Source organism: Adelges cooleyi, unplaced genomic scaffold (assembly GCF_023614345.1).
Source record: "Adelges cooleyi isolate 19-005CV unplaced genomic scaffold, UGA_ACOO_1.1 ACOO_flye_CR_arks_rails_tigmint_CR_PRNA_651, whole genome shotgun sequence".
Taxonomy (NCBI): Eukaryota; Metazoa; Arthropoda; class Insecta; order Hemiptera; family Adelgidae; genus Adelges; species Adelges cooleyi.
The window spans coordinates 6621343-6688889 of NW_026096352.1; the positions used below are offsets into that span (position 1 = coordinate 6621343).

General features: G+C 29.7%; 5 protein-coding genes across 21 annotated transcripts in view; 1 reads left to right on the top strand and 4 right to left on the bottom strand.

Annotated features, from left to right (window-relative positions):
• LOC126844485 (zinc finger protein 205-like) overlaps positions 1 to 9376 on the bottom strand; it is a 13815-nt gene extending 4439 nt beyond the window's left edge. Inside the window, exons 1-4 of one of the 3 annotated variants that reach the window (XM_050582725.1) lie at positions 7506 to 7716; positions 4471 to 4554; positions 3437 to 3958; positions 2179 to 2333 (exon numbers count right to left, since the gene is read on the bottom strand). In XM_050582725.1, coding sequence (XP_050438682.1) covers positions 2179 to 2333; positions 3437 to 3899 — 618 coding nt within the window. In that variant the 5' untranslated portion in view covers positions 3900 to 3958; positions 4471 to 4554; positions 7506 to 7716. Of the gene's footprint in view, positions 1 to 2178; positions 2334 to 3436; positions 3959 to 4470; positions 4555 to 7505; positions 7717 to 9263 lie in introns of those variants that run through there. The other 2 variants (XM_050582726.1, XM_050582723.1) reach the window with 2 other exon arrangements.
• A 14447-nt stretch (positions 9377 to 23823) lies between these two features.
• LOC126844625 (RNA cytidine acetyltransferase) lies at positions 23824 to 31490 on the bottom strand. Of its 2 annotated transcripts, none has more exons than XM_050582938.1 (19): positions 31203 to 31490; positions 30755 to 30846; positions 30510 to 30681; positions 30249 to 30433; positions 29956 to 30169; positions 29337 to 29541; positions 29118 to 29239; positions 28911 to 29047; positions 28708 to 28837; positions 27644 to 27874; positions 27437 to 27553; positions 26759 to 26935; positions 25719 to 25860; positions 25512 to 25656; positions 25225 to 25442; positions 24544 to 24719; positions 24237 to 24479; positions 24063 to 24174; positions 23824 to 23973 (listed from the first exon to the last, which is right to left on the bottom strand). In XM_050582938.1, exons 1-19 carry the CDS (start codon positions 31308 to 31310, stop codon positions 23957 to 23959), a joined length of 2943 nt encoding a protein of 980 aa, XP_050438895.1. In that variant the 5' UTR covers positions 31311 to 31490; the 3' UTR covers positions 23824 to 23956. The 2 variants fall into 2 exon arrangements, with proteins under 2 accessions (XP_050438895.1, XP_050438893.1); XM_050582936.1 differs by having other exon boundaries at positions 24032 to 24174.
• A 1258-nt stretch (positions 31491 to 32748) lies between these two features.
• Positions 32749 to 47682, bottom strand: LOC126844397 (protein abnormal spindle). Of its 12 annotated transcripts, none has more exons than XM_050582570.1 (16): positions 47324 to 47682; positions 44070 to 44252; positions 43764 to 43976; positions 42342 to 43143; positions 41984 to 42100; positions 41715 to 41841; positions 39912 to 40285; positions 39618 to 39838; positions 39416 to 39538; positions 36929 to 38531; positions 35343 to 35548; positions 34911 to 35036; positions 34227 to 34407; positions 33970 to 34154; positions 33766 to 33903; positions 32749 to 33266 (listed from the first exon to the last, which is right to left on the bottom strand). In XM_050582570.1, exons 1-16 carry the CDS (start codon positions 47336 to 47338, stop codon positions 33057 to 33059), a joined length of 4824 nt encoding a protein of 1607 aa, XP_050438527.1. In that variant the 5' UTR covers positions 47339 to 47682; the 3' UTR covers positions 32749 to 33056. The 12 variants fall into 12 exon arrangements, with proteins under 12 accessions (XP_050438527.1, XP_050438525.1, XP_050438523.1 ...); XM_050582568.1 differs by having other exon boundaries at positions 35343 to 36238; XM_050582566.1 differs by having other exon boundaries at positions 32755 to 33266; positions 35343 to 36522; positions 37213 to 38531.
• Positions 47683 to 49403: 1721 nt separating this feature from the next.
• On the bottom strand, positions 49404 to 58221 carry LOC126844637 (G2/mitotic-specific cyclin-B3). Of its 3 annotated transcripts, XM_050582955.1 has the most exons (11): positions 57983 to 58221; positions 52543 to 52808; positions 52140 to 52263; positions 51891 to 52063; positions 51628 to 51813; positions 51451 to 51568; positions 50989 to 51219; positions 50771 to 50926; positions 50519 to 50693; positions 50285 to 50387; positions 49404 to 50218 (listed from the first exon to the last, which is right to left on the bottom strand). In XM_050582955.1, the coding sequence occupies exons 3-11, from the start codon at positions 52260 to 52262 to the stop codon at positions 50158 to 50160; spliced, it is 1326 nt and encodes a 441-aa protein (XP_050438912.1). In that variant the 5' UTR covers position 52263; positions 52543 to 52808; positions 57983 to 58221; the 3' UTR covers positions 49404 to 50157. The 3 variants fall into 3 exon arrangements, with proteins under 3 accessions (XP_050438912.1, XP_050438911.1, XP_050438913.1); XM_050582954.1 differs by lacking the exon at positions 52543 to 52808 and having other exon boundaries at positions 49406 to 50218; XM_050582956.1 differs by lacking the exon at positions 52543 to 52808 and having other exon boundaries at positions 49410 to 50218; positions 52149 to 52263.
• On the top strand, positions 54163 to 55731 carry LOC126844781 (craniofacial development protein 2-like). Its single transcript, XM_050583190.1, has one exon. It carries the CDS (start codon positions 54163 to 54165, stop codon positions 55729 to 55731), a length of 1569 nt encoding a protein of 522 aa, XP_050439147.1.
• Positions 58222 to 67547: the final 9326 nt, after the last annotated feature.

Consider the following 67547-nt stretch of genomic DNA (forward strand, 5'->3'; position numbering starts at 1 on the left):
TGCATGGAAGCGGTTATTATTAGTTTTGTGGCTTACACCAACACATCCACATGACATCAGAAAATTAAAAATCGTTCGGAGGCGCGCAGTTTAAACAAAAATAATATTAACGAACACCCGCATGCCATTAATCCGAGTTGTCGTTAAAACGACATATGTAATATAGTGTACATATATTTTTTTTACACACAATTGTATCTTAATGGGTTAGGCGCGAAGCCGTTTCCGTAATGATATACTGTACGTATATATTATTATTATAATATTGTAATGTGTCTTATCGAAAACGCACGGCAGAAAATTAAAACGGGTAATTTTATTGCTCTCGCATAATACACTATCTCATCAAATAGTCGACACGTGAAGACAAAATAATATACATGTTTTCGTTTACTTCATACCATACCGCCATTTTTAGATCCGATTTCTTGGGCATACATGTAACTGCATAAATGCAGCGATAGACACACACGCAACATTAGTGGCTTCAGTTTTTTTAATTTTCACTATGATTTCACTACGCTGCGTATCGTCAAAAAAATTTGATTGAGCAGGTATTTTTTTTTTTTTTTTGTATCGCGCACGATATTTTTAATTATATTATTAGTGTCACATATCAAATGTCATTTAGTTAATTAACCCACACGCAGTGTCAAATAATAATTATCAATGTTATTGTCGCTCCGCGGTGACGACATCGTCGGCCGATGGTTTAAATTTTATTTTATTTTTTTTTGATTGCCAATTAACGCGCGAAGTGCGTATCCACGTTTAACGACCAATAAGTCGTTTTACTGTGTCAGTTTTTTTTCGAAATGAATAATAGTAAAACAAAAATAAAACAACATTTTTATGACTTTTCGATAAGAGATAATCTAATGCAAACGTTAACAAAAAACCCACCACGCAACTACCGTGTGTAATATTATACATATTTTACCTACATAAATAACATACACATAATATGTATATTGTAGCTAAAACCGAATTAAAACCAAACCGCTATCTTTGTCGCTCACAACATGTCACGGAACGCGTATATGTAATCGGTAGTAATATTTTTCGCCGTGCTACATTTAAACAACTGTAATATCATACTATACAAGCACCGCATTTCCAATGAATTTTGAAAAGTATAACCAGATAAAGTACACGGATGTGAATATTAGACGATAAACAATTGAGAACGGAAGTAGATGAAATAGATACGAAGAAACGGTCCTCGGTTGAGTGGAAGTGAAAAGGTGATAAATATCATTATGCAAATATGGTTTGTTAAGTTGCACCAATAGTAGGTAAAATGAAAAATAATAGATTGAAATGGGTTGAGCGTGTTAAAAAAAGAAAAGGAAATGAAATAACAAGAAACAGTAGTATAGACTATAGAGGGATTGGAGGTAGACCAAATAAACAGTGGTTGTATTTTTTATTATTTAATGAATTACATAATGACCTGTAATGGGAGTGTGTGGAATAGACGGAAGAGCAAAGATTTGGCTGACCGAGTCTATTCATATAGGCCAAGACAACAAACACTAAAAAATCAACGCATTTTTATTTTTGTATAATTATGAAGTTCTAACGCCAACAACTGTTTGAATATTTACGACAATCAAAATGCGGTGGAAAATTAATGTACATAAACGGGACACAGCCAACGATGGTGTCATAACAAAATTATTATTAATATATTTAACCACTTTTGTTGGTTCGTGGGAAAATAGTCGAACGACCTATGTTTAATGGCATAATTATAACTACTTTAGTTAAACCAAAGGCGCAAGCCTAAAAAACAGATAACAATTTATAGTTGATAGTTTTCATGTGATCAATTATTGAAAATCTGGTATCGTAGTTATTAAAAAATATTAAAAATATTGTATACATGTATAATATGCAAACGTTGGACGGTTCGCTTATTCGACTAAAACAAAAAATGTTTACGCCGTTGCGTTGGTAACTACTTAATCTAATATCTAGAACTAAGATAATATGTTTCATGAAAAAGTGAGCTTTAAGAGCGTTAAAATATACACATCAAAAGTGTAACGTAAAGAGTTGCGTGTAAAAATAATAGTGCAGAGCGAATTACTTAGACAAGTGATGTGCGTGTGCGTGTATTTAGGCGTTATATAGGGTGCTCGAAACGTGTGGTACACTTCTGGTGAGCGGTCTAACCTGGAAAGACCTTTCTACGCCCAACGCGTTGTCGGTCAAACTTTTTGACTGCATCGGCAAGGGAGATTTTTCTTTTTCGCAAAGGCTGCCGGGAGACCAGATCTCTTGACTCCTCTTTTTCATGCACAAGTTCAACGGTGATTCCGACACATCATCTGTAATCAGTTTTATTATCACAATTAACATACTATCATTTACCGGTTTACCAAATATCATGTATGTATGATTATTTATTGTTACATCTTTGGCTGTACAATTAAAAAAAATCTATGAAAAATTAACCTGCCAAAGTCTTATTCTTATACTGATCTCAAAAAATACTTTTGTAGTTTTTAGTCCTAAGCCCCACAAATTATTCTTAAACAACAAAATATTGGTTTTTACTTCCACACACTGACGAGGCTGAGGATGTTTATGCCCTTTCAATTGCCTATGTTATTATATACCCTACATAATACATTTTATTTATCATAATATGTTAATTAATTAGAAAGTGAGTAAATTTAATTTAGGATATAATGTGATGATTTGTATGGAGTTTATTTTAAAAGTCACAAATATCCTTCATAGTTTGGCATGATAAAAATATTGTATTTTGTCAGAAATGTGGTTTTTTAAAATATTAAGTATACGTATTTACACTAGTGACCCATAATCATAAATTTAACTACAGATTTAGTATATTTTTTTTTAATTTGATAATAGCCACTGTAGATCTATTTATTTTATTCCTTTACATTTTTTTTTAAATCAGTTGATACTGACCAAAGATGAAAAGTCCCTTCGAAATAAATCTAAAATTATTCATTCAAAATGGGTTTTGACCGGGCAACATTTTTAGAAAAAGTTATTCTGGATTGCATGAATTTTCATTAAAGGTCTAAAGAACTCATACACATTTAGTGGTTCTTCATTAAACTTCATTTAATGTCCCACGGTTGGTCCATTTAATTTAAATGAAGCATTAAATGTCTAAATTGTTTGTGCAATCCTCTTCTTCTGGTCTTGGCAGATTCATTCCGCCCCCTCATCCATTACAAAATCCTTGGTACAGCACTACTCACGCAAATTAAATTTGCAACAAACTAAATTTCCACTTCATAATCCCCGTTTCCTCCTTTGTTTACTCTCCGGCTAAATTCCTCCTAATTTTATTGTAATCAGCATAACTAACTAAACAGAATATACGGAACGCACCTATATCATAATACTCCTACTTATTTCTGTAAGAAAAAATGGCAACTTGTAAATGACTTACCGAACTTTGCTTTTTCTGGCGTCTGGCCGGCGTCCACACTTGCCCGGTCAGGAGAAAACTGTAAGGATTGTTCTACTTTGACCGCGGTGGTAGTCATCGAAAATGACGGAGGGGTAGTGGAGGAAGCGGCGGCTGCAGCAGCTGCGGCGGCCGCGGCCGCTGCTATCATGTGGCCTCCACAACTGGACAACGGCGAGTACGGCATCATCAGCGGCCATAGATACGGCGAAACGGGTACGAGGCCGTTGATGAAACTGCCGTAAGGCGAAAGGTGACCTACACCGGTAGCCGACATGGACAACGGCAGATCAGCCGCCACGCTATCCGTGTGCCGGAAAGGGTAGAAGGCGCTGTTCCGATGCGACCACCGGACGCTAGTGCCTGCCGTCGGTGACATGGACGGCTGGTGGTGCTGGTTGTGCTGTGGGGACGGCGTCGTGCTTGTTGAACGTCCCAACTTCATCGGCAGTCTCCGATCCTTGGATGACTGCTGGGGCGACGAGCTCGAATGGTAATCAACATCTACACAAATATAACATTTTTACTGTTTTGTATATTGTACTACCTAGATTTATATGACTAAATCAATGACATTATTATTATATCTAAAACTATACAGTTCAGAATATAATCATAATATGCCATATAGCTCATATTTTGTAATATATTTGCTTACATAATAATGTTCGATAAAAAAAAAAAAAAAAATTTAACTATCAGAGTACACTATCAATTACATTAGGAAGATTTGTCGATCCGAAAGGTTGTAACGAATTTGTCTTTATTTTACTACTACAATTATTGAGCATTTACTTGATCAAGTAAAAGTCAAATCTGAGATCAAAAGGACGCTATTGCTTTAAACTGAATTTGTAGACTTACATGATTTTTAACCTTAACCCATAGGCGTAATCTCGGGAATGCAAACATAGTGCATTTGCACCTCCTAAAACTTTGTTAATTTAATAAACTTCTCCCACCTCCCTTCAAAATACTAACTAACTATTAAGTGTCATATTTATACTGTTTAATACCTGTTTATATTCAGCAAAAATCAAAGTCCTTGATCCAAGTTTTCACGTTATTTTTTTAATTCAATTTGTCAGTATAGACTACTGCTGTTTACAAAATTAATTTAACTTAATTTTTCATTTCCAATAAAAAATATATTTAAATTATATACTTATAGCATAACTGTTTATGATATAAACTCGATTGCAAACCATAACACATTTTTATTATATTATCAGAAACTTGGAAAACTATTTCCTATTTAATTAAATGTTTTTTTCTTTTATACAATTTATATATTTTTAAATATTAATAATGATGCACGCATAACATAAATAAACGAAACATGTATAATATTATTGATTAATCAATGATGTTACATATATTTTTTAATGTGGCTGATAAGGTAAATAAAGACTTACTCACAAGTGCAGCGAGCTGCTTTGTGAGGTATTATCAAAATTACAAATCGGGCTTGCACCCCTTGAACTTTAACAAGATTATTCATATATTATGACCTAATCCAAGGGAATAAAAAGATGTTTGAAGATTTTCTTGAAACTTTTATACTTATAAAATAATATTGATTATATTTAAAATAATCAATATTCGAAGAAGTATGCTAAAACGAACTCTAAAGCAACTATTAAAGGATCTGGGTGTTTACCAAGGGCTCTGTATAATTATCATTATATAAGTATACGGTATGCATAGTGAAGAATATAGATTTTGAAATATTAACTAATTGCCTATTGCCGTGACATCGAGACTAAGCATATACCACCCCTAATATACACACTAGTATTGATTTCTTTAATTATTATTATGGGTCAGGTCATCGGTCAGGTGAATAATTTATCATTCCGAGGCAACGACGACGCATCGACAAATTGAAAATTTGTACCGTGTTACTGAATAATTGTATTCTTCTACTAAACAAAATGGGTTGTTGCATTTTTTCAAGACCCTAAACGGTAAAAAAAACTGCTACAACGTTGCGCTCTAGAAATATTATTTATTCACTTTTTACTGATTAGTGATCCAACCAGTCATAACTTCCTAACTTCTCTACATAAGTACATAAAAGTCACCTAACCCGGGGTTTGAGCTCAAAACCTGTCGCAATATAGTATATATATTTTTTTTTATTTCAAAATATTGAATTAAAAAATGTCTGGAATTACTAAACATCAATCTGATATAATCATTTAAGAGTTGTATAAAAAATCAACTTGCAACAATCTACAATATGTCTTAATATACGATGTAGGCGAAATGAATACTTGTTGTAAGTATATCTGTATATGGTACTTACTACGCATATAGAAATTAATGTTTATTTTTTAATAAACATTTGAATGGAAACAACCGTAATCGTCTCAATCTAACCGACGGCCAAAAACAGTGTATCATCGGATTAGAGAGTTCTCAATCTTAATCAGGAGCGTTTAAATTAAATTTCATATGAACTGAGATACATTTTTGTTAAAACTAATATATTCCTAAATACAAGGTGAGGTTTAATAAGCAATTCAATTTTTTCTTTACATAGTGTTTTTATGCAATGTGATCTAAATTTTTCACCATTTTTTTTTGTTTTTACCCCCTTCCTAACTTGGTATTGCGTGATCACCCTGTATAATATAAAATGTATGATTTCAATATATATAAAAATTATCAAAAACTTGTTCATTAGTCTACTAAATTAATCAATAATTTACGACAACATGTATTTAGAACTAACACACTTAGACTTGTCAATAAAACAAAGCAGTTATAGATTAAGTGTTATAACTTTAGAAATATCCGAAATATATTTCTATATTGTTAGTAAGTGCGTTAATTGGAATTTATAGAGATAAAATAGTCTTAAAATTATTGCAATTGTAGGTATATAACCGAATGATCAAAATCATGGAAAACATATATTAACTGTAGAAAAAAAACAATTTGCTACAAAAAAAATTCTAAGCGCGGCGATTTAGTATGAGAGATTTAAATGCGCTGTTTGTAGTACTATACAATTAAGTCTATGCTTCTTTTTTAACTATTAACTTATACAAAATCTAACCGTAACTTTAAAACTGTTATTATTAAAAGATAATATTATTTTAATGATTTCCTTTTTTATTTTTGAATAAGCTTTATAATTTCGTGCTGATTGTGAGTAGTTAATAGGTATAATTTATCTGCTTTCAGAGTAATGGCATAACTAGAAACTAAAGCACTCAGGAACAAGACCTTTTTTGCGCCCTATATTACATGTTAACTTAAATAGTGAACCATAAAAAAATGACCTAAAATGGAATGCCCCCCTGCATCCACGTTGTAATTTGTTTAAAATAATAAATCAGTAAACAAGTTAAATTTACGATATTTTTATTTAATATTTGAAATTATTTTCTAAAATATAGGCGTTGTAGATAACGGCAGTTCCTTACAAAAGTAATATGTATAAATAGGTAAATACTCTATGCATTATATTATATTTATTTACTCCTTCACTGAATATTGTAAATCGAATGGTAATGAATTGGCATGCCAATGAAAACTATCATCCCATTTTTTTAGTTATAAACCTAACACACATATCTTGTTAAGTTAGGTTAAGCTAATAAATTTTCTACAAAATAGTTGATTATAAATTACTAACGTCGTACACGGAAAAAAACATTTAGTCGCGTTTACAAAGAAATTTGTTGAACAGCAACATTTTATAGTCAACCCGGCCGGACATTAAAGTAAGTTAAGTAGATTAAAGTTGACTCGATTAAATGTTTAATTGAAAAACGATGGTTTATAAGTAATTAATTGTCAATTGATTGTTTATAGATGATGAAAATGCATAGCTTGTCGTAAATAACAGTACACTGGTAGAATATAAAATTAATAATAATTAATACATATAAATAGAACAAATAAATATAAAATAGTCCACATAAACTGTTAAATACAAAAACCTACGTTAGTAACAGTGGCAATAATCTCATATTTGTGTTACTATTTTTTTTTTTTGTGTAGTGACACCTAATATTAAAAATAAAACTGTATGACTCACCTATATGTAATAGAAACAGACAAAGTGGAGTACATTGGCGTAGGTTGAAAAATTCTAATCTGAAAACCTCTGAACAAATCGGCAGTTCAGAAAACACAAAAATCCGTATCGTTTACTCCGTCTTACAGTAGTATGTTGTATTACAATTATTATTATGACAAATTTGACGGTAACCGTCTATACCGAGTGCAAGTCAGTGAAGCGGTCGCGGCTTCGGGGTAAACACTGATGCGGGCAAACGGCCTGCCCAATGCTCGGCAGGACGCTCCTCCCGTCGGGCCGGCACAGATCGTCTGCCATTGGCTACAGGCCGACAGAAAAGGGGACAGGTGAGGGGACACACACTAACACGTCCCACCCTTCGACAGCACTGATGGTTAATACATATTATTATTATTATGTGAATAAAATATGATTATTATTGTAATATTATATTATAATAATAAAGTATCAACCGTATCGTATTGGTGCATATATTAAACACCTATGTTTAAGTATTTAGAAGTACAACTAATAGTCGCGATGGCAAAACATAATACAGTAGCAATAACGGAGTACCTACCTATAAAGTGTTAAGGACCTTCCGAAGAAAGCGGCTACCTCTCTCCCCCTCCCCTCGTATCGCCCGTAATGTCCGTCTTTTAAAAACCTACGAATTTCGGTGTTATACATACCGCCGATAAACTAGCACGTGCCAAAATGAGAAACAATGCGGGTGATCGGCCGGGAAAATTGAAAACCCACAGCAGACGGCCCACTGTTTTATTTTAACTGTTTTGGTTGTGTAAGCATACGAGTTCCCATTCAAAACATTAATATTTAGGCTATCTACGCTGTATATTAACATAAGCGCCACTAGACCTACATTTTAGGGTGTGCTAAAATTATTTATACCAGACTAAACATAATTCTTATCTTCAAACCATTAGATGTAAAATAAAATATTCAAAAACAACAATATTCTAAAATAAAACATTTTAAGAGTATGTACATCATTAAAATTGTATGATGGGGTAGCTTCTAGGGGGATAAGTCCCCCTATAAGCTCCTTAGTTGCGCCTAGGTGTATATATTTTATTATTATATTATACACTATGATATGTACATTTATTATGTCAAAACAAGTCGCCCTAAACTAACCTCAGCTAATCCCAATTTCCAACACACTCGATTTCACTAAATTTAGATCCGCTAACTGCAAATATTATATAAATTTAAAAAATAGTCCCAGTCATGTTGAAGAAAAAAAATCTTCAAATAGGTAAGATTAGCATGTCTATTCTGTAGTCGCCGAGTGGCCATAATCACTTGTCTAGTTTTAGATAAATAAATTGAAGGTTTAGAAGATTTTTTTTCTGAATCCAAATCAATTAAAATCTTATTTTCGCCCAAATTTGACTTGACCGGTTATGGTCGCCCACTGCAGATTTTTTATGTAAGATTAGGTATAGCACATACAATTAAAGTATTAGTTGGAATGTTATTTGCTTGGACATATTTAGAAAACTGCATAATCTTTATTCGAAATGTATCATTGAAAATACCTACTAACGCCGTTTATGTACATAATATTATCGCCCTCAACATGACAGGTAAATTCACACGCGAGAGAAAAGATAGTTTCAAGTAATTATTATAATTATCCCTAAAGTTGTCCCATTATGAATTTATCTAATATTGCCCAGAGATGAAATGAGTTTATTTTTAATAATGGAAAAAAACCAAGAGCCTTATAATAAAAAAAACGTTTTTAATTACCTTATATACCTATTACTTATTCAAACAGTGTTGTGTTGTACATTTACAATCAGCAGAATTATACGCACTGCTATACTAGATTAACACTTAATAATATTATATTGAAACGTCACATAAAAATTGAACTGACATATTATATTATTATGATAGCACAGCATTATAGTTAACGCGTTTACTAATCGCTGTTCTTATATTTGTTCACTTGAGCACATATTGTACTTTTTAATAATAGACTTAAACCCGCCTAATCAGAACCATATCAACCATTAAAAGTTGGTTATTATTCTATTTATATAATTTGATTCCGTTTAGCGTCCTAAACCTGTATACACATTAATAAAATACACTTCAATATTGTGTACGCAGAATCCGTCTTACTAACAAGTAACAAAATATATTATTTTACATTTGACAAAATAAAAAGTTTCATCACATCATGTTCAGTGTATTTACTCGTATAATATAAAATATATATACTTATATATAATATTTAAAAAAAAGATATAGATATGGCCGTCACCGTACTTTACCATGTTATTATACAAACGAGACTTCTATAGGGCTTCATCTTATAACCAATGTACTATGTTATACTCTATACGGGTAGGTGTATATGAGTTAACCATTGTCCAACAGGGGATAACGCCGATCATTTACCAACAAGCGGGTAATGTAACAGCGGCTAGCGAGACAACATCGGCGACATAGTGCACACTCCACACAATAAGTCTTAAGTGCATTTTTAAAATTTTTATATAAACGACGTTTAAAAGCTAATAGTACCATATGATATCAAACATCTAGGTCCCTTAACATCAAAACTACGAATCTCTGGCTTTCAATATATGTAGGTACTTACACAATGTGCAGAATGCACATGCAGGTATATTAGATAGCAACGAATAACTGAATTTACCAAATAATGCACTTATGATACGTGTACAGTGTGCACTATGCCATCAATACTATTCACAAATATAAAAACACAATAAATACAAAATATACATTATAAAATATTGAATTATCTCTAAAGCGCATTAACATAATTGAAAAAAAGCATATATAAGTAATTTATTATAAAAAAGCGGTTAACCGTGCAAAGTTAATCCCAAGTTATTATTTTTTTTAGTCTGTGTGTCAACAATAACAGTAATATTACCGACACGTGAGCGGAAAGTCAATACCTTTCCAAACAAGACGGTCGTGTGGCCGGTACCTGGTTATATATGTATAATAACGTTATTAAAAATTATCGACGCTGACTTATATATATAGATTGTAGCTATATTCCTTTTATATAGTAGGTCCTTAGAAGGTACATTTTTACTTTTTCAGTAATTCGTCGCAACACTTCCACGCAGCTGGATAGCTAATTGTAATAATTAATAATTTAGTCAAATAAGCGTAATTAGTAACTGCTTTTTAAGCTTAGATTTTTTTATTTGGAAATACATATTTTCTTTAAGTTTTGATGCTATGAATTATTTGAAAAGGTTATCTATCAATCAGAAAATTGTATGTATTTACATGCACATGACGTCAAATGTTAAAAAAGGTCTCGCCATTCAGGGAAAATGGAAACGAAGAAAATGTATAACACAGAGTGATTCATGAAATATTACCTCAGAATATTTAAGGCTTACAGTTTTCAATTTTTTTTACAATTATTTAAATACGCTTAAATTGACATCACCCAGTACCCGCGATATTTCCTAAACCGTTTAACCGATTTGTAGTACCTACCCATAAATATAATATCATATTATCGGCGGCGGCGGCCGTATAAGCTATGTTGTGCGATGATTTTGGTCGCACAATTCGGGCACCAGCGTATAATACTTTAGGCAGCGACAGTCGTTGTGGCTAGGGTGGCTTTATTTTATCATAAAATTAAAAAAAAAATTTTTAGCGCACTCCTGTGTCAAATCACCACGAGTCGCCATTGGCATAGAGGTCCCATAATTATGCAGTAGAAATAAAGTTTTGTCCACGATTTTTAAATATTTGATAGATCGATGAATACATTAGACATAATAGTAGTTTTAATTGTCGACTTATTCGGTTACACCCATTAACCTACTTAGTTTCAAACAAACATTATTGGTCGATATCTACTCCATAATTATAAACATACGGATACGAATTAAACAAATATACAATCATGCACATGCATTGAAAGGTAGAGGGCAACTATTTGAATATTAATAACTCATAGCTAGATAGATATAAAACATACTACTATCACGGACGAATTAGAGTTATTAAAAAGAAAACTTTTATCAATAATTATACCCAATCTTATTATCTTTAATCGCTTATTACGACAGCCAACTGTAAGGAACATAATTGATTAATTTAGCAACAACTGTTAATAAACTTAATCTCATTAAAATGACAATTTGTCAATTATAAAAATAAAATCAAAACCACAATACGCCCTATTAAACGATACAGGAACATTCTAGGTCAATTCGTTTAGGTTAAGTTAGAACCAGTTTAGCGTAGACTTTAAAATAATGGAGTTACTACTATTTTCCTTTTTAGGTCTTAAATTTATAAAAATACCAAAGCTAAATTTATGTTTGTCGCAAATAAGGAATCAGTGTCATTTTAACTACTAGTTTAAAATCGCACGAGAGTACATTTGTAAGTACCTATTTAGATTATATAACAAATAGTTATATAACAGTGAATTATTTTTTATTTGGTAAATTAGCGGTTGTTTAATTGATTAATTGTTTAATTGATTGTTTAATTTTGTACTATACTTTTTTCAATTGATTATTTATTTGTTATAACTTAATATATTACCTATCTTTAAAAATATACTTTATTTTAATTGTTATAATAAATTATTATGCGCAATTTATAAAAAAAATACTGGTGTTTGCAAAAGTCATTTTTAGTCAACACTTTAATGTATAAACAGCCAGTGCAATCAAACCATGTGTTTTCGTAGATAATAATGTCAACATATTGCTAGTCGACAGTTTAATGTTTGATAAATGATAGATTTATAGGTAGGATCTACTTTTACTTTGGTTTTCTATTCGTTCAATTAAATTATGTTTAACTTATGACCCATCTAAAGCGTCCGCATAGACGGTCTATGACAGGCCTAACAAGTAAAAACAATAGGTAGATAGGTAGAGAGAAATCTGAAGTAAAGATTATATAATGTAAAAGATATACGGACATGTTAAAATAGATAAATTGGTATCTAAATTGCCAACTGTTAATGTATTGACTTGTATAATGTAAAGCAAACTGCTAGTACACGAGCGGTAAGCCGCTTATTATATGGCGACAAAGCAATAATATATTCTCTCCCCACCCGAAAAAAAAGCGCATAATCACCCTCGCGCTTATAAATCTATTCTCGCACGCGCGCTTACCTATACATATAGGTGCTCAACATATTATTTATTTTACCGTATACCTCTGTCTACCTACGCGTTGTATTGTGATATTAATTAACCTGGAGCGCGTCTGCTGTCCGGCGTTCTTCCTGCACACAGGAAAAATATTTAAAATTAAAAAAAAAATGGATAATAAAGTATGAAAGAAAAAAATTAAACCGGAGGGGAACGGCGGTTCACCGTACACAACAGATGGCGGACGAACGAACCGTTACGGTCTGTGCGGTCGGCCTTACCACGTGTTGCGTGGCCCGTGCCCCCCAAACGCCAGCAATGCTCAGCAGTCCGAAAAACTATCCAAGATGACGTGCCGGCCGACACGCTTTTGGGCGCACGTTACATAACGATATATATTATTATTTATCGTGTACAAAATACATGACGTACAGTATACAACTATTGCATACATTGCATATTATATTGTTATATTACTAACTATTAGCAACTTTTTTGTTTTTTAAGGTTTTTTCCGAATTGCACAAAGTTTCAAGATTTTTTCCGGCGTTAATTAAAATGTATTGTTGTTATTCTTCAAATTATTTTTAGCTACCCAAAATATTTACTAACTTTTTTATATATATATATATATAAATTATTAAAAAAATTTTACTTACAAATTCACAAAAAATATGGGGTTTTCCAAAAAATAATTAAATCTTAAGAAGCAGACATATTTAATATGTTAACATATTATACATTCTTAATTACTTTGCCGTGATACAAATTTTATTAGATTCCACCAATCTATAATTACCTCTATTAAATATAGATATTATCCAAACAAAAAAATTAATTTAGTAATATTAAAGTTTAAAAATGCTATATTATCTAAAAAAAGCATCTCAAAATCTACCTATAGAGATTTTCAATAAACATAATTTATTTAAAATCCATACAGTAGAAATTTTAGAAAGTGACTAAAATAGTTCATGTTAATAGGCCAATAGATTTTTCGATTTATTAAGGTATTCTTTGGTATAGGCAAATTTTGTTAACATTTTAATTTGAAAATAAAACTAGTGTTTTTTTATTAATGCAGAATGTTGAGTCTTCGTTGAATTTTAAAGACACGACAAAAATATAAAAACAAAATTATTAGACCTACATCCTAGTACATTAAAAAAAATAGTCAAATACCTTATACTTACCCTTAAGATATCGACTAAGTCATACTTAACCAATCACCCTGTATACAAAATACAACTAATTCATAATTCGCCTAAAGGAAATTTCATAACGTAGGATATAGGTCGTTGATTATCCATTATATCGCTTGTAAAAAAAAATAATGTCCACAATGTAAAACAAAAGTTATTGAAAAATCATATTAAAAAATTCTCATCGCTTAAAGACAAAAAAAACCCAAACGATTTAGTAAATAATAGGTCGTTTGATAAATTTTCTTTAAGTATCAATCCGCCAATTTTAAAATACCATTTCTTAGACGATTATGCATCGAACCATCATAATCAAGACATTTACTTTCTTTCCACGCCAGATGGTTTTTATATGTTTGTTGATACTATAAGACGTAGCATTATAATTTTTTTTTTCCCAATTAAACTGTATAGTCGCAAACCGACGTGTTAGTCGCAGCTGCATGCATTATATAGATACAACAATACTAGATTACACATGTTTTTTGTACCCTTATTTATTTTATAAATAGTTTACACTTAGGTACACTTTTCATAGTTATATTTGTTGTTGTTGGTATTATTATTATACACAATTTAAACAATATACAAATTAAATGTCCATTAAAATACTAGAAACGGACAAAGAAGATAAAAGAACATTTTGTAGCAATAATTTACATTTGTTATGCAATTAATACCCAGAGATATTTTATGTACAGGTATTTCTTACCCGGAATTTTAAGAAGAACAGTTTTGTTTATATCGGCACAACACTTTCAGATTAGATTTCATGCTTAGACCTGCACCCTTATCGTAGAGACTTAAGTTACAATTTTTGATACCTTCTTGGTAAAAAATCGATACTTTTGATCTTAATCCGTGTTTTGGTGTTCATGTCGAAATCAAATTTGCCGAAAACGGTTCTCTTTTCACTTTATACCGTATCACATATAGAAAACTACAAAAAAAAATTAACAAGCAATCGAAATCATTTATGGAATACAATATATAATATATTATATACGAGCTAGGGGTATGTATTTTTTTTGGCCTTTTTCAAAAACAAACCTCCAGCAAACCCGATGAACATATAAAAGTAACGGTATGGGACACCATTAGTTTATCGGTATGTAATATCTATTTAATATTAATGAACGAATTATATTGTTCGACCGAATCGTGCGCGTACAATTCTATTTTAACTTATACTATCCTAGAAATCGTACTCGTGGGCATTCGACAACTGAACCTATTCTATACACATGGGAATACTTTGAATGAAATAATGTACACACACGATACGGTCCCCAAGGATATCTAATGCAGGCGCTGAAAGTATAAAATAGTCAATAATATCATACTATTGGGTAGTATCGATTGAACTTCACCTATAATACGGTATATTATAATGCACAGCTACACCATGACCTTATAAATTATCTACTACTGCACCGTACTAAGGTACTTACTTCACTTATAAATGGGTATATCGTACTATATGATTTAACAAGTTCGAATTAAAAATATAACTTTAAAAGATAATTTTAGAGAGTAACTTTTAAAAGTAAAATAGCAACCTACTTCATACATAATCGACTTATTTAAACAAATGTATATAATGAAAGACTTGGCAATAGTGAAAAGCCAGTTTTGAAAAAAAAATTATTTTTAGGGCGTTTATAGGACGTGAATAAAATTATTTATTTGTTTTTTTACTTAACAGGCACAGACTTTAAAGTTGAGCAGCATTAACAAAGATGGGGAATCGATTGCACCAGATAGAAGTTTATGAACAAAAATAAGGTTAATCTCATGACGACGATCAGCAAGACATGGGAGTTGAAGGAGATTTTAAATGGGAGAATAATCATGTGGAGGACAAAAAATAATATTAGATATTCGTCTGCAGTCTACCTTTACCCCGCGCGCTCATGTGCTGAAACTCATTATCGACTACAAACTATTTTAATTACATCATTCAATTAATAGGTATATAAAATATGTAAATTTCTATTTGTCCTTCAAATTTATTCTCTAGTCTAAATATTATGTTCTAAAAAAATAAAAATAAGAATATAGATACTTAAGGGACGCGAGATCTTTCAACCTTTTAATAAACTTATTAATATACTAAATACAAGAATAACCATGTTGCCAACATGGAACTATGTTAGACAAAGAAATTGTTTTCTTAAATTAAGAATATTATTTTAAAATATGCCTTAAAATGCAAAATAAAATTCGGTCTATGTAATCAGTCTGACTTGAAACGCCCACATTTCAAGCACTCATAATAGTCCATACACTTATTATAGTCATGCAAATGCATATAATTCCGGTCTCTTGCCATAACCCATAACAACACATAAAAAATATTATTTTTGTTTTTCTTTACTATAAAATTGAATAAGTGTTATTCATGTCACTTTTGATTCTCACTACTATTGGCAAAAATCCACTGAATATATAGGAGAGGCTAATTTTTTTTACACCAAGAAAAAACGTGAGAGACGAGACGAGAGAGTAAGTACTCCCAAGCCCATAATGCTGCTTTAAACTATAACGTATTCACTTTTTGAGCAAATATTTTTTGATTATTAAAATTACATGCACCCTCAAAAAAAAAATCACTGATAACTATAATTTCCTAATCAAATTTAATTACTTATACTTACAACATTGGTTTCAATTATTATGTTGTAAATCAATGGTTCGAAGACAAAAGGACGTATTAAACATTTTTTTGAGGAATTCACTTTCTTACTTTTTAGTAAACGACATCATTACATATCTATTGATCCAGCTTAGAAAGTTTTTAATTATTTCGTAATCGACATCAAATTGGTGGAATTAAAAATATTTAGGTGTATAATAGGTGTAATCTAGAAAAAAACATTAACGAAAATATTATTATTACATCATTTTAAACATAGGTATCGAATCGTATTGGACTATTAGATAAAATAATGATACATATCTATTAATACATGCTATATTTTATTTCTTAAATTTTGAGTTATGTTATAATATTTTGTAAATAGCCATAATATACTTATGTACGTACTGTACTTTTCCCTTCACTAACGATGAGCTATCGATTGAAAACAATAAATGGACACGGCCTAAAAGGATTTTGGTTGACAGCGTTTAACGGGTTTTCCTTTTTTAGGTACTGCCTATACCTAAACAACGTCGACGTCCGACGAGCCTTTCTCCAACTCCCTGGCCGACGCATTTTCGATACGGTTCAGTGTTTTTCTTTATAAAATAAACACACACGCACCCAGACAGACACAATACTTTGCGGTCGAAGAAGTCTGTCGTTATATATTTCTATTGTAAGCGTCTGTAAATGGCATAACAGTTGCCAGTTGGAGCGCACGTGCTATATTTGGTTTGTTAAAAAAAAAAAACCCCCATTTATTCGGCTATAATAGTACACGAAGTTCAGTGTCTGTTTCTGGTAAACATAGTAGTATCGTAATAATTTGTAAGCCATACGATGGATATAAAAAATAATTATACAATCGATGGCGTGTGACACTGATTGCTCACGTACCATATGCGTATGATTAAGGTACGATAACAAAAACAACACTGTTGTTGAAGCGTATGATATAAGTAACAGCTAACATTTAATGTCTAACCTATTCCAAACGCATGTTCAATACAAAAATGACAATAAATAATAATATCCACAATTACAATAAGTTTGAAAATCGTTTCTAACACAGCCCCAATGGTCCAATGGTCCACCAACAAGCTTCTTGCTTAGATGATATCAGATACCTACATTAGAAGAATGATGTTAAGTACCCCTAACTTCCAAAATCCACTGTAGTTTTCACAAATAAATGCATGGTACAAAAATCATATATATAAGTAGTAAAATATACAATATACATACATATATATATATATATATAATTATGAACTTGTTATTTCATTTGTTTTCTGCTGATAAATTACCAAGACAATACGAAGGTTGTGCTAAACGTTAAGCGTCACACTACCGTCAAAGTATTTTTGCGACAGCTGTTTTATTTTTTTGTATTTAAAACAAAAGAGTACATCGCATGGGCGGAGAGGCCTACCGGGATACCGGGCAAATCCAGGTACGTACAAGCATTTGTAGGCCCTATTTATCGGTAGATATTTTCTGTATTTACATACGATACAGGGTGATTCATTAAAGCCACACACGTTTGAGGCATCTAGTTTCAAAACCAGCACTAAAACATTTTGACAACGTGTTTGTTTTTTAAGTGACCACAGTGTATTACATGTCATGCAAAACTGTTATTGAATATCAAATAAAGAATATAACTAATTCAAACTGTGTTTGTTTGAAAATCTTGGTTAGTTCTATCTAAAGAAACTATTTGTTGTTTTGTGAAAATTTTCAAAAATTGTATAGCTGGTTTTGAAACTAGGCGCCTCATTTGTCTTCCAATAATTAAAAGTTTGTAGTTTTTTTTGTGGAGACTTTTTAGTTTGTGTTATTTTTACAATATTAAACAATAATCAAATTTTAACTTTTTTATTTTTTCCCAAGAGTTAATCAACTTTTAAAACTTAAACGGTAAACTGAAGTTTAGAATTTGGAACGGAAGATAGAGTGCGCTAGAGTAGTGCGCCCAAATAAAAATAATACTACACTCCATCCATTCTGCGGTCATACATTTTAAACTTTGATAACAAATTAATTATCCAAACTGGTTATCGACCAGTTTTTCAGTAAAATATTCTTTATTTAAAAAATGAATAAAATATGTACATTTCTATTTAAGTTTAGAAAATACTAAAAATAATTAAAAGAGGTAAATATTTGGTTAATTTAGGTGAAATAAAAATCCATAAAGGTAAAGAAAAACGAATTAAATTAACAATACCTACAGTAATCTATGAATTATTATTATTTAACATCGTATTCATGAAAATGTAAATTCATATTATCTTATCTTATACCTACATACACGATTTATATTTTTAATTTTATTTTAATACTGATTTTTAAACTGAAAAATTATTTCAGTCGGTCCAGGGTACTTGTACTTGTATCTTTGGACTATCTCGTTCACTGATCTAATAACTTTTAACAAAAATTGCTGATCTGATTTAATAAAAACTATGATCCATTGACAATAAATAACAATTGGCGATAATATTGTGGTCTAAGTATCGTTTCAGAGTGACAATAATTTTCATTTTTCATTTTTACATAATGCGTTTTATGTAAATGTATGCATAAAACTAATTATTATTATAGTCGAGGTTTCGTTTCAGTATAAATAATGGCTTTGTGGATTTGATTAGTATGTTTGTAATATTTTGGGAAGCAATACAATCAATAAATATAGCCAGATTTTTTTTTTATTATAAAAAATGTCACTAAAACAAACGTGATAATCAAATATTTGATTGGAACATGCCGTTTATAACTACCTAGGTATATATTTGTATGAAATTCACAATTTAACAGTAAACTCCCATGATATCATGATTCATGTAGAAGTCACAAAAATTGTGTATAAGGTGCGTTTAACTATTATCACAGCAGTATTATTATCGATTAAGATCTTGTGAATGATTAAAAAAGACACAAAATACAAATTAAAAAAAACAATATAGACTATTGTATACTATGCAAAATAAATATAACACAATTAAGAACTAATTATTTATTTTGATAATATAAATTGTATTATCTAAATATTTTAATCACGAAGAAATGTTTGATATTTAAAAATATAATTTAAATTCTAAAAGTTTTAAAAAAACGTGTAACATTTTCAAATTATTCAAAATCAATTTTATTTTAGAAGGACTATTTATTTTATTAACTGCAATAGTTACACTAGTATGAGTCCGGTCGTGGTTGTTTCCCATTTCCCAGTAAAGACTGAGTATATAATAGATAGTGACACCGATAATGGATAGATAGCTATTCAAAACTGATAGGTATGTGTTATATTAGACCGTTATGATAATACAAATATGTATGTGAGCGTTAAAAAAAAATTGTTTAAAAATAACTTAAAGTTTTTTTATATTTTAAGATTTTTTTATTAATTTTTAATACAAATTTGTAATTGAGGTACACTTAAAAAAATTCAAATTTTTGTAGTTTAACCCCTAATTTTTTGTCATCGGTTGAATCAGTATTAAATGTTTTTAATTAAAAATGTTTTACATAATGTAACTATATGTTACTATACAAATATATATCGATAGGGAGAAATAGAGAAAAATTTGTTTGGCGGTATGGTCTTTATGGCCAGAAACCCCAAAGAAAGAAGAAAGATATAGGTTTAGACGTTTAATAGGTAATGAATTGCATAAGCTTGGACATTTTTTATTATAGAAAGCAAACCATTTATTGGTTATAAGTTATAACGGTTTTAAGAATTTGTCCTTCTTTCCAGTTTCAATAGGATAACAACCATTTAAGGAAAGATTGTGAAAGTAGAATACACCCGTATGTCATACTAGCATTCGTTTAACATAAAGGCAAATAGCACAAATAGATAAAAATGTTTAATTCTAATAATAATATACACTTTACAGTTAACGCTATATATGTAGGTACCGCGCAGTCGATACACCTGTGACGGTCGACACACACCACGTCCTTGGCCAACAGGCACGATGGCTCACCTAATTTAAATACGGGTAATTAATAAACCAATGCAATAAAAAAAACAGAGTACAAATTATGTTTTTTTGATTTGACAGGTGTCGCTGTTAACTTGTTGTGGTTGATCGTCAACGCTTTTGTCCGGCAACGAATTACCTATACAGTATTTTGCATTATTATTTGTTGTTGAAGCCACTCGTTTTTTTAAGTGCTACTTTTTTCGAAAAACACCTGCCAAAACACTATGTGCAAGCCTGCTACAAAGAAGCATATGGTTTAAAAATCACTTTAAGCACATAATAATGAAATATTGTGTAAAAAGCGAGGTCATTAAAACATGTAAACAACTATAGAATATAGATTATAGTCTCTTTATACAGCGAGTATATAGATCAGGAATCGTACCTAGAAGGTACTTTAAAAAGGCACAAAGTTGAAAAGATTCACGTATTTAAAACAAAAACAACGTCCGAATAATAGGTACTTGTACATATTTTTCGGGTTAAAATTACAGAACGCTAAACAATTTTAAAATAAAGTCGAATTAGTTCCCAATTTCATTGGGACATTGTTTAGTATGTGCCTACTTCGGATGAACAATAAAAAATTAAGAACATATCAAAAAATATTACCCCTAGGAAGGGGTGGAAACTTTTTTCCCGAATTTCAGGCGTAAAATGTATCTAAATGACCGAGTCTCGATTCAAAGTTTATTAGAACTTGAAAGACAATATATCAATAGTCGAAAGCTTCGCCTTATCTCTGCAACCATTCTTTATTTTTCCTACTAATCTTTTCAGTGTCTCATAACTCGACATTTCTTTCTCTTTTGTCATTTGTTTTTTTCTTTATTAAATTTATAATAAATGTAATTTTCCGCTTGATGTGTCCATTAAACTTCATATTTCGATAATTTTAATAATTTGTGTTGGCTCTTGTACCATGTTAAGACTTCCTTTCTGTCCGTAATCTTTATTATTTAGCGCCACGTCTCCATAGCTTCTATTCTCTTTCCATCTTGATTTTAGGGAACTAAAATTTCTACTGGTAGCAAAAAAAAAGATTTGTCATGTAGACTGTTAACTCTTTTCATTTCTTTGAGATGTTTGTTCACTATCGAAATTTTTGTCTTTTTGGTATTATTCTTGTCTGCCACTACAGCTATATATATATATATATATATATATATATATATCATCTGTGAATCTTATGCTGTGTAGGTATTTGTTTCCCATTTATTTTCACTTTTTTTTTTAGTAAATTCAACATTTATGCACATTTTATACATATTTAATAAAACTATTAAACAAGGAGCAACTTTGTCTTAGTGTTTTTTTGACCAAAGCCCTCCTTTTATATATTTTATTTCAATTTGTGCGTTTTGTTGTTAGTATAGTTGGAAAACATTACGCCTGTGGGTCTGTCCTTCCAATCTTTGGCAATCTCACATTATTTTAAATAAGTCTATCCGATCAACGTTATCGAACGTTTTTTCGGTGTCCACAAACACCACAAAAGTGCTTCTGTTTAGATCTAATCTACTATCTAGGGATACTTTTAATACAAGAAATACTTCTGTTTTTCTTTTTCCAATTCGTCCTCAATATATTTTTCCATTTTAGTCTTTACTATTCATTCTGTTTTGTATTGTTAAGGGGACTGCATGCGGTTTGTTTTTAAGGAGTTTTGTATAGGCAATATTTAAGAATAAGTGGTTTTTTTTTTTTTTCTGATCGTTTTTTTTTTATTTATTTATTAAGAGTATTTACAATCTATGCTGCAAGGCATAATAAGCAAATAGTTACATTGTTATATATACAGAGAGAGGGAAAAAAAAATAAACAAATAGAAACGGTGATTTGATATGAGGAGGGAGGCTATCCAGTAATAGAACCCAACGTGATTTTTGTTCTAATTATTTTTAATTAGATTAATTTGAATTATTGTATTAACAGATCTCGACACCAATGTCTTCGGAGTCGGCGAGGTGGATTTCCGGGGAGTGAATTAGAAGCAAGTTGAGATATTAAAGGGTTAGAATGAGTGTGTAATTTGGAATGAAATTTTTTGTAGTGTTTTATGGCTAAATGGTTTATTGGTTCTATTTTAAAGTCATTTTGAAGTGTGCAGTTTGATACATACCATGGGGCAGAAGAGATAATACGTAGAGTGATAGATTGGAAAGCTTGTAAGGTACGAAGTTGGGATGGTTTTGCACATCCCCAAAATAAGTGGTTTTAATAAATTTTGACCGTGTCAATTTATTTACAGATTAATTTGTGAAATCTTCAAGGTATTATTTTGAACTTATACAATTTTTCAATAAGTGAAAGCCTTTTTAGTGGTATTTTAGACTTAAAACGCTGACAGTTACAAAAAAAAAACTACCTAAGTAGTCGAAAATTTGTCAGACTTGTTAGTATAAAGCATAAAAAAAAAAAAAAAAACCGTTTAATATCAGTATTACTAGAAGATATAAATGTTTTTACTATAACATTTTTTTTTAAAGATTTAAGTGCGACTTTATTTATTTTATAGAAAAAACCCATTTCTCGAAGTAGCCGTACAAGATAATATAGGTATTACAACATATTGTTATAATATAGGTATACAGGTGTGCCTTGACTAGGTAGAGGAATTGAGATGTTTACATTTTATTTTCTAAATAATAAAATTATACCTTTTTGTTCTGTAATAGTAAAAAAAAAGCGATATAGCCATTTAAAATGTAGATTTTTATAAAAATGTTGGGTGGTTGGTAACAAATAAAACTGGAGTATTAATATTATTACTAATATTTAAAAATTAATTAAACAGACTTGGAAATTGAAATGGTTTGATCATTACACTTACATAAGAAAACATTATTTTGAAAAAATACATGAATCTGTTGACATTGGATAAGAATAAAGAAAACATAATTTCCTGGAAATTCATGTTTCGTTTATAGTGGTTAAATGCATGATTTTATAAGTCCAAAATAGTTTTTTTTCTTCCACATTATTATTATTAGTATACAAGTTGTAAAGAGTAAAAGAAAAATACTACAGCATTTGTTAGTTATTACTACCTGATAAGATAAAAAAGATTATAACAATAATTTCAAAAATAATTTATACTTCAACAACCAAGTGAATACAAAATTACAATATTCTTTACCCATAAGTCATAAAGTCTAAAACTTCTATTTTGGACTTGATGTGATCTGCAAGAACGGGGTCAATATATTGTAATATATTTCATCTTTAATGTCAAATGATGTTAATTGCATCCCCAGCGTAATTCTATTTAACCATTGTGATAATTATTGCAAAATAGATCCTTACCTACTAGTTAATACTCATGTTTAAATTAACACATTAAAATAAAATAAAATAAGAACAATTGTTGTTTATTTAGTGTCAATAATTAAAAACAATTATTTTTTTTTGAATTTCTTCTTGGTCTTTTTTCTTTTAGGTTCCATTGCTTCTTCTAACTCATTAGTTGGTTGATCTGCTATTCTTTTTTCTCCACTAAAAATATATTTTATATAAGAATACAGTTAAATATAATTCAGTACTTTTTAATTACCTTTTAACACTAATGAGACTTTTAGCTTTACCAGTTTTTCCTAATGCTCTGCCCCATTCATCTTCAGTACCCTTTATTGCGTATCTATTTAGATTTTCTTGTTTTAATTTTTCTAATTCAATGCGTTGCTTCTTTTTCAAAACCTATAACATTATTAATAAACATCAATTAATTATAGCTTATTTATAGTATTCTTTAACTATACCTTAGCAGCTTGCTCTAATTCTTCATCCAAAGGCTTTGCCAATGGTCTTAGCTCATTGTCAGCTATTGGCTGTATTGTAGGCATTTCATTATCGACATTTTGTTCCATAATAGTATTTATTGTTTGTAACATTCGGCGCATCATACGATTGTATAATCCCAATAACTGTGAAGGTACTAAGTCAAATTGAGTAGCAAGTTCTTCTACATTTTTATACTGTAGGCCTAACCCTAATAGTAATGCCTGTAAAAACATACAATTCCATATTATTTGAATAAAATACTTGACAATTTGTTTGCAGTTTTACTTTTTGCACAGCTGAGAAATGTGTATCTCCAAACTTGTTTTGAAAATATAGTTTAGACAATGTTGGTAAAAGGTCCATTATTAGGTGGTAATCCGCCATATTGTTACAATATTTTTCTAATCGAAGAACGTCATATACACTCAAATGAATATCCAGCTCCATTTTACTCAACATATCTAATATTAAAATTTTTAATTTAAATCTATCCCTTGTAAACTATTATTCAGGTATTTATAACATAAAAATAAAAATAATGTTAAAATTATGTAATTTCCTAAAACTGATTTTAAAAATGTATACAGTATATTTAATAATATTTTTCACACATTCCCTTTTTCTGTCAATTCTGACGAAGACCTTGAACCGATTTATCAAAAGACCTTACAAATGTCATGATTTTGCCCTGTGCACTTTAAGTCACGCTACATCCCATACATGAAAACAATGTTTAGGTAACGCTTACATTTTCATATATGATAACATTTTACACATATTCTTGTAAAAAAAAACGTGTAGTAATATGGGACTTATTATTGACCATTAAACAGTCATTTTGGGACTGTATACATAGTTGATAAATGTTAGAGACGACTAACATAACGCAAACAAAAATTGTGTACATTTCCAGTTTGATATAATTTTATGTAATATTTATTTCATTTGGTGACAAATGGCACTTACTTCTTTCTGATGGTAATTCTATATTTGTATTGTGCAAAACCCCAAGAGCTAGTTGAGGAGAAAATTTTCGAAACTGGTAACCTAGCAAAGATATAAAACGTCGGCGAAAATCTGTCCAAAACTGAGGAAGCCAATTTGGATTTTTTGATGAATCCGGAGAATTCAATGATGAAATCATAATACATGAATGTTCACCAGTTAATTCATTATTAGTTTGTCTGAAATTAACGATACAATTCTTTAATGATGTTTAACAAATTTAATAGATTAGATAAAATAATTAATACCTTATATACAGAGGAATGAAACCAGATTTTTTCCAAAATTTTAACAATGGACCTGTTAGACCAAATGAAACTCCAATGTAATCAAGGCGCTCTGGAGGTCTTTCACTTAATTTTAGTAATAATGGAGGCAAGTTATTGCGTGGTTCTGTATATTGAAATACATAAATAAAAAATATGGTATATCTTAAATAAATAAAAACAAATTACCTATTCTTTCTTCAAGTATATTTATTTCTTCATCTTGAATAGATTCAATATTTTCTTTAGGTAAATTTCCTTCCTCAACATTGGGAATTAAAAATTCATAATACATTTTTAACAACGACAAAGCTCTAGAGCCATAACCCATCTGTAATATCAAAGACAATGTTAGTTTGCATATTAAATAAATTGTACTAAGGATTAGGTAGAAAGGCTAAGTCCAAGTAAACAACCTTTATTGTAATACCTGTAATGATAAAACTACCTGATAACATAATGTAATAATATTATATTATGTATGCTGATAAAAGCATATCGCACCCCTGCTTAAAAAGTAACACAACTGGAAAAATTTAATTTTCTAATAGTCATTTAAAAAAGTACAAAATTTTTTGTAACTTCATGAATTGATCAATTTATTTGGTTTTTTCACTATACTCTCTATGTATGCTCCTCTTCCCTAGAAACTGTCGACATTCTCTATTTTTAATAATAGTATTGTCAGTAAAATATTGTAATACCAAAAGTGACTAAAAAAATGATATTTATTTTAAATATGCTATAATAACGTCGAAAGTCATGTTTTTTCAGTTGTGTCACTTTTTAAGCAATGGTGCGATATAGAAGTTATATATAATAATAACACACTAATTTTTTTTTGTTAAAAAGTAAGGAATGAGTAACACTGGTGTAAAGTAGTTTTAAATGTGAATGCAAACGAGGAAGTCACAAAAAATCAAGGACTAGAATATAATAAAAACTAAGGTATGTTATAAATGAAGTAGCAATTAGCATAGATCATTTTCTACATGTCCAACAGAAGAAAAAATATGTATTCAATTTGGTAAAAAATACATTTTGCATAAAGCTAATTTGTAGTTACTAATTCAAGAAGTGCTTACAAGATGACGTCTTGACAAGATGACACATGATTTAAATTAGTTGACTTTTAATCCTCTATGAAATGTTACTATCAGGCCCCAACTAAATTATCCTAAGTTTTATGTTTCTAATGAATTTTAAGTATTCTAGCTTAAATAGCTTACACTTTGATAGTCCGGATGAGTGGCTATGCGTACAATACGAGCTCCAGATAAAGAAGGAAACTGTTCGTCTTGAAAACACCCAGATATTGTCCATGGTATAAGATCACCAGCAGCTCTTTTACCACGTTTTAATGCTTCTGTTGCTGATGTTTGAGATACTTCTCCTTCAAGGCATACCTAATGAAAAAAGTTTATTTACAAAAAAAATTGTTGTCTGTAATTTACAGTAACACGTTTTATAGGCAAATTTGTTGACCCAAATAATCTAAGTCACTGTTGAGGTTTCCTATAACAGTTCAGCTACTCTGTCCTAACAGAAAACTTGCAGTTATATTATCAAATATTTTTAACCTGAGGTCACTCGCATGATATTCCCAATCGTAGCTACCCACACGCGGACTTATATTCCGCAATCGTTAAAACTGCATAAAATATTTATAAAACTCATAACCTTTACTTATCGCTAGTATTTCTCCGTTAGAAGTAATCAAAGTATTTAATTGATCAAGTATAATAACTTCAACATGTGATAATAAAAGGTACACATTCCACCTATTATGATACACATAACATGTTTTCTATAAATAACAAAATTATCTTATATGCGGCACTCTGTTTCGCATGCGAGTGATCACGGGTTAAACTACAGCATAAATTAAATAATTGCCTTATACATACTTGAATCACACACAATACTTCAGGTAATGTTTTCATATCTAAAGCAACAGGCCCAAGAAGACAAAATAAATGATGTGCTGGAGCATCTGACATCATTTGAAGATCATTAGGACTGTTCTGTTATAAAACAAAATACATACATATATTCAATCAAATATCAATAAGTCAATTCAATAATTAAGTATGTTTAGTTATTCAGTCATTTACTTTATAATGTGAAGCTACATATAACGAAACAATACGTTGTAAAAAAGCTTCCGATGCTTTATGATAACAAAACAAAGTATCTCTATTGATATAGTATAATTCACATGTGTCAGGTGGAGGGCAACCAGACAGTAATGGAGCAATATTTGTAGCATCCAGGCACAACAGTTGTGTAAGCCATTTTTCAATATCGTCACCTGGTTTATAACGTATAGATTCTTCAAGAGTCACCTAAAAATAAAATATATAGAAAAAACATATTAACACATAAACAAAAAACAATTTTGTCATGTCAAGTGTCACAGTACTGACGTCATTATCATTACGTCATGGAGGAGGTTTATGGAGGGTCATTCTGAAAATAAAGTTAAGAGCACCCACACTTCATGCAGATACATCAAGTTGCAGAAGATATAAGGATATATTTTGTTATTTTTATAGATAGGATATGTTTTTGAAATTGTGTTTTCTATCCCTTCTGTCAGAAAGAGATGTTATAGTTTTGGTTTTTCACTGTGTATTGGTTGTATTAAATCCAGATTATCCTACACAAGTTTCCAAGTAATTCAACAATTTTTCAAAAGTTGTACAATGCTGTAATTTTAAGACATAAAATCTGTACAATTTTAGTTTATTTTTTTTAAAGGGGAGTAGTAAACTTTCCATTTCTGGCTTTATAAAGTATCTTGTGTGCAAGATTTCAGAACTATAGATTTATTACATGAATAAAAATGCTAAAAGAATCCACAAAAAACGGAAAATTTACCAAACTGTGGATGTAGAAAAGAAATTACAAAAATATCCATCTAAAACTGTTGTAATAGGAAATCATAAATTTATGTTATTTATTTTTATTAATGTGAATAATAAGTTTTAATAAGCCTACCTACGTAATATACAAATAGCATAAAAAAAAGAATTGAGAAAGCGTTCAGAATTCTGAAGTATGTTGTATAGTTACAGCAGTAAAGGAGCGAGTGTATACAAGAATTTTAAAGATCATTTAGGAAAATTTTAGAGAACATATAATAAAATGTATTGTTGTTATTATACTACTAACTAACTTCTTTTAAAAATCGTCCAGTTATAGCATTTTGACCAGCTTTATCATTTGTATTGTTCCCAATAGGAGTTGCTTGTGATCGAAGCTGTTGCAATAGTTTCAAAGATAACGATCTACCCGTTCCTTCATATCTACACACATAAAAGAATTATAAATCAATATTACATAATTATTGTTCATAACAATAAAATAATACAAGTTTACCCATTGATTGTTGAAGCTAAAAATACTAAATAAGAACCAAGCATGGCTTTTACTAGTGGAAGTGGTATAGCTGCAGCTTCATCAATTACTACCAATTCTGCTTGACTCAATTTGCTAGAATCTGCTGGAATTATGTACTATGAGTACCACCAAAAAAAGATTACATTAAACAACCATGATAATAGATAAACTATCAAACCAACATACCTGAATTGTTTGACGATGATCTCTAAATATATTTACACGAACCAATGCTTTATTGTCATCAGGATTAGTCGATCTAACTATTCCATAGTCCAAATGTTCTTGATACCCAAGAGCATCGAAACCTAATTACATAAATTATACAAGGACCCATAAATCTTAATAATAGAGAATGCAAAAGACTGGCTTAGCCAGCTCAAAAAGTAGTAGTAAATATTTTACCTTTAAAAACAAACTCAAAAAACGTTTTTAAATTTTCAGGGGAAGGTGATGTGACAAAAATATTAGAGTAACCGAATGCAACTGCGGAAGCAACAGCTATACCGAGAGCGGCAGATTTCCCTCTACCACGTGACGCTGTCAAAGACACAGTAGACCTAAGGGTTTTTTCGGAGATTGCTTCAATAAAAGTCAATAATGCTTTAGCCTAAAAAATATAAATTTATACTTAAAAATAGTTACCTTGTTACTAACTGTTAGGTTTATTAGATTTATGTATTTTTATTTTATAGATTTACTGCATTCTATTTATAATACATTGTTAGTCACAGTATTGGTCAAAACCATTCAAATGTCAAAATTAAAGACAAATCTAAAATTTGTTTATTAATTATTTAATTTTTAACCATCTAATTGGCATGACTAAAGACGAGTTAATTTTAGGGACCAAAAAAGAAATAATTAGCAGATAAAAAAACATGAAAAAAAATTCATAGCAAATATTTTAAATTAAGACATCTACAAATTGTGTCTTGAATGATTGACTAATTAGAGTGATGCACGCCTAAACACAATACTATAAGATTTTGTAGACTTCTTCCAATTAGAATAAATTTTATACCTGATCAACAGTTTTACAGCAATTAACTAAACATCCAACAGGCTGTGTATCTTTCATATTTTCTTTTAGAGCAGTTAATTCTTGATCATTGATTGTTGGCTCAGTTATTTTATCGGTAGGAACTAAATCAAGCACTTTTGATGAAATAGGCAACACTGTTAATTGATCATCTACTACCAAACACCTTTCAGATGATACTAAAGATAACATGAACCTATTTAGGAAATTAAAAATATATTTATAAATACAACTATAAAAAAAAAAGAGCATGTTAACAAAATAAAATAGCTAACCTTTCATTAAATCTAGCAACAACATCTTGATGAGCTTCTGTTCTAAATCTTTCATGAACATCCATGGTAAGTGTGTAAAGCTGTTTTAAAGACTTTAATGATCTTAATAAAAATATTATTAAACCACCACCTTCAACTGTTTCAATGGTACGCGCTAACAGATTTGGTGTCAAAGCTTCAAAATCCTTTATATAATAATTGAATGATTACAGTAGTATAGTATTATGCAAAAATGAATGTTTCAATTTATTATTATCTTACTTGAAGTACACACATTCCATATGTGTTTCCAAGAATTTTATGCGTTTCAGAATAATAACAATAACGAATATTAGTTGAAGCAACAAACAACTCAAACGGGTCATCCTCGTTAACATTTAACTTGCCAGCTTTAACTTTATGTTGAATAGTCTTCATACGTTTCTTACGATGACTAAATATAATAGATTATACATAGAACATATCATTATAAGATAGAAGCTAAATTTGTACTATTAATACATTACCTGCTAAATCCCAACTCTTTTTTATAGCACCATAACACATTTGGCCGTGCTTTGACAGCTGCTTTTGTTAGCATATGATGTAATATAACAACCTAAAATAAGTATAACAATTAACCAAAATATGTTATAAAATTAAGTACCTATTGAAAATCTAATGGAACACATTTTTTTATTATCTAGGTTGGTCACATTACAAGTTAACCGTAACAATATGTTGTAATTTCTACAAAATTATTTAGCAGACATAGGGGAAATTAATGTTAACGTGGTCAACTTTTATTGAAAACGTTCAAACATTATATTACTTAGATGGTATATCCATCAATGAGACCTGTTGTAAATTCCACCCTCATGTTGAGTAAAGCGACAAAACCTTTTGAAGATATTTCTTGAGAATCTACTAGATACCTATTCTTTCTATGATGATAAAATATAATGTTAAAACTACCTGGTCTCTGCCTTTGTCTCCGACAATAACAAACATTGTTCGATGGCCAGCCGTCACACCATTTTCGATCAGAGTTCTGATCCGATTGTCGATTTTCTTACGAACCATAATGTAATATTCTAATTTAATTGTCCTGTCAAGAGAAATTCAAAAAAAAAAAGTTCAAGAAAAATATTCTAAAACCTATGTATTAAAAAAACACATGGTTGAAACATCGAATAATGCAACGATCGACCGTTCAAGAAAAGGCGGAATGTTTTTATTTAATATTTACTTGACATCGGCGGCAAGTACTATCGGAATTTGGGCTCTAAAAACACGTGACAATACGATAAAAAATCAATGGAATAAACGAATAAAAATCATGGAATAAAAAAAACATGTATAAATTCCCAAAACCACTCTCTATTTTCGACCGACTACTTTAATATTATGCGCAACTTCTAAGTAAGTCCTTAGGGTTTGAATACGCTTAGGAATTTTCAAAACCGTTTGTCTGATGTTTGTCATGATTTTAGCCGTCCAAAACATGTAAGGATCAACCCCTTGACCTTCGATCGCTTACAAATCCGGCTGATTCCAAATGATAATGCTTATCAGTCAACACTCGATATCAATATCAACATTTAATAAATATGAACAATTTTATAGCAATATGTATTCGTAGGTACCTACTAGTAGGTATTATAGTAATATAAGCAAAGGGTATAAATAAAAGAATGTGTTGCCATTTTTGTGGCTTGAACTGACTACTTTGACCATTTGCATTTATATGTTTGATTTATTTTTTTCTTAACTTACAAATCAACTATGCAAAAAGTGTACAAATATATGCGTGTAGACCCTTGTTTTTTTCCACTTTACCAAATAGAGTCGGACAGCCAAGTCCTAAATACACTTCAATTTATTTATTCACTCCACAGTACACATCTGTCTATATTTATCATTAACATCCACTTCTTTTTAAGTAATCTCACAAAATTGTATGATCTGTAATAATATATAGTCTATTCTATTAAGAATATACTAGCACACCAAAAAAACTCCTACAGTAATATGTCATACAACATATTATCATCTAAAATTGTAATTTCTCTAAATTAAAATTATTTGGCAAACCACACATTTATAAAAAATAAAATACAATTTTTAACTATTGAATATTTGATTAAGGCTTAATGTGATAAATGCATTTAACCAAGTTAAAATTTCTTAAAATTAAATCTTGGGTTTAATACATGCATACTGTAACTTATATTTATTTGTAGTACCTATAAAAATATAACTATTATCAAATAATCAGATATCTATAATCAAGCAAAATTTTACTTGTTGGTAACCTAATACCCCAATGTAATATGTATGTTCATTAATATTATAAATATATTTTTTAATATTACTTTTTTATTTGATTGATACAAATTTCACTAGGTATTCATCTTATGTAACTATAAGTTATAGTATAGTATCTAGCAATCATAAACATTTATTTATAAAACCTGTACTTATTTTAAATCATTCATACTTTAATTTTCTTAACAATATCAAAGTTTTTAATTTATCAATATAACTATATTATTCTTTAAGATAAAAACAAAATAATTACTATTATAGTTTACAGCTGTATTCATTTAAGTAGATATATTTATATAAACTTAAGTAAAAAAAAGAAATTGTAAAAAATATGAAAAACTACAAGCTAATAAAAATTAGGTCAATAAATCATAATTCCATTAATAAATATTAAAACAAATTATAGTAATTAATGAGATGATAAAAAACTGTAAAATATTGTTAAAATATGATAAAAATAAATCAACACATAAATTATGAATTAAAAAGTTATAAAAAAAATCACTTAATGTTCAATAGTTTACAAAGCTGAGTCGTAGCATATAGGTCAGATTCAAAACATTTTTGACATTTAGAACCAATATTCCACGTTGGCCTCGTCGATGGTAGTGCCATCATTTTTTTATCGACCTTTCGTGTTTTGTACTTTCTGTTTAATGTATCCAACATGAATTTAAGATCTATTGCCACAACTGTAATGTTCTGTATTATCTGCAACACAATATAAGATTGACAATTATTATTTTATACTTGTTTAAAACGATATTTAGTGTATACATAATGTATTTTAATATACAGATCTAGCAGTATGACTTTTTTCCAAAATAAATAAACCACTTAATTTGAATAGAAGTTTATTCCAAAAATTAATTAAATTATGTCATTTTGTTGTAACATAAAAAAAATAAAGAAATTTGATTTAAGAGCTAAAAATAATCTTCTATTGCAACACTCCTATTTTCCAGGGCGCCTCATTTCACTGCATAGGGACATTAAGAGGCCACCGTGATTGCCAGATCCTGTCACCATGCAATTATATTTCTTCTTTAGTCAAATTCTTTATGTTATAACAAAATAGAATTATTAATTGACCTTTGGAAAACAAATTTCATTTAATTTCAAACTAAGTGGTTTATTGGTTTTTAACAAACATATACCTCACTGCCGAATCCTATATTTATTTTCTAAAATCTAGAATGAATTTATTTACTCGTTTTTTTTCTGGATCTTGTAATACAATCCAGAGCCATGTTGAAATTGAGCAGTATAATTTGTTAGCACCAATTTTACCACAGCTTGTCTTCATAATTTTAATTAAATCTTTTACCATATCAGCATTAACTGTTCTCTGATGATATGAAAATAATATACTATTACATCAAGTTACTAATAAGTCAATTTATATCATACATACCCTCCAAATGTACCAAGAAGTCTCATGGTAACGCAATAAATTAATAAGCACTCGGATAGCTGGTTCTCTAGCTTCTACACTAGGTTGTGATTGGTTTGAATATTGTAAAAAATGGAAAATATAATCAACAATTGTACCTTCAGCTGTCTTTTTGCACAACTCTTTAGATAGCGAAGTACACAATTCTAAATTTTATAAAATTACAACAATAAATTATTATTTTGGGGGAAAAAAAATGAGGTAATATTGTGTTTTACCAAGCGTCCAGAAAACCGCAGCTAACTCTTTATATGAATATTCATTCTTTTTTTGTCTTCTCAATACATCTTCTACATCATTATGACGTCGACCTAATGTTAAACCACGTTGTTTGGGAAAGCGAATTGTTTCTCGTCTACAAACGTATCTCTTACGTATCTGGTAACCTCTCCATACAGACTAAAGTAAATATTCAAGACTTAATAAAAAAAAGCTTAATTACACAATTATTAAATCTCTACGAGCAAACTCATAAATCTAAATTAGTAATTACATTTTCCCCTCTTTTAATTGTTTAACTTAATAAAAATAAAAACTGTATTTCTACATAAATAATAACTGTAAAGTTAAAAAAAAAAAAGTGAAATAGAAATTGTAAACATTCCATAACAACCCATTGAAAGGACTATAAAATTAAAAGTAATGGCATGAAACAAAGATTACAGTATGTAGACAACGTAAATTAACAAAGGTAATTCAGACTGAAACAAGAAAAATTAAGAGTTGGAAGAAATCAGAAAAAAAGAAATGTATAATACATAAAAAAGCGCCTGGTATTGTAAATGAAAAAGTAAAAGATTGAGATTGATGGTGGGAAACTTGAGGGCTTTATGTGATAAATGTTAAAGGCAAAACTAACATAACCAGACAAAGACTAACTAAAAGTTCTTAATAATAAATACCTGTATCAATGTAGCTGCATAATTTTGTTTTTGAGTGTTTATATCGGTTATAAGTTGTGGAAGTTTTTTTCTTATCAAAAATCCTCTTACAGCAGCTTGGATTTTTGAAGCAGCAATATTTTTCTTCTGCAAATGCTTATGAATTAACACATTTCTAGTCCATTTTTGCAATTTTACAGCAGCTCGCATTTCCATTTCCATTTTAACAAGAAATGCATGGCCAGCAAGCCACCGTTTACACTAAATTTAATGAAAAAGGAAATTTTTTGGTTTTCTTTAATAGTAGTTTTTTTTGAAAACTTGAAAGTAAGAACTATTATAAGAAATAAATACCATGCCAAGAAGAACGATAAAGCCAAATATTAAATGTAAACCATGCGAGCTACCTTCATAATTCTTAGGGCTACATACAGTGAGTATGTGAAAACTTACCTCATTTAAAGCATTCAAGTAGGCTTCTCTATCCCGCTTCATTGCAATATTAGCTCTAAACTTACGTTGAACCAATAATGTTGCTCTCTTGAAAGTGTTAAATTTATTCATTTGTTTTTGCATCATTTTATTTGATCGATAAAATCTTTGCACAAATATAACAGTTGTTTGCAATTTTAAAAAGTCAAGACGTTCTTGTGTTTGAGGTAATTGTTTTCTTAATACTCTTTTAATTAGATTTGCTGAGTTAATTCGTTTTTCTTTTTCAGTTTGAAGAATAGTTTTTAGCATAGGCCAGTTTTTCCGTAACATAAAACCTCTAAACACTTTTTGAATGAGTAAGGTTGAGGTAACAGTATTCAAATAAGTACATCTATCCCGTCTCATTGCAATATTAGCTCTAAACTTACGTTGAATGAATATTGTGGCTCTCTTCAAAGAATTAAACTCAATCATTTGCTTTTGCATCATCTTATTTGCTCGGTACATTCTCTGAACAAATATAACAGTTGTTTGCAATTTTAAAAAGTCAAGACGTTCTTGTGTTTGAGGTAATTGTTTTCTTAATATGCGTTTTATTATATTTGATGAATGAATTCGTTTTTCTTTTTCAGTTTGAAGAATAGTTTTTAGCATAGGCCAGTTTTTCCGTAACATAAAACCTCTAAACACTTTTTGAATGAATAAGGTTGAGGTAACAGTATTCAAATAAGTACATCTATCCCGTCTCATTGCAATATTAGCTCTAAACTTACGTTGAATGAATATTATGGCTCTCTTCAAAGAATTAAATTCAATCTTTTGTTTTTGCATCATCTTATTTGCTCGGTATAACCTCTGAACAAATATAACAGTTGTTTGCAATTTTATAAAGTCAAGACGTTCTTGTGTTTGAGGTAATTGTTTTCTTAATATGCGTTTTATTATATTTGATGAATGAATTCGTTTTTCTTTTTCAGTTTGAAGAATAGTTTTTAGCATAGGCCAGTTTTTCCGTAACATAAAACCTCTAAACACTTTTTGAATGAATAAGGTTGAGGTAACAGTATTCAAATAAGTACATCTATCCCGTCTCATTGCAATATTAGCTCTAAACTTACGTTGAATGAATATTGTGGCTCTCTTCAAAGAATTAAATTCAATCATTTGCTTTTGCATCATCTTATTTGCTCGGTATAATCTCTGAACAAATATAACAGTTGTTTGCAATTTTATAAAGTCAAGACGTTCTTGTGTTTGAGGTAATTGTTTTCTTAATATGCGTTTTATTATATTTGATGAATGAATTCGTTTTTCTTTTTCAGTTTGAAGAATATTTTTTAGCATAGGCCAGTTTTTCCGTAACATAAAACCTCTAAACACTTTTTGAATGAATAAGGTTGAGGTAACAGTATTCAAATAAGTACATCTATCCCGTCTCATTGCAATATTAGCTCTAAACTTACGTTGAATGAATATTGTGGCTCTCTTCAAAGAATTAAATTCAATCTTTTGTTTTTGCATCATCTTATTTGCTCGGTATAATCTCTGAACAAATATAACAGTTGTTTGCAATTTTAAAAAGTCAAGACGTTCTTGTGTTTGAGGTAATTGTTTTCTTAATATGCGTTTTATTATATTTGATGAATGAATTCGTTTTTCTTTTTCAGTTAAAAGAATAGTTTTTAAGAAAGGCCAATTTTTCCTTAACGCAAAACCTCTAAACACTTTCTGAATGAGTAAAGTTGAGGTAACTATATTTAAATATGTACATCTATCCCGTCTCATTGCAATATTAGCTCTAAACTTACGTTGAATGAATATTGTGGCTCTCTTCAAAGAATTAAATTCAATCTTTTGTTTTTGCATCATCTTATTTGCTCGGTATAACCTCTGAACAAATATAACAGTTGTTTGCAATTTTAAAAAGTCAAGACGTTCTTGTGTTTGAGGTAATTGTTTTCTTAATACTCTTTTAATTAGATTTGCTGAGCTAATTCGTTTTTCTTTTTCAGTTTGAAGAATAGTTTTTAGCATAGGCCAGTTTTTCCGTAACACAAAACCTCTAAACACTTTTTGAATAAGTAAGGTAGAACTTCTAGTTTTTAAATATGCATGCCTATGTTGTCTCATAGCGATATTAGCTCTAAACTTTCTCTGAATGAAAATTGTAGCCAATTTTAAATTAGTGTAGCGTTTCATTTCAATTTTCATCATTTTGTTGGCTATAAACAACTGTTGTATATATATTGTAGTTTGTTTTAATTTTAAGAAATTTAAACGATCTTGAGTAGGAGTTAAGTTTTTCCTTAAAGCACATACAACTATATTTATAGCATTTATTCGATTTGTTTTTTCGGACTCCAAATTTATTTTAATTACACTCCAGTTCTTTCGAACTAAATAACCACGGAACCATTTCTGAATCGTAAGTGAAGAAGTCTTAAGGTTTAAAAACTTTTGTTTTTGAAGTTTCATTGCAGCATTAGCTCTGAATTTTCTTTGTACATATACAATTGTTTTTCTTAAAATAATAAAGCGTTTTCTTTCTTCTGTTAAGAGTTTTAATTTCTTTTGTAAATAATGTTTAATTTTAGTGGAAGCCACATGCAATTTTTCACGGTTCTTCATTAATTCTGTTTTCATTAGAGGCCATTCTTTTCTAAGCAAAAATCCACGAACATGAGCTTGTATTTTGGTGGCAGCAACGTTACGCTTTGCAATTCGTTTAGCTCTTATTCTTTTTAGTACTACTAATTTCAGACTGCTATTTCTCCACCAATTTTGAATTTTTGCTGCAGCATTGTTATACTTTGGAGTGAGATATTTATAAATTATTTGCCAAAAAAGAGAAAGCATTTTTTCTCTATGACCGTTTACAATATCACGAGTATTTATATTACCTTCAATAGTGATGTGGTCAGATATTCTTTCCATGGCTAAATTTACGTTATGAATTTTTTGCAGTTTGGATATGGCTGGTAATCGTAACTTTTGTGACAAAGGGTTACCTTTGAACAATATTTCTACCACTCTAGTGATTCTAGTACCATCTCTTAAATCGTTTAATGATTTTACTGCATAATTGACTTCATCCAAATGAGTTTGTTTGTGGGTTAAGTTATACCCAATACTACGTAGACGTCGTGTAATATCACCATGAGCAGTTACCATATCAGCACAAAATCCCATCAAAAAATCATAGCTGCTCTAAAAATTAAAAATTGTAAATTAAATTTTGTTGACATCATTATGCATTTTATGCCTTGGATGAAAGTGGAGCTTAAGGATTTTACAACTAGAACTTGGAATGTGAGATCGTTCGAACTAGACATTTGACAATAGTAATATTATGGTGATTACGGAAGAAGGTTACCAGGAAATGGTAGTTCAAGGTCTGGTAAACTAGACCTTCTTTTATAGTGGTGGAACCACGCAACAATTGGGAGTTGGATTTATTGTGGGTGACAAGATACTACCGAAAGTAAATGATTTTAGGAAGTAAGTGTTAATAAAATCATAAGCTAAGGAGATAATTGGAGTGTCCAAGCAGAGTTAATATTGTTATCAAGTTAATAGTTGATTAAATTGACATGATCAAATAATAAAAAAAATTATGAATTTGATTAAGAATTTAATGAATGAATTAAGAAAACTTGCAAAACTTATGGGTTAAGTAAAAAATTATGTACAACATTTTAAATGAAAAGTTATGTATAAGTCTAAAATGTTAAAAGGTTTTCCAGTCAAAACCAGTTTGAGACAAAAGGTTATCTCCTGTGCTCTTCAGTATTGGCTTTTTATCTGTAGTGAGGGAAGTGCAAAACGACTATAGGTTTAAAAATTGAAAGAAAAATTATGGTATGGAAGCATATACAGAATAATTAATGGTGAGACCATTGATTTTAGATTGTACAGATAAGCAGTGCAATACACAAAAACGGTTTTAAGAATGGCTATAGATATTGATACATGGAAGGGTATAGTGGAAGCAGTGATGGGCCTACAAAACGTAGAATAAGCCAGGAATTAAAAATTATAACATAATACTTTAATACTCAAGTCAAACTAAATAATAAACTAATAAAACTCACTTTATAAGGAGAATCAACTTTAAAAAGGCATGGGTTATGTCTAATCAGTTGTTGTTCTTTGGCTCGGTCCAAAAAATAAATAAGCATAAGTATTTTTCTTAAAATAAACTTTTTCATAGCAACCTACAATAGAACACAAAAATTAATAATAATCATAAAGCAACCAAAATGTTTACTAATAAATTTGAGAATTTTATCTTACATTAAATGATGGTAAGTTAACTTGAAGTACAGTCGATTTCGTAAACTTCTGTTTGACATAATCGTTATTAAATAAATTTTTGCGGATGAACCATCCAACACCATCTAGGTCAGTAGAGCCAACTCTGACAGGTACAATTTGCCCATATACAGCTTCTAATCCAATTCGAAACCATATAGGATTGTAACATTTTAACATATCTGTAATCTTTTTTTTCAAACCTGCAAATGTAAAGTAATTTTACAAAAAAAAAAAATAATAATAAGGTAATTATGTTATTTAGTTAAAACTTACTCAAATCTAAATGAATTTGACGATCGTCTCTTACAGTAATGAGATCTTTTTCAATAGAAATTGATAATTTTGATAGAACAGTAGCTACACTTTGAGACGTAATAAGATTTGTTGTAGCTTTTCTTAAAGCACTCCATTGCTGTGGTGACTGTCTATATATCTGTGCTACAAAAAGATCTTTCTGTGTGGCAAATTGCATAGGTTTATTTTTATGAGATTCTTTAGACGCTTCTACCCAGGCCATAGCCGCTTGTTCCAAATCACCAGAATGCTCTTCATCGACTAGCTTGTCAGTTGGTGTCAGTAGTGCATTAAGCCAACGAATCATATCTGATTCTTGACGATTCAACCATTCAGATTCATAATACTGAGACCTATAAAATTTGTATTATAATCATAAAACTAAAAAAATAATTTTCTTAAATAATTCTATTATGGTTGATTTTTTTGTAGTATTTAACCATTACGCACAAGGTTTTAAGTCACACTTAAATTACAATTAAATTTGTATGTGCTTATATTTTTGCTTTAAAGAATATATTATATTCTTTCTTAAAAAAAAAAGTACCACCAACAAAGAAAGTGGACAGAGCATAGTTTGTGTGGTTTCATAAGTATTGTGTATATTCACTGATACAGCAATGTGATTATTTATTATTCATTTTTGTTTTAATTATCATAGCTGTCATAATGTCTAATATTATTTTCAAACCTAAACATATCTACACAGAAATTTTACTTCGTCCGTGATAGCCGTATATTGGTAGATTCTGTGAAGGTGAGCATATATACTAATATAATCCGCAGAGATATAATGCGTTGAGAAGAAGTCATACCCCCATTTATTAAGGAATAGGTATAGGCAATTTTTTGAAAAATCTTAATTTAAAGGTTAAACTGTGTAATTATTAGTTCAGTAATCAAAATTTTTTATTTTTTCAGACTATCACAGCATCCTTGACAGCGAATTAAAAAAAAATATTTTTGTCTTAACATAGCTACATATATTCTCTATTATTGACTAAATAATAATAGTAGACTAATTCTTTTTTACATATTTAAAATAATAATAAGAACTTTATCTAGGTTCTATCGTTTACATTTTTATATTATTTACCCAAGATTTATAATTTATGTTTTAATTCTGACATTTTTTTACTTTTTTAAATGCTTTTATTTAGGGTAACCTGGATAAAATTTATCTCTTTTTAATGGTATCAAAATTATTTTTCTATGACCATTTCACTTTGACCTACACGCTTTTACGACTATTTTTAAAGATTATGACTCTCCACGACTCCATTTAAGGAATTAAAAGGTTTTCTAATATTTAGTGAACAAAAAACCTACTTTCTATACATTTTTTCATTTTTATAACTTTGTTACTTAGTACAATTTTAAAAACCTATCAATGTACAACTCACAGAAATATTATACATTATTTACATTTAAAATTAGTAGTTTATACTCTTAATTTTTTAAAAATTAAAACCGACCTGTGTAATCATGTTTTTAACAGAAAACTATAAAATTGTAATGTGTTGTAGCAAAAGGTTACTTAATAAACTTTATATATATGTACATAAGTGTCCCTTGTTTTTATTTTTTTTTAATATTTTCAGTTTCCACCTCCCAATTGTCTCCAAATGACATAACAAAAAAATACTTATAAAACACCAGGCTATATAATATATTGTGCAAGTTGTGCCAATAAAAATATATACATATTATACTATATATATATAATATACATCTACATATTACTTAAAACAATTATGTAATAATAAATTTAATTTTACTTACATTTTTAAAAAAGGGTCATCAGCATTGTTATGATAAACTAAATCAGGATTAGCTATGCATTTCAAATATTGATCACATTTGTCAAGCTTTGGTGCTCTCATACGAGATGATCTAAGTGGACTGATACCTTTAATAATGTGTATTAAAAAAACAATGAGTGTTTCGAATAACAATATTAATATAACAAAAGGGCAGTACATAGACAATCACACCCAAACTCAGTGAGCCGTAACATCATAAATATTAAATACATAATGAGATTTACTTACTATATTGTTTCAATTTAGACTTGGAAATAGCAGATGCTTTAGGACTACATTTATAGTATGGCGAGTTTTTTATTACAAATGATGGCCTTTTAGGTTTAGAACCACTGCATGTAATCACTGTAATAAAAACAAATACAAATTAAATCTACTGTTTTTCTAATTTAAAACATATCACCTAAATAAGTAAGAAGTCAAAAGAACTTAGTTATAAAAAAAAAACTAAAAAAATTTGATTTTCTTAAAATAAAATGTCTAATGCAATTTAAATTTGAACTTAAAATTTTTAAGTTAATTTTCAAACATTATTAATAGCTTTGTTTTGTTATTAAAATTAAAATTATTGAATTGAATACTTTACTTGAACGGTAATGAGAATTGTAGAATGTTGTGCATTGACTACTATTTATTTTATTAGACAATGTTGGTGAAGAATTTAACTCTGTAGACACATCTTCCTTTATATAAGTAGTGCTAGCCTTATTAGATTCTCCATCTTCAGATGTTTTCTCATATATGTTAAGAAGATTAACAGATACTCTATTTGGCTTTTTCTCTTCTGGTGTATATACTTTAGAAACAGTTGATGTCTCTATAGGCTTAAAACCCAATAATGAATTTAAAGAAGTTGAAGCTGATGCGCCATCTGGAATATCAAAACTCAATTGTTGTTCCTCGAAACTATGAGATTTTCTTGTAGTGCTAAAAGGAGACAGCAAATTTTCACTGTTTTTCAATGGAGTTAAACAAAAATCATTAAATGGAGAATGAGTAGGTATTAATTTGATTGGTTTTTCTAAAGAATCATCACTCATAGGGCTGGAACTTTTGTTGTGTAAGTTAAAATGGCTATTAAAATAATGGTCTTGGCGTTGTTGGTCTGGTCGTTTCATACTGCGTTCTGGACTGATTAAGAGAGTATCACGGCATATGTTTCTTTTAGTAACTGGATAATTTTCTTTTTCTCCGACTAAGTAAGTTTGTCTTCTTAGAGGCGATTGTATAACATCTTGCTCATTAGACCTACGCACTTGCAAAGCTGTTTTTATTAATGGAGCATGGTCTAAATCAGTGTTTATGAGCCTTGTTTTATTTATATCATTATTTTTCTGGCCACAATTCTTTAATTTTTTTGACACATTTGATGTTTTTGAATTAAGGACCTATAAAAATAATTGAAAGATGACACTACAATTTTTAATAATTAGAATGCTCTACTAAATAATTAATAAAAAGGTAGAAAAGGTAAAAGGTATACTGCGGCCTATAAGAGAATGACTGTGCACTGAAACTAAACTCTGTCCCAAATAATAAAGGCAGAAACGCATGACCAAAGTCTGTCCGTCTCGCGCATCCCCATGCCGCACTTTACCTAATTCTCCTTCCACAAGTAACACGGCGGACAGCTGTTGGCAACCATCGGATGACATTGTCGTAGAGGGGGTTTGACAGGTCAGGTAGTGCTAAAGGCCTCAGTTGAGATGTGCTATTTGCTGCCTTTCTTATATGGGATAGAGTATCAAACATATTACTATCGTTTGCGCAGGCACATACGTTTAAGTTTCTGCCACAGTCGTTCGATTATTTACGACTGTGACCCTCAACACAATTATCTATAATAACTTAAATACCAAAATCTCAATGAAAACTCTGTCACCGGCAGTAATAATTTAATGTTGTTGAGTTATGATAATGAAAAATATATATTCAACCTTAAGAATACATCTGTTGATATTTTTATTAAAAATTAAACTACAAATTAATATTATAAAACACTATATACCTTTGATCTTTTGTGTGGAGGAAAATTACAACTTCCAAGCACAACAAAATCATACTTCTTGTTGCTATCCTTCTGTTCTATTTTAACCAATTTACGTATATTACCATATTCTGCTGGTTGCCAGGTGATAGTCAATAACCGCTGAGAGTTAGGTTCCAAGGAAAAATCATAAACATCAAAATATATACCATCACTTGGAGGAGGTAAAGTAAACTAAAACAAATGTTAAAATAATATGCCAAATATTAGAAGTACATTGTATTTCATAAAATGTTCATAAAATATAATAAATATAAATATAATAACCTGTCTAGGTTTGTCGAGTGGATTCACTATTGTAAGATACCTGACTGCTGTTTCTTTAAGTTTAATGTTTTTAAATTCTACTTGAGCTTGTTTCTGAAACGGTGCCAATATTATACAATTTGCAACTAATTCATTATTCTCAATATCCTGGTTGTTTAGTTTAACAGGAGGTGAAAATTCAACCTGAAAAAATAAAAATAAATGTTTTTAAACAAGAATTAAATCACAGTCACAATGTTATTATCAAGTACTATTTTGGTTTTGATCATAAAAAATCTCAAAAATATTAGAAAAAAAGCTTTGTACCCAAACTAGTGTGAAACACAAACAAAACCAGAATTATTTCAAAAACGAAACCCTAAAAGTTAAAAACACCAGAAATATATTATAAAAAAGCAAAAACCTGAATAATAATAACGATAAACCTAAGTTATTCAAGTGTACACTTACATAGCTGTGTAATAAAAGATAAATATGATCACTCTATTCTAATTAAAAAGTGAGAAAAGTTTGGTGTTATTCGATGGTGTTTGACTCGATGTTACCATGGCTTCGTTTTTATGTCTCTGGTAGGACTCAACAAGTAAAAATAGGAGTCTCTTTTATCTTTCATTTATATATCATTTGGAATGCTGCAGAGGGGGGCATTTAACTCCACTTTGGTTTATTATTTTTATGAATGAACTTAGAGAAGTAATACAGTCTTCTCTGTGTCTACTATTCGCCAACGATGTAAAACTTTATCTTGAAATAAAGACTCATTGTGACTTTTTTTAGTTACAGAGTAATTTGGATTTAGTCATTGGTGTGCACAAAATGGTTTGTGTGTTAACCCAAAATGTCCTCAGAACATTTTTACTCATTGTAATTTTACTAACAACTTTAATTATAATATTGCTGGTGTGAATTTAACAATATCTAATCATGTTAAAGACTTTGGCATTATACTATAACCTGACTTATGGTTCACAAAATATAAAACATAGATGTACAATAAGACTCTGTGTACCTTTCAAGAAGAACTGCTTGGAATTTACTAGCCCAATTTGTCTCAAAACCTTGTATGTTTCTGAAATATGGCCAATATTAAATATGGGTTATTATTTTGGTCTCCTTATCAATTGGGGATGATTGAAAAAATGTAAAGCCTACAAACACGGTTTCTGAGAATACTTGCTTATAAAACCAGTAGAGTTAGTGAATACCTGATCATTGCTTTTTTTAATTTTTTTTTTATTGCTTTTTTAACAGTAATTAAAATAACCTTTCTGATCGGCAGAAATACCTTGATATTTTGTGATTCTATAAATTGTATTAATAGTACGATCAATTGTTCTGAATTATAGTCTTGAGTTCCTATTAATGTACCTGCTGTTTCCTTAAGATCTACTCCAACATTTTATATTCCTCTTCATCGACAAAACTATAGAGTTAAGCTTCTCTTAATCGTATAATATTAAAAAAGAGTGTAATAAATTCTGTAATTCCCAAAACATTGATTTCTCATAAGTTTAGTCAGTTTAAACATTTGTTTGAATTCTTAGGAATTTGTTGTATATTTTGTGTATTATAGCACTGTTTTATTCTAGTATGTATTTAAATAAGTTATTATTAATTTTTTATGCTGTACTAGTTTGCTCGTTTTAGATGTTATTAAAATAGTTAATAAATAAATAACAATGCCGTGTTGAATATATGTTTAAAGCCTAACCAGGTTACTTTTTAATTGTACTGAGGCTTTGCAGCCAAACTAACCCAAAACCCGATAAAACCTTTCAGTCATTAGGTGTTGTTTTTTTTTTAATTATATTAATAAGCAAATAGTCGTAGAATAAATTTGAGGAGTTTTTTAAGATCAAAAAGGGAGGGGCCTTAAAAAAACTGTAAAAATATTACCGTTACTTAACCTGACAGAGGTTAACGGTAGCAGCTGGCCAATTTTAAACTAACTTCGTGCATATACTATAGTAGTTTTTTTTTATTTTCTAGAATTTCGGTATTTTAAGGTGCAAAAGAGATAAAAATCAGCTTGGCATTCAAGTGAATTAAAATTAAATTCACAACTACGCTGCCAGTGCCGGTGGCAGTATAGTATATTTTAGTCTCTCATGACATCCGGAGCATGATGCTTATTCGCTGCACGATTATATACTTGGACTATAAAATATGGATAAGACCATTTACTTTACACCCACTACTTACGCATGGCAGATTTTCGTCAGACTCACGTGTACCACGAGCTCTGGGGTAACATGGTGCAGCCTTGACGTTTAACCGAAACATACTGTTTTATTTTAGTAATTATACTAGAGCTTCGCTATAGTAGTTTTCTAAATTAGATGAGATTTATCATTGATGGATAGGTTGACTAAATCAAAATCAAATCAAAAGGGTTCTGTTGAGAAAGGTTTTTTGGGTGTGTTGGAGTGAAAAAAATATATATACCTGATACAAGAAAAAATGTTAGCTATGCTCAAACATATAAAGGTTGGACCTATAATTAGTAGAAATCGGTTTAATGGTCTGACAAATCAAAGTTCTAACTATTAGGTTCCAGCCCTCTATTCCTTATATACTTATCAATCAAATATGTGTTGGTTACATTTAGATACTTTGTATAGTTATTCTTTGAAAAAAGTTGTTAATAAAATGAAAAAAGCCTGTCAATATGACCCATTTATTTTAGCAACAGCAATCAAGTTTTTTTGACCGGCAATATATTAAAACTGACGAAATATAGCTATAGTCCCGGTGTAGGTTTATATAGTCTACACTAAAAACAAAAATCACTAAAATTAGCCTTCTAATTACTTCAAATTTATTAGCAGTACTTTAAATGAAATAACTTGTAAAAGTACAAAACAATACAAATATAAACAGTAAATACTGAATTCTATGTTCCCCATTAAATAGAAAATATTATATAATATAATATAACTATACATTTTTTTTTTTACATCATTCTAACCTAATAATTTACAACAAAAAAAAAGTGATAGTACCTACTAACAAAATAAATTTATATACACGATTCGTTGGTGTATTTATTTTTAATTGATTTGATTTCTTAAGTGGAAATGTCTACAAGTTACTAAGATAATGTAATTGTAGTAATAAGTAAACATTAAAATCTCAGACTCAACTATTATTGATAAAATAATTTCTGTAGGTAGAATTCAGTCTAACGCACATATTATAAAACAACAATTAAATATCACAATTCATTAGTAAGTACAGACACTATAAAAACTTACCACAAATTTAGCCATGTCAAGTAAGTCTTATGTCGACGTTTTTTACATAAATAAACATTAAATCAATACAAAAAATTATTAAATAAACAAAAGACACACATAAAAATAGCTTTAGGCACAAATCATAATATATAATTTAACACAATAAGACCATAAAAATCTTTATACTCGATTGTTACTTGATACTTTAAAACGACACAATACACATAACACAGTGTATTTTACACTACAGACTACTAGACTAGGCGTATAAGCTATAGCATTTGCAACGATCTCAGATCTACGGAGTACGGACGTTGGACAACGCTACGCCGACCGCCGTTGGTAGTTGGTTATTGGTTAATGTACTACGGTGTACGGCGGCGGGCGGTCGGCGATTAGTCTCCAGAAAGCATAAATAACGTTAAGATTTGAAATTAAAAACAGTGTGACCACATTTAAAAATTAAATTATCATATTTATTATTTTGTTACTGATTAGAAAAATGTTACATTCGCTAGATAAGTGATTGTAATGCAATTATGAGTTATCAATTGATAGAAATTATCAATTACAAATTTGTTTAAATTTTTAAAACCAAAGTATTGAAATTTCACAAATATTATATATTATGTCCCAAATCCTATTCTGGTTCTGTGATGAAATTAATAAATCATAATGAAGTACTCTTTAAATGTGTTTTATGCCCTATGCGTTACTCGTATTTGTTAAAGACTCTTGTCACTTGTGGTCTTTACGAAGCTTACCATGAGTAAAAATTCAGCAAATTTTATTATTTATATTGTTAACTAATGGCCAAACCCATTTGTTTGGTCAAAGGCAAAACATAATATTAACCTCTTATCGTAGTAGTAATCAGACTTTAATTGCAATGAAAACATACTCGATGGACGCCGCAAAATTCGTAAACAATACTTATATAAAATAGTAACAAACTATACACATTTTAACAGATTTACTTTCTCAAAAATACCAATGTTAAAATGAAAAATATTACCTAGAATTCTTAAAAAATATCAGTATATTATAAACTTATTTAAGTTTCAATTTTTTAGTATTAAAACATTTTTTGAATAAAATGTTATAATACTTATTGAAACTTGAGTGGGGTATTATATTTACACTATTTACATGACTTGAGGTCACTCCCACATGGATGTCTTGACTAGTTTGCCAACGTTTCGGAACACTTGTTGCTTGTACCACACTCTCCTGCAGACGAGGAACATCAAACCACAGCCCTGAAGATGGAACATGCAAGTGTTCCGAAACGTTGGCGAACTAATCAAGACATCCAAGTGGGAGTAACCTCAAGTCATGTAAATAGTGTTATAATAATTTTATTAATTTTAATGGCATGTTTTTACGTCATTGGTCCATTATTAAAAAATATCAGTGTTCATAATGTTTCCATAACAAAACCAAGAATGTGTAGGTGTTTACCTACACTAGTAATCAAACCCAGATTTGAAAATGTATGTATGAAAAGTATATTATCCAACTACCCCTAATAAAAATCAGTTTATATTTTTTAACATTTGTTTTAAAATATAAATTTTAGATTTATATTAAATGTTTGTGTAATTATTCATACATAACCACTTTAAAGTAGTACTTAATTGTAGTGATGGCATTATCTATATATTATTAATTTATGTTCAATAAATTCAAACAATATGTATTACATACATAAATATCTAATGTGTCAACTACAATGTTTAATTTTTTTCCGGACAGTTGATACCTACTTAGTATACTTCAAAAGTTACCCAGACGCCCTCTGAACTGTTAGTCAAGTTTATACTTGCTCTTAGATTTGTTAAAATAAGGCACAAAAAACTAGTTTCTATAAATGCATAAAAAAATATATACATATATTTGACACTTCTAAGTGATCTTTCTTGCAAACAGTATATTGATGTTTCTAATTGATAAATAATAAAAAAATAACCTAGTTTATGAAAATAATACATTTACTAAAACACTTAACATTAATTGCAACATTTTCATTAATCATATTATAAAATATAGTCTATATAGTGATTACATTAAGTCATAATATATTTAATGTTAATTTGTAAATATCAGCTGTGTAGTGAAGAAATTAAAAATACAAAAAAACATTGAATTCATACAGATTTTAATTAGTTGTAATAGTTAATATTAGATATAATGGCAGTTAGTATAATATTTTGAAGTAACACGCAAGAATAAAAGATGCATAAAAAATATTTAGTTATCGTTAATAATAATAATATTAATACCAATGTGAAGTTGCTATTGATTATCAATATGACACAATAACAATAAATGAAATAGAAAAAGATAAACTTGCCAATGATCACACTTCTTATTCGCAATGACTTAATATGAATTTTAGCCATGATGTATTGTTTATTACTAAATGCATCTGCATTATTTCAAAAATATGCTATATAGATATAAAATGACAAGTTCAAGAATATTTTATGTACAAAAAAAATTATATATAAAAAAAGTAAAGTACAATTGAGAGGTCGGGTACAATTTTAATATTATTATTTTGGACATGAAACTAGAAAAACATTATCAACGTGTTATTAAACGATGGTTTCAATGTTCATTTCAAATAGTTTAGGATCATGTTACAAAAAGGATGTTAGATGAATATTAGTTACATACATAGTTTTATAATTTGTTGTTTTTTTTAACATTATTTTACAAGTGAAGTTTTTAAAAGGTGTTTCTTATTATGTGGTGTACCCGTCGAGACAAAAATTATGAAAAGTAATAAAATAAAAACAATTAAAATATTAAAAGATGAACAACTAAACCGCTATATAGGTCATTTTGGTTTAGTCAAATTTTAGTTTCGAACTGCTAAGTAATGGTTTGCGAGCAACCTTGTAAAAAGTCCTGTGAAAAAAGTGAATTGTTGTGGTGAAATTAAAAATAGACAAATAAGTTTAATATTGCACTTACTCGTGGGAGTACTTCTGTTTTATAGCAGACAGCCCTGAATGATCTATGTGCAACATATTGTTTAAAGCAATTACTGTACCTTTGATGTCTTGCATATTGTATCCTTTGATAAAATAAAGCAATAGGGGGTTAACAAAATTATATATATACTAAAGGAATATTCTAAATTTTATCAGAACAATATTGAGGAATAGAAAACAAATTGATTACCACAAACAATAAAATTATACCAACCTGTGTATTTAAGAAACTCATTATGTTTAACAGGATTTGAACACATTTTAAAGGCCAAGTACAATGCAGATGCACCTTTAAGAGATTCTTTGATCATCACAAAACTGTAATCCATTAAACTGCGTTCTAAAATGTACCTTGCTAAAGTCAACATCACCATTGGTACTTGCATACACTTAATGAAAGTAAACAAAAATAATATAATAAATATCACACCCATAAATAGTTAACAAGTGACAATTATTTTCTTACTCTAGCAAAACGCCTTAAAAAACAATATGACATAGGGACATGGATATCAAAATTTAAAGCTTTTAATAGAGCTCTTTCAGTGACAAACAATTCTTCTTCCGTAAAAATATACTTGCTTTGTTTAACTAGATCATATGGAAAGCCTGGTTCTCTTTCCTAAAAATAGAGAATTGGTTTACTCTCAGTAATCTAATGAACAGAACTCATGCTTCGCTTACATCAATTTTGCTAGCTAATAATATTGCAGCAGAAGCAAGGAGTTGAAATTTATGTTTTGCCGTATCATTCTTCATTAAATACAAGTCAATAAGCTTTACAGACATATACAACACTTCATGATTCAATCCAAAGCATTCTTGCAAATTGACCAACCAGTTAACAACAATGGCTCGATGTCTTGTAGTTAATTCACTCTGGTCACTAATATAATCAGTTACAAGAAACTGTTCCTAAAAATAAACACACACATTTAAAAAAATGTATTTCAATTCCTATCAACCCAGTGTCGTAGAAAAGTGGTAACATAGTACTAGATGTAAAAGGATCTATTCAGGCATACTACTAAAAAAAAAAAGCTCTGTGTACCTAAAAAGTGGGTGCTACAAATTTAAAAAGGTTTAATTCATTAAGTTATTTTTGTATTTAAAAAAAATATATATATATATCTTATCAATACATACTTCTCGTGCTCTTAAATATCTGAAAATATCTTTGGCATAACATCCTACATACACAAAGTTGTTCCAACTGGACTGATCAATTTCAAATATTTCTTCATTTTCTTTAGAATTAACACTTCTAGAATAACATTTTTAAGTAAAATAAAAATAAGTAATAATTAAAAACTATTAACTTACAGTTCCTGTACAGTTGAATCATAGAACTCTGAGCTATTAGTATCGACGACTGTGCATCTATTACTGCTGTCAACAGCAGAAAAATATGAATCTTCAGACTTGATTGATAGCTTAGAATCGGGTACTTCTTCGATAGCGGTTTGATATAAAGTACTATTTTTTGAATTATCCAAAGACTGACGAACCCTATGTAGAATAATTACGATAGTATTCAGAACTTAATAATAAATAATGAGTAAATTAATAGTTAAAATATACTCAACTCTTTAGAATTTGAACAGGCTTCAGGTTTCTTTTTAATTGTATTTTTAGAAACATCAATTTTACTAATAATCTGATTTGTTTTTTCAGTTTTAACAATTACTGCATTACCATTTTTAAATAATCTCTCGTCTATTTTCTTAACCTCTGACCTGGTGTTGTGTTTTTTGGCACCCTGTAATATTATATTATTCAAAATTCCTATTAAATATTAAAATCTTTAATATTTTTTAAGTTATTTAATACTTTACAATCATTACATTATTTGCAACTAGATCTAACAACGCTGCTCGCTTTTCTGCAGGTCGATTATCCTTAGAGTAAGGCTCAGCCTGGTAGTTTCTTCTCAACTGATTTCGAGTAATTGGAGGCATTCTGTAATAAACCAAAACAGGAAATTGCATAAAATATAATACATTATTATGGTTCTAATATTTATTTTATAATTTTATAAGTCGTAGTGTATACAGAATTTTAATATTATATAATGGTTTGACTGAAGTCTCAATAATCAACATGTTGTCTAGTGGAAGTTCCATTACCCTATAAGTACCACATTTTTTTCTTTTACTCAAGTAGTAAACAAAAAAAAAACAAATAAAATAAAATAATAAATTTGAAAATATAAAAAAAAAAAAAAATTTTTTTTTTTACTTTTATCATCATGCAAGCTTAATAGGCCATAAAAGCCCAACGCCGACATCATAAGATGGTTACTAAGCAGAATCGCTAACCGGAACGATTCATCAGTCCGTTGCCGGAGAGGGGGATGGTGACTCCTTTTCACTAGATGATTTCTCGGCTGGCCAATGGAGCACCCGTGAGTGTTGAACCAGTGAAAGTGAGCGCCAAACGCACTGAAGCCTTACCCACTCATCCTCTCATTCAAAAGCCAGATATAGGTAAGGTAACTTTTGAAACTTAAATAATGGTATTGTACACGTTAAATTCGTTTTTTAAATAAGAATAATTTTCTGAAAATTTTAAATGGTTCATAACCAGTTTTGAGTCATAACATTTAATATTATTAGTTTAAAATTTAGGACGGGAGGAATGGTGGAGTGTAGTATTTTTTTTTGCGCACATTACTCAGCAGCATATAATATGATATGGTTAGGTATATCAATAACATATTTAACTTACAATTAATTCTGTAGTGTTTGGGTACAAGTCCAAATAACAATTTGAACTCGCCCAGCAAGTGGAGCGCGTGTGACAAAGTGTCAAACCAGCAACAGTAAGCGCTAACATACATGCCTTCTTACTTATTCCACCACTCTTCCTCCATTTTTTTTTTTTTTACTTTTGTAAAAATATTATATAAGTACTAAATAAAATTAGCCATTACTAAAACAATTTTTTTATTTAAGTAACTATTATTGAACGGAACAAAAAAAAAATGTATTTTGTTTCCATTGCCGAACAAAAAGTAGAAACATATTAAATTCAGGAGAAATAAATAATTGTTTATCGAGGTACGTTTAATAATGTTCCGCTACTGGAGGAACAGAGCAAATTTATAAATTGATTTATATTTTAGATAAAATGTTTAATTTACTGTTCTCAAGTATGAACTTTATTTCTAGCCTGTATCAATATTCATTATTTATTTTATTTTGTATTTTCATTATTCAAGATTTGCTTGACTTTTTTTATAAAAACAAAAGTAGTTTTTTTAAGAAAAAGAAAAACTTTATTGCATTAACCTCTTTCTATGTTCCAAAGTATTTTAAAAGTAGTAATTAAAATCATTATTGTGCTATACATATTATAAAATAATAAAACAATTTTTAAGATTTTAAAGTAAATACTATTAAACAGTTACCTAGTTGCAGTAATAATAAAATATAAGATACAATTCAACTTGACATCCAAATAAGCAACAATACCTATTTAAAATTTACATAATTTACTACATAAAAAAAGATTTATAGTATAATTATTAGAAATAATATAATTATTTTATAGTATAATTGTTCCCCCGTGTGGGCCTCGGGTTAGAATAAGGCCACGGGCTGTTCCCCTTATCGTAAAAGGCGATTAATAGGAACATCGAAAGTCTCCCGGGATAAGGAGACACATCTACAAAGCCAACGGCTTTCGGGGCGGATGAGCTGAGTAGAGTGGGGAAATCTCTTGTCCCCATGGTAGGAAACTGCCTTGAAAAGGCGGATGAACCACATCGGTTGGTCAACGGCTTGAGGATGCAGAAGGCCAGAGGGATCCCACTGCATTAATGATCCAATTGGATTTCCCTAACCAAAGTTTCCAAACATGGACTGTCACGACCAAAGAAACACCTATTCGACTGATCATGGAATTCGAAAACCAAGATCCGGCAGGGGAAGAATCAAGGCCTCTTCGGTCGTCATTCAGCGAAATCCTTGCTCATCGTTCCGTATTGGAACATGGAACATTAGAACAGCACTCAAACCAGGAAAGATAGAAGAGATCAAAGATCAAATGAAACATACTTATATTGATATATTTGGTATCTGTGAAACGCGCTGGGGCGGAAATGGAGATTATATTACAGAAGACTTCAGAGTAATCCACAGTGGAAATGACAAGAGTGGTAGAAACGGAGTGGCTATAATAGTTCAAGGGAAATGGAAAAACAACATAATAAATACATACCACCTTAACGACAGAATACTGGTGGTTAAAATCCACGCTCAGCCTACGAACATCTACATAATTCAGGTATACTTTCCAACAACAAACAGCCAAGACGTTGAAATCGAAGAAATGTACGAACAAATTGAAGTACTTATGAAGTTAACTGATGATAAAGCGAACGTGATAATTATGGGAGATTTTAACGCCTCAGTCGGAAAGCAGGATAGCTCATCAAACTGTCTAGGAAAATTCGGTCTTGGAAAACAAAACGAAAGAGGTGCCAGACTCGTACAGTTTTGTGAACAACTTGAATTGACAATCTCTAACACTTTCTTCCAAGTGCCTAAACGACGAAGATACACTTGGAAAGCCCCTATAGATATTAGAAGATCTCAAATCGATTTTATACTAGTTAAACAAAAATATAGGAACCAAGTTAGGTCTAGTCACTCTTATCCAGGCTGTGATATAGACAGAAATCATAACTTAGTACTAGCAAAGTGCAATATCATTTTCAAGAAGAGTGCCAAGAGACCCATCAAAAAGTGGTGTCTAGATAAACTGAAGAGTAGCACTACAGTTGATATTTTCAAAAAAGTACTCGAAAATAAAGAGGCAAAATCTTGGGAAGAGCTAAAATCAGTAATTAAAGAAACCTCAGACAGGGTGCTTGGGAAAAATACCCTTCAACCAAGAAAACCCTGGATGTCACAAGACATACTAGAGCTCATCAAGGAAAGAAACTTCTGGCGAAACAAAGACTATGATAAATACAAGCATTTGAGAAATAAAATAATACAAAAGTGCAGACAAGCGAAGGAAAAATGGATGGAAGAGTACAGTGAAGATATAGAAATGATGATGAAAAGAAACAACAACGGAGTATATGCTAAGGTTAAAAAATTGCAATACACTCCAAAAACTAGAAGCAATATTGTCAAAAATAAAGCAGGCAAAATTTTGTTCGATAACGATGAGGTTGCTAACAGATGGAAAGAATACCTCGAAGATCTATACATAGGAGAAGACATTAACAACAAGCAAGAAGAATACATCAAGAATGAACAAAATTTGAATCCAGCTATGAAAGGACCAGAAATTACTAAGGATGAATTTAACCGAGCAATTAGAGATTTGAGTGATAAAAAATCAACTGGATTGGATGATATACCTTCAGAAATACTGAAAAACCTAGACGAAAAAAACAAAGAAAGTCCTATTTGAAATTATCAAGAAATGCTATGAGGAAGGCTCAATTCCGGAAGACTTCATAAAAAGCAAAACGATCACTCTACCCAAGAAAGGAAATGCTACCGATTGCTCAAACTACGGTACCATCGCTATCCTAGCTCACTCGTCAAAGGTAATTCTGAACATTATAAAGAACAGATTGAAACACAAAGTGGAAGAAAAACTTGACAATGACCAGTTTGGTTTTAGGATGGGTAAAGGAACGCGAGAAGCTATTTTAGCTTTGAGACAGCTGCTGGAAAGGAGAGTTGACGTGAATAGAGCAACGTTTATAGCATTTGTAGACCTGGAAAAAGCGTTTGACAAGGTAGATTGGAAACTCCTATTTAGCACTCTAAGAGAAAGCGGAGTAGATTGGAAAGACAGGCACTTAATATTGAACTTGTATAAGGGTCAAACCCCTGAAATAAAGTAAACGGAAGTAGGAGAGAAGCGAAAATTCGTCAAGGAGTAAGGCAAGGTTGCCCTTTGTCTCCATATTTGTTTAATTTATTTATTAAACATGCAATAGATGAAATGAAAGACCACTCTACAGGAATATCAATAAAAGGGAAACGGTTTGCAGATGACATAGCTCTTCTAGCTGACAGCGAGGAAGAGTTAAATTTAATGCTTCATACACTTGACTCGTCTATAGACAAGTTCAAACTAAAAATTAACTCTAAAAAAACAAAAGTTATGGTTATAAGTAAAGTTATAACAAATATAAATATAACGCTCAACAATGAGCAGTTACAACAAGTAAATGAATTCTGTTATTTAGGAAGCTTGATAAGAAGAAGACGAATTACATTAGCAAAACAAGTTTTCGAGAAAAAACGGACACTTCTTGCTAATAAACATCTGAGTATAAGTTCAAGAAAGAAATTCGTAAAAACATACATTTGGAGTATATTACTATATGGTTGTGAATCGTGGACGATAGGAAAGTATGAAAAAGATAGGCTGGAGGCGATGGAGATGTGGATGTGGAGGAAAATGACAGGAACAAGCTGGATAGAACATAAGACGAATGAAGCAGTGCTGAACGAGGTCAATGAAGAAAGAACAGTGATGAACACAATAATGAAAAGAAAAATAAAGCTAATTGGTCATCTACTAAGACACAATGAGTTCATCACCATCATTATGGAAGGAAAAATAGCGGGTAAAAGAACTAGAGGAAGACCGCGTAAGTCCTTTTTTGAAGAAATCTTCCGTTGGATGGGTTGTACCTCTTACCAAGATCTCAAGAGGAGGGCATGTGACAGACATGATTGGCTACAACAACAAGGCTTGGCCTTTAGAAGCTGATGATGATGAGTATAATTATTATTATACTACAAATCAGCTTTCAAAAATATCTACTAATATATTTGTGACATACTTATTGTTCTCTTACAAACATATTAAATTTTGCTAAAATATCTGGTACTTGTGTATTATACGAACTCTCTCCTTCCTATTTTTTTCAATATCAGGCAATTAAATAAAGCTATGCATTTTCTAAGTATAGGGAAGTATATTTAATAAGAAAATAACAAAAAATGTACAAATTTTGTGATATCTGTAATGTTCAAAAGTCTACGAGTTTGGCAAGTAATACTTACGATTTCTACTGAGCGATAATTTTTTACTTTTTATTTTATTTTTTAACTTATTCTTTAATTAAAACTTGACTTAACTTAACGTCCTATAGAGGGCTATAGAGGCGGGTGGGGGGCAAGTAATCGCTTCATAAGAAACTGTATTAATGTGTAGTGTGATTTATTTTATCTAATTATCTTCTAATATTGAATAAAATATATGGGTCCATATAGTACACAAGTACCAAATATCTCAGTAAGACTCTTATCCTTATTATAATAATTAGTTTGGAAACTTGGTACATTGATATAGTTAAATCACAAAAAACAAACTTAATGACAAATGATAAATATTAGGGGTGTGAGATTATTTAAATGTTGGGTATAAATGCACATTACCGGGCACCCTTATTTTTGAAATTTTTTTTTGCCGACTAGGTATTGGTGTACATGCGGAAATATGCAAATTTCTAGTAGCTATCACATTGAAACTAAAGGAATCCGCCTAAAGGAATAATATTTAACTTTAGATTCGTGATTTGGGTAAAAAATACTACACGATGTTTAAAAAAAATATCAAAGAAAAGGGTGCCCAATAAAGAGCATTTGTTCTTAAAAACAAGGGTGGATGGGTTAAAAAAATTGTGATCTATACATACTTAAACAGGGCTCTTCTTAGTGTGTATGGGAAAAACACAAAATATGAACATTTACTCTAAAATCGCCATTTAGACACTTCAAATAAAAACGAAATAAACAAAGTGTTAACATTCATGCCGATGTTACGATTTTTTTAAAAGAACCATTTACAATTAATTATAAATTATTCCGAACTCCTAAGTTTTAAAATCGCAAAAGTAGTAAGTACTAAGCAGAACATCTTACAAAAATGAATTAATTGAACAACAGTCAACAACCGTTACGCGTTATCAGCTTAACCACGGTAGTGCGTTGGACTTGGAAAGCCACTGACCGTAAACAACCACGGTTAAAGGCAATAATTAATTGCACGGAGGTTGCGTTTATCGGGCTGCTACAGTTACCACGAATGTTGCATGCCACGACTTGTAGTTACTCCGACATTGCTTTATCGGGGCTCACAACATCATGGGATCTTTCCAGATCGAAAAAAGACAATTAACATAATTAACAACATTAAAATGTAGCTTTATCCCATTTAGCGATTAGATAGTGTAATTATTTTTAAATATTCTGTCGAGGTTAGAGCAAACAAATTTTAAGCATAATATATATTTGAGATTTTAAAAATCATAAATAAATAATTTCAATTTTAATTTCATAAATAATTATTACATTTTTACAGAGACGTATTCAGGGGAGGGCCAGGAGGGGCTTGGGCCCCGGGCGGTAAATTTTGGAGAGCATTTTGATAAAATACGGTAGGTCATTTGGGTGATAAAAAAAGTAATGATACTAATAAATGTATTATTGTGGTTTTCATTTGTCACGAAACATGCACTGAAAATACCAGGACATGGAAAAGTATATTGTAGTTTGAGAATATACAGAATATGGCCGCCCAAACATATTTCGTAGACACGTTTAAACGGTCGTGCCAACTGCCAGTAATAATAATCTTAGTTCGTAACGTTTATGTACTCGTAATCACAAAGAAACAAAAAAAGATTTTTAACCATATGTAGAAATTGCGTTACGAATTTTTGTTTCTTGTCCTACATCTAACTGTTCTACTGAGAGGTCTTTTTCAGTCTTTAAAAGGGTCAATTCCTATTTGAGATCAAGTACTACAGACGAAAGGCTAAATTCTTTGGCTGTTTTAACTATAGAGTCAGATTTAACAAAGAAGTTAGATTATGATGATATCATTGATACGCTCGGCGTAAAATATACTGCTTTTGCTCGCCTTTTAATGGCGTTTTTTATTGCATAAGCTCGGCGTGAACATTTTTAATTTTAATATTTTTAATATTCTTATACATATGGGGAATTTGATATATTAAGAGATTTTTTTTTTAAATGTTGTCACTTAACCTATTACATCTAGATTTATTGTATAATTAATAATAAATATACCTAATATAATTATGTAATATGTACTTCAATAAATGTATTTTTGCATGCTTTTCTTTAGCAGTTAGCTCGCTAACACGTACGTACGTACGTTTGTACGGTTTTTTTTCAATCTAGCAAAATTAATTTAACCCACTTCCCGATGTCGTATAGGGCTGAAACTTGGCACAGACACTCGTCTTAGATGACAATACAATATTCTTTAATCATATTGGGACTCGGACATCCAGGTCACCCTACACAGGGTCAAATGTGGGGGTCATTTCACTAAAACTTAATTTTTTTTCCAAATTTTCCAAAATTAATTTATTAATTTATTCAGCAATTATTAAATACCTTTAATAGGACTAAAAAGTAAAAAAACAAAATAAATAATTTAAAAAAAAAATTTTAAAAACATGCTTTTCTTAAAAAAAAAAAAAAATAGTAGAAAGTGAACTAAAAAGTAAAAAATAATTTTATTACAAGAACAATTTACTAATTAATTGTAGCATTTTATTTAAAATGTCAAATACTTTGAAAACAACTGAAAATTAATTTTTGACTAAAAAGAAAAGCGTGGGCCCTATTCAACAAAGTCCCTAATAAATTTATCAGATAATGTTTTATATTGTAAGTTTTTTTTGTAATTTAAATTTGGTTTAATATTAGTGTGTGACACATACATTTCTTAATACTTAACTCAATAAATTTGGACTTTGTTGAATAAGGCCCACGCTTTTCTTTTTAGTCAAAAATTTATTTTCGATTGTTTTCAAAGTAATTGACATTTTAAATAAAATATGCTACAATTGATTGGTAAATTGTTCTTGTAATAAAATTATTTTTACTTTTTAGTTCACTTTTTACTATTTTTTTTTTTAAAAAGCATGTTTTTAAAAACGTTATTTTTATGTATACCTAATATACCTCTCAGATTATGAGTGTAGCAAAGAATGCATTGGTTTCACTATCGTGTTTTTTTTTACAAATACACCTATTGAAGAAGAAATATAGGTTGGGAAGGGAGTGTTTATTTTTCTTACCTAGGGCGCAAAACTCCTAAATACGTCTCTGCATTTTTAGTACTTAGGAAATATCATTAACGGCCGTCTATAGTAGTTTGGGTAACAGTTAAGTACAGTTTAGCCTATAATTTTAATACTGGTAAGGATTATAAATATATGGTATATTTTTTTTTTTTGTCAAAACAGATAATTTTAATAATATTATTAATTTATGAAAAAAAAAATGATTTTATTAGTCGTTTGCGTGTTACAATGTACGTGGCAGTGGCAACCCCGTTGTATATGATTATGTATTTACTATTTATAATAATAATTCTATCAAAATTAAAATGAGAAATCTTATAGAATCAATAATATAGATTATAAAGAATTTTTATAGATTATTATATCTACATATAATCTAATTTCTAAAACAAAAATTGTTATAAAAATTGTAACAAAAATGAATCATGGACGTACAATTAAAATATTATTAAACTGTTAAAATTTTTAAGTTTAGTATTATAATATTCATTATTGAAAAATAATAAGTATTAGTAAAATGTTATCATTTCTACAATCATTTATTTTGTAAATAACAAATTATTATAAAGAATATGCGTGTCCATGGAGATGCATTTTAATTTTATATTATTTTGTTTTTTGTAAAACTTACAAAATGTTACTTGGTATTGTTTTTTTAACGCTCATACCAATTTTAATGGTGAGTCCTCCCCTAACAACTTAACGTGAGCCTCACTCCTCCATAAATCCGGCCTTGTGTTAAAATGTTAACAATACAAAATGCATAAATCACATTAGACCTACTAAAATTTGGTTAGGTCAGTCCTTGAATATGCTTTTATTTTGAATTATAACATAGTCTACTTATCAATTTTGTAAAATTGATCCAGAAATGATTCCTATATTTTTTACTTTTTAAAGTTTTAAGAAAATAAAGCCAATTGTTGAATCGTCTGTAAAATACTACGGTATGTTGACAGAATTTAAATGATATATTTTTAAATACATAATATAAATAAATAACTATATCATAAATTATATAAATATAAGACTGTTCTGAAAAATGATGATTGGATTCATTTAATGTACTAAATATTAATATACGATTTTATACGAGAGTTTACGTTTCTACACAACGACAAATTTATCTCGCTCCAGTAAACCAAATTATAATTCGTGTAATTCAATTCAAAATGTTGGCTTTTTGAGTGCTCTCAATAAGCAATTTTAACTTAGCTTATTTATTATTTACATTTTTTATTTATAGTCATCTATTAACTCTACAAGATTTTATACTTATTTTATTTTTCTCTACAATTGTAGTTGTATTTGGTAAATAATTTGTCAAGTTTAATGCATATTGTTGTACATAATTAAATAAATTATTGTAAAACTTGTTGTAAACAAATTGTAAATTGCCTCATTAGCGTAAATTTATTACTATTATAAATATATTATTGTTATTATTATTAAAAAACATTAATTTTCAATATAGTGTTAAGGACAATTTTATCATTCGGCGGTTAAAATGTCGTTTATCTAATCTTGGTTTAAGATTAATCGGAGATTAAAATAATTCTGAATTTATCAATCAAATTTAATCCTAGCTTAAGTAAACTGGGTTTTACAAACAGAAGCTTTATTTATTAATAATTATTAATTAAAGTAAGTTACAACGTTAAAATAAAAATGTTGTTAACTTTATATTGGTAAATATCAACTGCTAGCGGTGCTTAATTAGACATACTTCCCAATGTTGGATTTTAATTTTTAATATATGTATGCATTTTTCGACAAATTTTCTAGGTTTTTTAGGAAGGCGATTTGCAATTTTCTCTTTTGAAGATCTCCAAAATTATTTTTTTGAAAATTCAATGATAATTTATTCCCGAATTTCATTTGAATTTATTTTAGGCATAAAATTTTAAATCAAAAATGGACTTCCTAAGAAACCCAGACAATTTGCCAACAAATCCACACATACTTTAAAAATTAAAATCCAACATCGAGAAGTATGTCTAATTAAGCACCGCTAAAACGCATGAAAACTAGTTGTGCTCCGACCCCCTTAAGGGGTAGATTTACTAAATTCTCACAATGTATAGGGAAACACTTTATAAATGGGGTGGCGTTATAATTTCTTTGATATTTATACTTTATATTTTTTTATAAAAAACACGCTGCGGTCCCCTTAATGTTATTTTAAATTTGAGTTACTTCTTGCTGAACAATTTTAAACTTGTTTTTACTCAGATGAATACATGCGAAAAAATCTTGGTCATCCCATATGGTTATGTGGTCAATTTTTGTCGACAATAAACAAGGTCTTCGAATTTCATTGAAATATTGGTTAATAATATAACCTAAAAAATAAACTTCTGCGTCACTATTATTGTCGCTACTACTGCTACTAATCTAATTATTTCAGTCATCTAGAATAAAATATGCATACAATTTATATCAAATGTGTAGGTAATACAATATTTATAATTTAAGCATCCGTTTTGAATTGAAATGGTATTTATATTGAAATAACTACCTACAATGTAACTGTTAATTCTATGTTTTGTTACATGCAATCATAAAGACCTAATCACTATAATTCGATAAAAAGTTTTAAGTGTGTAAAAGCAAATAACTAATAATAATATAGGAATATTATATTATAAAACGATAGGTAACAATAGATATTTTTTTGGGGGAGGGGGGGGGCTGAGGCATTGAGTAAAAGCGCTGTGTAAAGAGTTATTTCTAAATTCTGATCCAGAAATAAATCTTAAAAATTTGGCCAAACTTACCCATTCTCAACCCATTAAAAACAAGACTTCGAAATTAAGTGTAAAATTTTAATATTATAATTCTGATATAATTATTAGTCTTAGTTACAAAATCTCAAGTCTTACAAAATATATAATAAAATTGAAATTATAATTCATACTTATTAATACTAATTATAATAACAGTAAAACAAATTATATTAAATCAAATTTCTCTCTTTACCACTGTTGGCAAATTTGTCTAATACCATATCATCATTCATATCAATGTCTCGGTGAATGGATAAAAGTGCTAGTCCTACTAGCCTGGACTCAGAAGTTGTATTTCTTAAATATGTTTTTAGTCGTCTAAGAGTTGAAAAGCTGCGTTCAGCCATAGCGGTGGATACTGGAATTATAGCTAGTATTTTTAGTAATTCAAATATGTTAGGGTACATTAAACGATCACAGGCTCTTCGAACTTCTATAGCAGTTGCAGATCTTAAGTTTTCTTCAATATTTGGCCATTTAACCTGCCAAATTTCATACACTGCTTCTCTAATGTCGTTTATCCCAGGTAAATCACTTTTATAATTTCACTATTTAAAATTTCCTCGTCAACATACGAATACATAAGAAAAATTGTTCGACTTGAAATATGTCAGTGGTTTCATCTGCTAGTATTGTATAACAATTTGTTTTTGATACTTTTTCAAGTATTTTTAATTGAATTAATTTAATAGATACATTACCACAATACATAGATTTACCACCACTAGTTTCTAAATGTTCTTTTAATACGTTATCACCATTTTTTGCGCAATATCGGAGCAAACAACGGAAATTACCATCGTTATGTTTTGGTTCTTCTAAAGAGATTTGACCAGAATCCTCATGTCCCCTTACCGCTAGTTGCCGTCTGCCACATAACCTAACTGTTTTTCGCGATTTTTTAAAATTTCATCCTTTCGTTTATTATTTAATTGTACCAATATATTATCTTGTTTTTTATCTAAAATAGCCTTTATGTTATCAGCGGTAAGCAACGAATTTTTATGATAATAATTTTTTCCGTGATTTCTGAACACTTCCAATGCATCTTTCTATTTCGTCAAGGGTTTTAAAACAAGTTTGCCTAACTGCTCATAAAAACCCTTACCAGCCTGACTTAAATTAAAAAACGATACACAATATTTACAATAAGAACTTTCTCTTAATTTTGAATAAGCCAACCATTTAAAAGTTTCAAGCCATTTAATTTGAAATTTACGTTTATATTTTCCAGTAGTATCATATGGAAAATCAAACTTACAATCAGGGGTCCATACGTTTTATAAAATAGAAACCTTTTTTTCGTCACTTAAATTTTGTTTATACTCAACATAAGCTCCTATATACTACTGATGTTTAATTGTTTGTATTTATTTATAATATCTCTTCAATAGTAGTGAACACTGTATGTATCGCGGAATAAAGCAAAATATTATGACGATGATCACTCCTATCCCTACGCATTGCCACAAGACTGAAAACAGTTGGCGCCCAAAATATAATAATAACAACTTCAGTCGTTGTGTTATAAAAAAAAATCGTAAATAGCAATTTATTATTTTAAAACGACAATATTGAACTTCTACAATTTATATCCTATAGATATAGAGTATGGCTCATGCCGCTTAGGCAGACTTAAAAAAAATCCCTGAAATTTCTGGGGGGGGGGGCTGAAGCCACCTCAGCCCCTCCCCCTCCATAAATACGCCCCTGGTGAATAAGTATTACAAATATACAGTTTATCAATTTATTATTTATAGTTTTATATAAATTAGTTGTTGGGTCATGTCAGTATAAATGGAATTTAAGGTCCATATAATGTTTATCAATGTAAATGTCCTATAAAATAGCAAAATCATAACATTAAGATTTTTTGATAAGTCATGTCGATGTAACTGGAATTCGAGGTAAATGTAAATCGAAGCAATAATTAAAAATGGAACTTCGATGTAACTGTAAATCGTGGCATAAAAAATAATAGCGAAAACATATTTTCGTTGTAAATGTTTTCGTGTCAATTGTCATCGAAGCAATTGTCATTCGTAACTAAAATGTCGGAGTAACATGACATCGTAGCACGCAACATTCGTGGTAATTGTGTTAGCCTGTCTTAACCTAACCTATCCCGCGTTTATCAGTAGGTGTATCCACAGATATATAAAACAACAATTGTTAAACAAATTGTTTTATATATTTGTGGGTGTATCCCAAACTATAGTTTTAATAATTTATTTTTAAACATAAAAATGTTTTTAGCACAGACCTATAAAAAAACGGACTGATAGTAGAATGAGGTCCGAGGGTCGATATCGTTAAAAAGAGATAGAGATTTGTAAAGTATCCCATGAAAGAAATAATAATATCACGGAAAACAGTAATATGATAACACCCGATAACGAAATTTTTATATTTAAATTTGTTATTAAAACATCGAATTTTCATTTTTTTCTTAATGGTGTAAATTGTAATAATACATAATTGAAATTGGTTCTTGCAAAATTAAAAAAAATATGCAAACATTATAGAGTATAAAAACCTGGTTGCAACATACACGTTTTATACAAAGTAAAACTAAATGTTCATTGATCAAATGTCAATGAAATTATAATTTTTTTTTTTTAATTATTTATTACCGATAGGTATACCTTACCTATCTATTTAAACAATAAATCATACGAAAATATTCGATACTCTACAAAAAAATAAAATACATTTACTTAAATACTTTACAACTTCGAATAACCCAATAATAAATAATAATTATTATTATTAAATTATTAAATATTTCCCTATGTGTGTGTTAGTTGTCATGTCTTTTCAATTTTTATTCTATGGGAAACAAAGCCCGAAACCTAACAAGTATTTTATCTCTTTCTAACGATATTGACTCCCGCAGCGGGTGTGTGCCGTGTGGGAGACACAGTCTATTTCTTTATAGGTCTTTAGTTTTTAGCATAGATAAGTATATAAAATAGATAGGCAACTCCTATATAACATTTTTGAACCGCGCCCAGCGCTCTAGATAGGCGGTGTTAGTGAAACGAACTAAAACAGGTTTTTAGACTGTAATCTGGATACTTACTTTTTTTTGGGTGGACAAAATCACGCATCGAATTCGCGATACCGATTCAAATTTGAATGACCGTCTGGTGTGTTTAGTTTTTACTTAGTTATGAATTTTACTTGAGATCGGATGTTGCGCTTTTTCAATTTTGAATTTTGACCTTTGGTAAATTTTATTTTTTAATTCGAAGTTTACAATTTTGTTAACGTTCCTCATAAGATATATAGTAGGAGAATGATATTGATAAGTATTAAATCGATCTCAAGTAAATGTTACGACAAATTCATACGAGTTCTCCGATGTTATCGGATTACTTAAACGGCCAGTACGATTAACAAACATGCATCATTAATACTGAACATCTAATATTCCGCGTGGAGGCTTCCTTTTTCCTCTTCAATAAGGTCTCTTAAAAAAAAGTAACTAGGTGACCAACCAAATGTGATCATAAAAAGTGACATTTTACATTCGTTTTAAAACATTATCTTTATTAATCGGTCTTTTAGCCGAATAAAAATGTTAGGTATTGAAATAATTCGACTGTCATGTTGCAAGCGACATGCTACGACATGCTCTCTCGTTCTGTTTTTATTACCCGAGTAAGTGTCCTGTTACTTCAAGATTAATATCAATCGATCCGCAGTGATCCACCTATGCCAGATCTGACGTCTTTTCGAAGCTCCAGACTGTATCCAACCCATCAGTGACAAATATTTGGTAATTTTAATTATATTACTCTCATGCCGACTAATCGCAGCAGGTAGTTATTTGTATTGCTCGGACTCTCCGGCCATCCGGCGGTCGTTTCCATATCTTATCTTATTTAATAATGACCGGGCCTGTTGTTAGACCGTCTACCGGTAATACACTACCAATACGAAACCTAATAAAAATAAATAAAATTCGTCTAATAAGTCGAATCGCATACAGAGAGCTTCAAATATACCTCATAATAACACATCAAATGAAGTTTTTATGGAAGATGAAATTCTTGATTTCGAATTTCAAGAAGTCAAAAGACACGTCCATCCAAACTTTAATTTATCATCAAGTAGGTACAAGTACAATACTTTTTCGTTATAGTTATGCAATTTGATGTTCGTAATAGTCCGAATAAGATTTCAGCGGATAAAAAATTGGAAAAGTTGCCTGGAAAACTTTAGTGAAAGTTTATTCCAATAGATGGCGATATATGCGCAAGTATCACAGCTGACACGGACAGCTGTGATACTTGACACGGACATATTTAGTAGGCAGCTAGTAAATAAATGCATTGTAGATAAATTAATAT

What these genes read in the sequence shown, in the direction of transcription:
- LOC126844625 (XM_050582936.1), bottom strand. Translation starts at nt 31,310, where the DNA reads ATGGTTCGTAAGAAAATCGACAATCGGATCAGAACTCTGATCGAAAAT. An exon ending in GTTGCTAGATTTAATGAAAG is followed by an intron (nt 30,170 to 30,248) that starts GTTAGCTATTTT and finishes TTTCCTAAATAG; the next exon opens with GTTCATGTTATCTTTAGTAT. An exon ending in CTCATCCGGACTATCAAAGT is followed by an intron (nt 25,861 to 26,758) that starts GTAAGCTATTTA and finishes TTGATATTACAG; the next exon opens with ATGGGTTATGGCTCTAGAGC.
- LOC126844397 (XM_050582558.1), bottom strand. An exon ending in ATGCAGCTACATTGATACAG is followed by an intron (nt 34,408 to 34,910) that starts GTATTTATTATT and finishes TATTTACTTTAG; the next exon opens with TCTGTATGGAGAGGTTACCA. An exon ending in AAGATCCAGAAAAAAAACGA is followed by an intron (nt 33,267 to 33,765) that starts GTAAATAAATTC and finishes ATTGTGTTGCAG; the next exon opens with ATAATACAGAACATTACAGT.
- LOC126844637 (XM_050582955.1), bottom strand. Translation starts at nt 52,262, where the DNA reads ATGCCTCCAATTACTCGAAATCAGTTGAGAAGAAACTACCAGGCTGAG. An exon ending in GATATTTAAGAGCACGAGAA is followed by an intron (nt 51,220 to 51,450) that starts GTATGTATTGAT and finishes GTTTATTTTTAG; the next exon opens with GAACAGTTTCTTGTAACTGA. An exon ending in AAACAGAAGTACTCCCACGA is followed by an intron (nt 50,219 to 50,284) that starts GTAAGTGCAATA and finishes CTTTTTTCACAG; the next exon opens with GACTTTTTACAAGGTTGCTC.
- LOC126844781 (XM_050583190.1), top strand. Translation starts at nt 54,163, where the DNA reads ATGGACTGTCACGACCAAAGAAACACCTATTCGACTGATCATGGAATT.